The following is a 71,331-nucleotide window of genomic DNA, read 5'->3' as shown; positions in this document are numbered from 1 at the left end:
CTTTGTCCGTGCGCTCTGCCAGGCAAACGGAGCACATACGCAGCCTCTCCCACATGTCATATAGCTCCGAAAAAGCTCACGATAGAAGCTACCAAGCTCTTCCACGTGTTCCCTATTTAAATAAAGTTACGTGAAGTGTTTTCATGCGAAGTATATTTACACAGAAATGTAACATGTCGATTTTATAAGCAGATAAAAAGGGGGACTATATTGTGAGGCGTAATGATACGAGGAGTAAAACGTCCGCGCAGTAACTCCTAAAGGTTATTGACGGAAGTGAGCGGGGAAGTCTTTAGGAGTTACTGCGCGGACGCTGTGCTCCTCGTATCATTACGCCTCACAATATAGTCCCCCTTTTTATTTGCTTATAAAATCGACATGCTACATTTCTGTGTAAATATACTTCGCATGAAAACACTTCACGTAACTTTATTTAAATAGGGAACACGTGGAAGAGCTTGGTAGCTTCTATCGTGAGCTTTTTCGGAGCTATGTGACATGTGGGAGAGGCTGCGTATGTGCTCCGTTTGCCTGGCAGAGCGCACGGACAAAGACCAGAAGGGGATATATTAACTCGTCTAAAGTGAGCTAAGAACATATCTTAGTATGTAAAAACGGTGGCCTATTCCTTTAAGGAAGAAATTACATAAATGTGCTTAAATTAAGAGATTAAATCTAAGGTGTTGATTTGGTCGTTTTATTGTTGTATATATTTCTATGGTTTTAGGTGAGAAAAAACCTCTTATTGCCAGTGGCACAAGTTCATGTTTTCTTAATTCAGATTATCTTGTATAATTTCAAGTAAAAGTGAATTTGCCTGATTTCAGATGGGATTTATTCTTGTTTCAGTTTCATATTTTCTTAGATAAAGAGATAAAGAAACTTCAAGCAATTTTAAGTCATTTATCCCATTTTTCCTGTGTACCAAAAGTAAATAAAAATAAAAAAGCCTTAAAAAAAGCATTTAACATGTGGATAAGTGTATAGTGTGATAAGACTCATATTCTTTCCTTTTCCTTTCAGATGGATTCTGAGAAGGAGTTCCTGAAGCACAGGAGCAGAGTGGCCTACCTGAGTCTGTACTACTGACGGCCACAGATAAAACACATTTGCAAACACGTTCACTTTAGCAGTTTCAACTTCCTCTTTCACACATAAGAACACAAATCAAAACGGTGAGTTATAATAAAAAGGGCTTATTTTTTTTATTTACAAAACAAATTTCTGAGCATGATTTTTCTTGGGAAAATGCGTCACAGAAAACTTGAACAGGAACAAATAGCTCTTTAATTCTTTCTCAGGGGAGTTACACATGTGGAGGTCCTGTTGCTTTACCGTTCATTTTCCCCATTGATGAGTCAGTTCTTTCAGCTTAAATTAACATGGGCCACTCCAGGCACAGAGGGGGAGAGTTCAGCCTCAACTAAATCTGACAAATGACCTCGCAATTGGATCAAAATGGAGACTCTCAGGCCAAAAAATAGTAATAATTTCCTCAATGCCAATGAGAGAAATGAACGGCACACGGCTGCGGGAGTTGAGCGAATGCTGCACAGATGTAGCTCAGAGTAAAGTCCTTGTGCTAAAGCCCGTCTCATTTCTTCCTCCGGACTTTGGGCTTCTTGACGGGCCGGAGGTACGGGTTATCGATCAGGTTTTCCTCGCTGGACTTGGAGGACGGAACGACGCTGCCGGGAGGAAGAATGGAGTTCTCTTTGTCCGCGCTCGGGTCGTCCTGCACACAGAAGGTCACATATGAACCACTGATTAGGGGAAAAGATGGAAGGTAATTCGTTTAAAGGAATAGGCCACCGTTTTTACATACTGAGATATGTTCTTACCTTAGCTTTGACGAGTTCTTTAGGACCTGTCTGGTCTTCCCCCGTGCCTTCAGTCACGTAAACAAGGGGGAAGACCAGACAGGTCCTAAAGAACTCGTCAAAGCTAAGGTAAGAACATATCGCAGTATGTAAAAACGGTGGCCTGTTCCTTTAAAGGGGCTTGAAGCAAGTCGGCCATTTTGTACTCATTACTGCCACCTCAGGTCATACGTGTAGCTGCACCTTTTATATTAAGCTCGTGCATGACGGCAATTTGGACCCGAAGTAACAACTTTTGACAGGATTTTAGAGTTAGTTGTGGTGAACAGGTCTGAGCTCATTCTACACATTAGGACATGGCTGGAACATGTAGGGGGAGGAACATGCAGAATTTTAACATGTTTAAACTCCGTATAGTCCCTTTAACTGGATAATAATTAAGTATCAAAGTTTTAGATCAGTGAAGTGGCCATTTTATGAAGAATTCAAATCTGCACACTGCAAAAAGGGGATTCTAAGCAAGTTAAAGAATGTCTTAGTTTTTACTTCTTATTTACCCTAAAAAGTAATAATGTTTTGCTGAGCAAAGTTTGAGCTCAGCTTTAGACAAAGAATATATTTTCTTATTTTAAGAAAAAATAAGATCACAACAAAATTAAAGTGTATTAATTCCATAACTATCTATTAACACTGTTCTGACATTACAGCAATTGCAAGATATAAGAAGTTGGTGTGGTCAAAATAAAAATGTAGTTTACATTTATGTTGCATTTAAAGAAGATCTAAACTAACACAAGGTACAAGTTATTACAGATTGTTACAGAGCATAAGTACAAGGCATCAAAGTAGTGTAAATTAAAGTGATAACAGATTTTCTTTCCCAAAATAGGAATATTTTCCTTAAATATTAGTATTTATTAAGAACATTTTGCTTAAATCAAGCAACATTTAAGTAAAATACCCCACATTTTTTCACTAAATAAGAATGTTTTTCTGGAATTATTTTGCTTAATTCTAGTTATTTATTTGCTTAAAGCCACACCGCGTAGAATTTTACCCAATAAATAAAACTGAAATACAATCATTTATTTTATGACAGATATTTTCATACTTAAAAAACCTCATAAATGTACAAACAAACATTTATGAGGCTCACCCCTCCTAAGATATGACTATAAACTTTACTGGGAGTGGGTACGTCTCCAGCTCGTCTCCATGGAGATGTGACGAAAGGCAGTAGAATTTGAGATTTAAACAGGTTAGTTTCTCATCCAAGTCCATTCTTTTATTACACAGTGTACCTTTAAATTTAGTGTTTCTTAATTGTTTTATAATAAGAAAAAAGTGCTGACCCTATTGGCAGATTTTTTTCCCCTTAAAACAAGACAAAATGTGTTATTGTAAGATTTGCTTCCTTGTTTTTAGTCGGGTACTTTTGCAGTGCAGATGAGCCCTGAGAACATCTGGAAAAGAACCCCTGGGTTAGACAGTGCACGTACTGTGAGGTTGTTGCCGGCCGCGTTCTCGCTGTCCGTCTGGTCGTCCTGCTCAGAGGAATCCGTCTCCTCTAAACTCTGCAGTTCCAGCTCTGACGGCAAGAGGGCGCTGAGGTACGGGATGGTGCTGGGCTTCGCTGCGATCACTGGAACCAGAAGAGCGCGAGATAACGTCAAACAGCCCCACATGAGCGACCGCACAGTTACTTTACTTAAAAACCAGGGGTGAAGGGTCACTCACGAGGGAAAGTGGTGACGTCGTCCTTGAACAGAGTCTGAGTTTCTCCCGTTTTGGCCATGAACCTCGTCAGGGCTCGCTCCACGTCCCGCCTCTGCGTCGCCGCCTTCTCTCGGACCACCTGGTAATCGGAGACGGGCTCTCGGAAGGTCTGACGGAGGGACAATACTGCCGTCAATAACATTTACACAGTAGGTCTGAGAGGATTTAATGCGATCGAATCAAAATGGCGACGTGAATCATCGCAATGAGGTCATAAACTGTGCGGATATTTATACTGCTTGTACATAAATGATCCCAAAAGCTCTCTGCAAACTTAGAAGTACAATTTTCTCCCTATATTGGCCCTTAATTTGTGTAAATAATTTCAAGAAATCTGTCCATGAATTAAGAAACAAGATCTGATTGTAGCCAAAAGTATATAAGCTTCATTTACTCAGAAGTGAGCCTGTTGTTGAGGTTCTTTTAGGGCTGGGCGATATATCGATATTGAAGATACATCGATGTATTTTTAAATTGTATGGAATAAGACCACATCGTGTATATTGGAATATTTCATATTCAGTTAAGCTATTAAGTTAACATAAACAGGTAATCTAAAAAGGTTTATCTTAAACTGAGCACTTTATTCCGTTTTCTCTGTATATATAAATGCTGCTCTCAGAAACCTATTTTACTGTATTAAATGTGCACCTTATGGAGCTTTGTTAGACAGTTTTTAGGTTTACATTCTACAGTGACTTTTCAATAAAACTACGACTTTGACTTAACATTTCATTTCACAGCTCTCACTTTGCTGAAAAAAACATTGGTATATCTATCGTATATCGATATTCAACCTATTATCTGTCTGGATATGACTTTTGGTCCGTATCACCCAGCCCTAGGTTCTTTATTCATTGATTCATTTCATTTTGTGTTGATGGGGGCAGACATTATACGTTTTTACTTCTTTCTGCTCCTTTTCATTCGTGTTAAATGCTGTTGTTGCATTTGCTTTTGAATGAATTAAATAAATAATAAAAATGAAATTTAAGTGTATAAAACTTGTCCCATGGACAGACCTCTTGAAATTACTTACTCAAATCAAGGACAAATTTACTAATTTCATGAAATGTTATTTCTAGATTACATTTTGCAGTGCCGAGTTAGCAAAAAGCTATTTTTATTTAGAGTAAACACTGCAAAAAGTATTTAACTAGATCAGTATAAACATCTCAATTTGAGCATAATACTTTTGTACGTCTTTACCGTGTTTTTGTGGAGGTTTGGTGGATTTGTTTACTTTGAGAGTCCAAAATGGTCCTGAAGAAAGCAGCTTTTTGAAGGTAAACAAACTGCTAGCTTATCAGCTAAACCCATTTGAGATCTACAAACATCTTCTTCTGAGACACTGAACAGTGAAGAGGCACCAAGAGCCCCCACACCTGCAGCACGGAGGAGGCGTCACAAGAGGAGCTACAGGAAACAACAAAAGGGACCAACGAGGAGATGGTGATAGACTGTGGAGGGAGCTGTGCAGGAGGAAGAGGAAGGACGAGGCGGAGCTGACCAGTGCAGGACACCACGCTCTGAGGCGGCGGTGCACCGTTTCAGATGATCAGAGGAGACAGAGGGCAGCTACAGTTTCTCCATCCTCCAAGGTCATGCGGGTGGAGTGGCTGAAGGACAACGAGATCATGGACCCGGCCGAGGACAGGAACTTCTACATCACCGTGGACACAACCTGATCATCAAGCAGGCGCGTCTGTCCCACACGGCCAACTACACCTGTGTGGCCAAGAACATCGTGGCCAAGCGCAAGAGCTCCACCGCCGTGGTCATCGTCTACGGATTTCCCATCAACCAGTGCTCCTCCTGTGACCAAAACAGTGAAGATGGCGGCCACGACACAACGATCTTTCACCAAAGAAAAAAAAAAAGAGTGGTGCTGCTGCCGGATGCTCTCTCATCGAATGCAATTTCTCCATCTGTGAGATCAATAAAGTACCATCTTATCTTATCTTATCTTAATAATCCAAATGTTAGTTGTTTTGACTAGTTAAGAAGTTGTTGGGCATTTGTCCTAAATTATTTCACTTGTTCTGAGATGTTTCTGACTCGTTTCGATACATTTCGTCCTTATTTCAGGTCATTTTCTTTGCCAATGGGGAAAGAAAATTGGTCTTTTATCTCATTGGCAATTTTACTTTCTTATTTCAAGCGAGATTTCCCCTAGAACTGGTCTGAAATGTCCTCAAACAAGCAAAGCAAACTTGGTCCGATCAGGAAAAGTGTCTAAATGAGTGAAAACCGCTTAAAACAAGAAACATTTCCTCAATTCAAGTCATTTAAGCCAATGCTTGATATTAATTTTTGCAGTGAAAGCTCCTCAACAATCACAAACATGTTCTGAAATCCAGCTGAGTCTTGTATTACAAAGGCAAAAGGAGGCGCCTCATGGACCTCCAGGCAGTCATGAAAAATGATGATGTAAGAGGTCTTGTATTAGTTTAGCCGTTCATATTTCAGGCTTCTCTCAAATGTTCATGCAAAAGGGCGTGCAGTGACAGTTGATATAAACGACAGTGTTGTAAGGTCCGTCTTACTGGCGTTTTGATGTAGGTGTGGGGGTCGGGGAAGTCGGGGAAGTGGCCGGGAATGTGCGGAGGATGTGTCCGCTTCTGCCCCGCGGAGAGGGCTTTGGGGGTCACCGGGGGGTTCGTCACCGGAGCTGCGAAATACAGAGATATAAACTTACTACAGCACATACACAACCCGTTTTATATAAGTTATATAACTGTAATTTGGTAAAGTTAGTAAAAATATTGGTTTCCTATATAAGGTTAAACACACGTTGGATGAGGCTTCATTACAGCTTTTATCCTCAGCCTTAATTGTTCCTTATTTAACAAACTGTATTGAAGTGTGGGGAAATGCAGGCACCAGTTATACAGAAAGGCTGTTCTTACTCCAGAAGAAAGCGATAAGAATTGTGACTCTCAAAGGTCCTCGAGACACAAACAAACTGTTTATAAAACTGCAGACCTTGAAATTTAATGAATTGGCAAATCTAAAATACTACAAATTATGTGGAGTGAATAAGTTGGTGCCAATACATATCCAAAACAAATGTGTGTTAATCACAGTAACAGCAGAAGAAAGGGCCATTTCTGGGCACCATATTCACACACTTCACAAAAACAAAAGGGGTTTCTTGTAAAAGGGATCAGTTTATGGAATTCTTTGGACATTGTTCAAAAATCATGTAACAAAATCACTCAATTCAATCAAATGAATAAAAAAAATGTACTTGGAAAATACGACGGCGACGAAACATAAGAACCGATGTTGACAGATTTGAAACAGTCATTGATTTAGATGTAAAGTATTATTGTACCTTGATATCGGCTAAAACTAGGGCTGTGCAATTAATTGAAATTCGATTACGATTTCGATTACAACAGTAAACGATTACAAAATTAGTGTGATGATAATTTTTTTATTTTTTTTCAATTTTTAATTTGTCACTTTTTTGCTGGATTTTTGTCTTTTTTTGCTGGATTTTTGTCACTTTTTTGCTGGATTGTTGTCACTTTTTTGCTGGATTTTTGTCACTTTTTTGCTGGATTTTTGTCACTTTTTTGCTGGATTTTTGTCTTTTTTTGCTGGATTGTTGTCACTTTTTTGCTGGATTTTTGTCACTTTTTTGCTGGATTTTTGTCCTTTTTTGCTGGATTTTTGTCACTTTTTTGCTGGATTTTTGTCTTTTTTTGCTGGATTGTTGTCACTTTTTTGCTGGATTGTTGTCACTTTTTTGCTGGATTGTTGTCACTTTTTTGCTGGATTTTTGTCCTTTTTTGCTGGATTTTTGTCCTTTTTTGCTGGATTTTTGTCACTTTTTTGCTGGATTTTTGTCACTTTTTTGCTGGATTTTTGTCACTTTTTTGCTGGATTGTTGTCACTTTTTTGCTGGATTTTTGTCACTTTTTTGCTGGATTTTTGTCACTTTTTTGCTGGATTTTTGTCTTTTTTTGCTGGATTTTTGTCACTTTTTTGATGTTTTTTTTTAAAGGCAACAAATAATCGTTTGAATAATCGTGATTTCAATTATGACAAAAATAATCGTGATTATTATTTTTTCAATAATCGAGCAGCCCTAGCTAAAACAAATCAAAAACGGGCGAGCCGTCGGTTCAGAGCCAGCTCAGATTTTAGAAAAAAATAAATAAATAAAAAGGGGCTTGAAATTTATAAGACAATCTCTTCCTCATGCTCCTATTCAGCATTGAAAACTTTGCTGTTGCTGTTATTGTTATTATGTCTGTAATAACGTCATGGCTGAATAAAAAATTTGAACTGAACTGAACTATATAACACACACCTTCTACAATCTAACTGTAAGAATATACAGTTCTACATCACACTTTGCCGTTAATGTGATCTATAATATCAAATGTTACGATCCGGAATCTGAGCGCACGACGACGCAGTTGTACTTACGCGCCGTTATGACCATTCGCTGAGACCTTTTGGCGTAAACAGGTAAAGTGTCCACGTTGAAACCTGTGAACGGCAGAAATGGAAACTTCAGAACGGCGTTTACGAGTGACACGTGAGCGAGGGAGTGTGGAAATCTCGCGCGTTCTTCCCCAGCTCACCCATTTCGATGAGCGTGACGACGGCGTCCGATAACGTGGGGACGCTCCGGGCGGTGTGTTCGCAATACGCTTTAGCACAGCGTCCGATTTCATTGATATCTGGAAGGAATTAGAAGAGGTTACAGCGAGGGTTGGGCAGAGTTTCCAGAAATGTGTGGTTGCCGCGGTTACGCACAGCTCTGCATCATCTCGGTGAGCGTCTCGACCGCCGCCTTCTCCGCGCTGTCGAAGCCGCTCTCGGTGAGCAGCGCGCTGACCGCCACCTGCAGCGTGCGGCGTCGGGCCAGGCAGTAGTTCTCCGACGGGCTGGTCACTGCTTTACTGCTGCCGCGCTGAGGACACACACAAACAGGACGTTAGAATAACTAACAGAGGAGCACAACAGCAGAGGTGGGAGCTCAGAGGAAAGATTCATCTATATAGAGACTGGAAATGTGTATTTAAATGTGTGTTAAAAGGATGGAGGGCCAATTTTCATCATTGCCAAAACACCTCACCATTGTAGCTTCAAGTAAAGAACTTTTTTTCCCGAAAATACCAAGTGGTTCCCAAGTGGTATTGGCTTCGGGACCCGCCATTACCCCCTGATGAGCCACAACCCAAATATAACTGTTTGTCATATATCGTATAAAATAATCTATATTTCATACACGTATTTGTTTGAAGAAGCTGTAGATATGCTGTTAAAGGAATAGTTCACCAGTTTTCCATACTGAGATATGTTCTTACCTGAGCTTAGACGAATTGATGCGTACCTGTCTACCCTCAGTCGCGCAAAACGACGCAAGATGTTGTTAGCATTTGGCCTCTCCCAATGTATTCCTACAGCTCCAAATGGGGTGAAGTTGGAAGCTACCACACTCTTCCACGGGCACAGACAAAGACCAGACAGGTACGGATCAACTTATCTCACCTTAGGTAAGAACATATCTCGGTATGGAAGAACTGTGTGCCGTCAGTCATGCAAAAAGACCAAAGATGTTTTTAGCATCGGCCTCTCCCAGTATATTCCTATAGCTCCAAACAGGGTGAAGTTAGAAGCGACCACGCTCGTCCACGGGCACAGACAAAGACCAGACGGGTACGTATCAACTCGTCTAAGCTCAGGTAAGAACATATCTCAGTGTGGAAAAACTGTGAACTGTTCCTTTAAGAGATCAACACAACCCAATAATGTACATTTTAACAGATTCTGCAGTTTCAGATGGAAAATATCGAGAGATTTTAAAATAATGAAACTTTCTCACATTTTTAGAGTATTTTAACAGATATTTGATCTCTTATTTGCATAATAACATTTCGAAATCCTCTTAGGGGCTAGAGGTTCTGTACTGGAGGGCCAGATTTGGCCCCCGGGCCTGACGTAGCCTACCCCTGCTGTATAATGTAGGGCTGAGTACTGTATGGTATCTATAAATAAATGTATCAAAAGCAAGTACCGGAAAAATATCTTTCGAGTATCTTTCAAGTTTTGATGCTGTTGGGTCCAGGGACAGAGTTAATGGAAGTTACTTGACCGTATCACCTCAAATAAACTCATGCACATTTAAAACAGATAATCTTTATGGTAGTGATGTGCCGATCGTGTCGAGGCTTCGAAGCGTGTTCCGAGTAATCTAGAAGAGTGTCTATTGAAGCGCGTATCGATGCGTGTGTTGATCACGTGTGTTGATCACGTGTGTTGATCACGTGTGTTGATCACGTGTGTTGATCACGTGTGCGGTGGCGTTCGAAGCCTCGGGATTCGCGGGTTTGAAGCGCGATTCAAAACAAAAGTGACAGTGACATTTTGTGTATTTGGGTTGGACATAAACAAAGTAACACAAGCACATTTTCCATCACAGCTCTATAAATGTGCAAATTTAGTCTTTCAGCCCCACCATTTATTGTCAGCACTCAGCATGTTAGCCTATACAGTACATGCGGACCTGTCACTCTTTAAATCCAGATTAAAGACTCATCTTTTCAAACTTGCTTTTAATACTTAGAGCACTGAATTGTGTCCAGGTTGTAAACATTTTTTATTTTTATTGTTTTTATCTTTCTGTGAAGCACTTTGGTCCCCCTGGTGTTGTTGTAAAGTACTATATACATAAACCTTTACTGATTGATTGATAACTTTCTTGTCCACATGATGGCGATGTGGAGCAAATAAAGCACCTTGATGCTTCGAACCATGTGTGATGCAATTGGCTGTGAGGCTTCAATGCTTCATGGGGCTTCATCTTGCCATCACTACTTTATGGAATAAATTAATAATTATTACGCTGCCTCCGCGACCTGGCCCCAGATAAAGCGGCCAAAAATGAATGGACGGATGGATGGAATATATTAACATTATATTGTTCTGTTTACTGGTTCCAGATGACAAATATTATAGCAAAGGTATCGATAAAAGTATTGTTTAGGCATTGGTATTGTAGTACACCAAGTATCGTTAAAGTACCTGTATTGAAGCAGTACCCGGCCCGAGTACAATATAAACGCAATCACACCTTGCAAATCAGATGTGGAAATTATAAAGTTCCAATTATGCACTAACCAGCTGCCTCACATTTTCTACTTTGATCAGATCAACAAAGACAATTATGTGCCCCATTTACTTGCGTTTTTTCTGCACCTTGATGTCTTTGGGAAAGACACTTAACCCACCATGTTGCCCCGTGGCTGTGTGCACTGGTTTTAGGGCTGAAACAACTCGATTAATCGACAACTAATCGATTATTGAAATAGTTGTCAACTATTTTAGTAATCGATTAATCGTTTTCTAGTAAACACAGACTTAAAAAGAGCAAAAATTACATGAACATTTTTTATTTTTGATGGAAACCTACTTTGCTTTTCAAGTTAGGGTCTGTAGAGTTTTGTACATTGAAAATTTCAGAGATATCTGTCTGTCTCATCCAATTAATAAAAGCAGAACTGGCACTACAAAAACACTTTACAACACAGTTTAAGTTTACTCCATCAACATGTCCTCCAGTGACGCCACTTTAGCTTTATGTGATTGAAAATAAATGAAAAAATACAATTTTCCTACACCATTCACAGCCAAGCGATTAATCGATTAATCGTAAAAATAATCGGTAGATTAATCGATTACCAAAGTAATCGTTAGTTGCAGCCCTAACTGGTTTATCAAGAATGGCTCCTTGATGAAAGGGCTTTGAATGCTCAGTGGAGGCAGAAAAGCACAATATAACTGAGACAATTCCCCAAGAACCTATAATGTATCTATTGGGAGTGTGAAATGCAGTTGAACTGTACTTCTACGTATTCATAGTCTATTACTCACTTTTACAAGATAATTATTTGGAACAGACAGTACAGTAGCTGAACAGCACTCAAGCATTGCATTATGGTTAATCTGCCACCTCAGCAGTAATGACCCGATTTTAACAACTTTTCAGGCAGATGAAAACAGCTTTGTCTCAATATATATATGAACTGAATCATTAGGTAGGAAAAAATCCGACCAAAATCGACACTTTCAGCAAAAGGCTGGTCACTTTAGCATGCTAGCCCATAAGCTAACTGTGTAATTTCGCGTGTGGACCGTAAACAAAACGCTGAACTCACCCCGGAGCTCCCTGAATACACGGCAGGGTCCGCCATTTCCTCCTCAAATGTCGTCAAATTCAGATCGTTTATCGGTTCTGTTCGTAGGTTAAGAGTAATGTTTATTATTAGCGCGTTTTATATACCCGCAGTTTGTTGTCGGAAAATCGCCTACGTCATTTCCGGCTCCGGGCGGATGTTGACGCTTCCAGGAGATCAGCGCCGCGCGGTGTTCACAAGCGGAACTGACTGGAAATGCCACGTCTTTGTCTTTCTTATGAAAAATGAGATATTATTCATTTATATGGGGATCCAACATGGGCAGGGACGGACTGGCCATATGTCCATTCTGGAAGAGCACCGAAGGGCCACTGGCTCTAGGGCCACCGGTCCCGCCTCAACCGTGCTTTACCCAAATCTAAAAGCTAAAAAGATGTTGATGCTTTATCAAAATAGCGAGAAAAAGAGGATGAAAAGTCAACAAAAACATGAGAAAAACACGGACAAAAAATTGTAGAAAAAATAATTAAAAAAACTATGACAAAAATGTGGCGACGTGACGAAAAGTTTCCATCACTTTTGTAGGTCTTAGCTTTCAAATGAGGCGTTACATTGTTTGTAGGAGCCATTATGGTTCATCTAGCCTGCAAGCGTTTGTTTACATTAGACGTAGTTGACCTACATTACATTCCACCACTTGGGGGCAGGATGGAGGCAAGTCTATATGGATACCCAGGTGCCAGTGGATGGGGTGTTTGGGTGACGGGAGGTCGCACGGTTTTTACCGCTTGCCATTAGGGCCCTTAGACTACCTCTACCACATGTAATATCCATGTCCAATCTGTCCAAACCATCATCTTGGGCCGTCACGCACCTCAATCCATCGCCGCTGCCTCCAAAACATGAAAGTTAGCCTGGATATCGTGTTTGGATCAAGCGCGTTATACCTGGATCCCCCGGCACCCAGAAGCGACCAAAGGTGAGACAGTTGTCGCTACATTGTTGCTCTCCAGTTTAGAAGCTTTTAGATTTGTGTAAAGCCCAGTATAAATAAAAACATGAATCTAAAAGGAATTCCGTGGAGTATGGTGCACCACAAGGTTCAATTTTGGGGCCATTATTATTTATTATTTATATGAACGATTTTGCTTCTGTTTCTACGACCGCCTTTCCCGCTCTTTTTGCTGATGACGCCGATCAAAAAAATAATAATAAAAAGCAGAACTGGGGAAAATGCACTCGTTAATGTTAAGGCGGGGGGTAAGAGGTTAAAATATATATTTGTGGAAGTGTCACATTTACGCTAATTTGGGCCAGGCTGGTCAGAGTCCAGGGCTGTTTTTCAGTCCCAGTCCAGCCCTGAACATGGGTATAAATGGTGTTTGTTTAACGTCAGAAACCAAAATATAAACCAAAAGAAAACGTAGTAAACGAGGTGATAATAATAGGCTAATAATAATAAAACACTTTTGCCCCAACCATGTGCTCTTCAGCTAAGTGTATTGGCCCATGTTAACAAGGACAGACAAGCAATTATAGCAGTACACAGTTTATTGGAAATGTATACACGAAAAGCACCAAATAGCACATTTTTTACTTCTTTCTACAAAAACATATTTTTCTTTCATATTGCACAGTATAGTCCAGAAATGTTTCATGTCTCCTTTATTTATATTTTTTGATATTCAACAGATTGATGCTAAAATCATATATACTGTATTTCTTTAGGTAGATAGTCTTTATGTAACAATAGCACACAATGGGAAGTTAAATATACTTGAGATTCCAAACTTTTATCACAACTGCAGTCCCGTTCCATTGTTTCTGAAGCTTCGTAAATGTTCTCGATTAAACAGAAAGGCCCAGTTTACAAGTTTCAGAGTAGTTTTTGTTGTTAGGTTGATAATAATAAAAAAAGACTAATGTAGTTCTAACAATGATCCACTGTCCAGCAGTCAGGACTGTCGCCTGCAGTCTCCAAACAATACAAAGTACATATAGTTACGACAATTACCCAGTATTTCATAGAAGCCCATAGCTGGAAGGTTGTTGGTTCAAATCCCACCACATGTTTCTATTGTCTTCCATTTCTGCAGGGCATCTGGCACAAACATCTGCCCAATCATTTAAAGCAGTGAAGCGTGTTGCTATGAGGCGTGCAGGCGGTTTGCAGGGCTCCTCCTGGGGTCCCTCCACAGAGCATCTTCTTTGTCCTCCTCCGGGACAGTGCTCTGGCCCAGCGCCTCCTCCTCCTCCTCCTCTGTCCTCACTGCAGTGACCGTCCCCTGCCCCTTGCCCCCGTCCCGTAGCCTCCCCTGCGGCTGACGCCTCTCCACCGCTCGCTGCTGCTGCTCCTCCTCGGGGGCAAAGACGCTCTCGATCAGCCCCGCGATCGCCCCGAGCAGAGCCAGGGTGGAGCCGATCATGTAGATCTTCAGCATCTGGCGACTCGGCCTCTGCTGCAGCATCTCCTTCACAAACACAACCAGCTCCTCCTTGGTCTCCATTGGGTCTGCGATCAGGCCTGGAAGAAAACACATGTAAAGTTAGGATATAGTGGATATTTCGTCATTGTTTCATCATTATCAGTGTGTCCCAGATTTTTTTTCCATCATTTTTTTGTGGGGCATTCAACTCATTTTTGTAACTTTTTTGTCATTTTTTTGTCATTTTTTGTCAATTTTTAGTCATTTTTTGTATTTTTTTTGTCACATTTTTGTAACTTTTTTGTATTTTTTTTGTCATTTTTTTGTCGCATTTTTGTCAAATTTGTGTTATTTTTTGTCTTTTTTTTGGTCATTTTTTTGTCACATTTTTGTAAGTTTTTTGTCACATTTTGGTCATTTTTGGTCATTTTTGGTCAATTTTTTGTCACTTTTTTGTCACTTTTTTTGTCTATGTTTTGTAACTTTTTAGTATTTTTTTTGTCATTTTTTTGTTGCATTTTTGTCAAATTTGTGTTATTTTTTGTCATTTTTATGGTCATCTTTTTGTAACTTTTTTGTCAAATTTTTGTCATTTTTTGTCATTTTTTTGTCACATTTTTGTAACTTTTTTGTAAATTTTTTGTCACATTTTTGTCATTTTTTGTCATTTTTTTGTCACATTTTTGTCATTTTTTGGTCACATTTTTGTCATTTTTTGTCAATTTTTTGTCATTTTTTGTCACATTTTTGTCATTTTTTGGTCACATTTTTGTCGTTTTTTGTCAATTTTTTAGCATATTTTTGTCATTTTTTTGCCACTTTTTTGTCAATTTTTTGTCACTTTTTTTGTCAATGTTTTCTCACTTTTTTTGTCACATTTCCATCATTGTTTTCGTCTCAGTCTTGTTGCTATTTTCACACCTTTTTTCCAGAAGCTTTTGGATTGGGGTAAAGCTAAACTGGAGAAAATGTGCTTGGTTCAGGTGGGAGTTAAGGGGTTAAGTAAAGTAAAACACATTTAAAGTTAGGATATAGTGGATATTTCGTCATTATTTCATCACTATCAATGTGTCCCAGATTACAATGTTGACTCAAACACAGGCTGCGGCTTCTCTCTCTCTCTCGACAAGGCCACGTTTCTACCCTTTTTTTTACCCGTTTTTGTGATCCACATTGTTTTACACGATGTTTTTGTACATCTTTGCCATGTTTTTTGTGGCGTTTAGTGGATTTTTTTCATACACAAGGCCATCGGGAAGCTGAACTCCCTCCCCTCCCTCTCATCCCTCACGCTTCACAATCAAGGATGAGAGAAAGATCATTTCAAATCATTCACACCAAGCGGGAAAAAAACGCTTTCCCTAAAACCTTCTTTGATCTTGAAAATGTGGAATATTTTTGGTGAAATTAAGTCAAATCCAAATGTCCAAACAAACATCATTGAACCAGATTTTAAAAAGGTACGTTATGCAACTGATTAGAATTCTTTTTTATTTGTGCGTATTTGACCAGTCGTGCTGCCGCCGGGTCACGGCAAGGTCAAATATAGACAAATATTAACTTTTTTTCCCCTCACATGAAGTTGCATAATCCACCTGTTAACAAACTGTTTATTGGCCGCCTGCGACCTCCCAATAATTGCCACAAAATTGCCACAATAAAAATAAAAAAAACTGCCTCTTACACTGCTCCAGGGCCAACAGAACAAATCAAGTTTAGGATTGATTTTGATTTTCGACAGGATTTCTCAAATGCTGTTTTACACGAATTAGACAAAAAACCCTTAACCCCCACCTTAAAGGAGCCTGATTTCCTTTCAAGTTATGGAATGAAATGTGTTTTGTCTTAAGTTAATACATTGTAAACTTAGACATTTGTGCGGAAAACACTGTAGATCTGGCTACAAACATGTTAGGAAGATTAGGGATGAGTTCAGGTCGGGCCTTTAACCTCTTAACTCCCGCCTGAATCGAGAGCATTTTCTCCAGTTCAGCTTCACCCAAATCCTGTAGGCCAGTGTAACACCTCATTTGAAAGCTAAGATCTACATAACTAAATTGATCTTTTTCCTCACATCATCAGATTTTTTTTCATCACTTTTTTTGTCAGGCAGTCGTCTCATTTTTGACAATTTTTCGATTTTTTTTTTGTCCATTTTTTGGTCACTTTATTGTCAAATTATTCGAATTTTTTTGTCAAATTCTTATCACTTTTTTGTCATTTTTTTCTAAATTTTTCGTCAAATTTGTCCGTTTTTTTAGCCAATTTTTTGGTCACTTTTTCGTAAATTTTTTATCCATTTCTGTCATTTTTTTGTAAATTTTTTTGTCAATTTTTTTGTCACTTTTTCGTCCATTGTTTCTCAATTTTTCGTCAAATTTTTCTCACTTTTTTGTCACATTTCCATCATTGTTTTCATCTCAGTTCTGTCTCTATTTTCACTCCTTTTTTCCAGAAGCTTTTGGATTGGGGTAAAGCCAAACTGGAGAAAATGTGCTCGGTTCAGGTGGGAGTTTAAGGGGCTAAATCAAGCACACATTCCAGTTTGGCATTTCCCAAACATAAAAGCTTCTCAAGCATTAAAATAGCAATAAAAACAAGACGTAATGAGGATGAAACAAAAAGCATAAAGAAGCAATGAGGAATTCACAAAAAGCAACAATAAAGTGATGAAAAAACACAATAAAGAAGCGACAAAAACGCATTGAAAAATCTGACAAGAGTGGCAACAATTACATCAGTTTTGTAGGTCTTAGCTTTCAAATGCGACGTCACATTGGCCTATAGGCTGCACGCTCCAGTGAAGAAGCTTTCAGATTTGGGTTGAAGTGGAGAAAATGTGCTCGGTTAAGGCGGGGGTTAAGAGGTTAAGCCAACTCAAGTTTAGCAGTAGGACTAGTTGTGCCATGTCGCTTTAAGTGTGTGCCAAAAATCACATTTAAAATCATACAAGAAGATAAAAAGATCTTTACCTCGCTCTCTCAGAATCCGCCGCAGCGTGTTCTCTCAGGACCGAAGCTGGATCTGCTGGTATCCCCGGTGCTGCAGTTTTAAAGCGTGATGGAGCCCGGTCCCGCCCACAGTGGACGTGCGTGTGCGGCGTGTGCCTCGTGGAGAGCGTGCGGGTGAAAGTTCACACGGACACGCACATCACGCACATCACGCACATCACGCACTCGCCCTGAAGTCATTTATCCTGCAGCGAACATTGATCAGCAGCATCAGGAGGGACACGCTGCTATTGAGCCGGGAGATAAGTACCAGCCAGGGTCCAGACGGGGGCGGCTGAGGGGCTGCATGTCCACGCTCGGACCCCTGACCCCCGACACTCACGACCCATGACCCCCAGATGTGTGTGTTGTTAGATGAGTCTGATCTTTGCCACTCGGGCGACATGTGGCATCAGGAGACACAACAGCAGGATTTCACTGGTTTAGATTTGTTTCCCCCTTTTTTTTGAGCCTTTTATTTCACTATGATTTTTAACCTCTTGACTCCCGCCTGAACCGAGAGGATCTTTTTCCTCACGTCATCAGATTTTTTTTCCAGCATTTTTTTGTTGGGTATTCAGTTCATTTTTGTAACTTTTTTGTCAATTTTTTTGTCATTTTTTGTCGTTTTTTTGTCATTTTTTGTAATTTTTTAGTCAATTTTTTGTCACATTTTGGTCATTTTTTGGTCAATTTTTTTATCATATTTTTGTAATTTTTTTGGTCATTTTTTGTCACATTTTTATCACATTTTTGTCAATTTTTTATCATATTTTTGTCAAATTTTTTGTCATTTTTTGGTTAAATTTTTATCATATTTTTGTAATTTTTTTGTCACATTTTATCACATTTTTTTGGTCATTTTTTGTCACATTTTTGTCGTTTTTTAGTAATTTTTTTGTCAATTTTTTGTCACATTTTGGTCATTTTTTTGTCAATTTTGTATCATATTTTTGTCAATTTTGTATCATATTTTTGTAATTTTTTTTCACATTTTTATCACATTTTTGTCAATTTTTTATCATATTTTTGTCTTTTTTTGTCATTTTTTTGTCACATTTTGTCACATTTTTGTCATTTTTTTTGTCAAATGTTTATCATATTTTTGTCAATTTTTTGTCCCTTTTTTTGTCAATGTTTTCTCACTTTTTTGTCACATTTCCATCCTTGTTTTCGTCTCAGTTTTGTTGCTATTTTCACAGCTTTTTTCCAGAAGCTTTTGGATTGGGCTAAAGCCAAACTGGAGAAAATGTGCTCGGTTCAGGTGGGAGTTAAGGGGTTAAATAAAGTAAATTTAATCAATATATTTTTTTTCCCCCCCAAAGTTTAGTTCAGTCATTTCTAAATCAGTGTTTCTCAACTCGACGGTCGGGACCCGAAAGAGGGTCGTGGACTCGTTCTCACCGAGTTTTCACCACTGATGATGAAATGATATATTACACACTTTACGTCAAACTGCAGGCACAGACGGCCAGTCACACAATCTGTTTAATCTGTAAAACATTCAGATTTACAGACTATCACTTTAAAGCTGACACTGAGATCAAAACAACCCTGTCACATCAACTGTAGAAGACTCAGGTGGTGTTTGTATTTATTTAGTTTCTTTTTCAGAAGAGAAATTCCCTCTAACCAGCTCATTATGACCTGAACATGAACGTTTCTCCCACTTTTAGGTCCAGCCTCATGAATCAGAACCCACTGTTTCCCCAGATGACAAGACCCAAAAATATTAAACTATATTCAAACCTAATAAACACTTTGCAGCTTGAATCTGTTAAAACACTGTCTTTTCCCCCAGACTTTTATTGATTTAAACTTTGAATAAAAGCCAAGGCTGGATTTTCTTCTTCAGCAGCTCTTCACCTTTCCCCCAGTTTGTCACTTCTGCCAGAACAAACACGACACTTATTTTTTAAATCTGACGTTTCTCCTACACATTGAGCCTCCCATGTTTTTTGACAGTTCACAGTAAGACAAATATCGCACGTAGGTTTTTTTCATGTCCTCGTCCTAGAAGAGCATCTGAGGGCTCATACTTTCTTCTCAAGCATTAGATATGCATTTAAAGTGATACTGTAAGATTTAGTTTCTTTATCAGAAGAAAAATTCCCTCTAACCAGCTCATTATGACCTGAAAATGATTCTGCGAATGCACTCGCTATTTTCATCTCAAGCATTAGATATGCATTTAAAGTGATTGACTGTAAGATTGCAAAATGACAAAATAAAAAACAATCAGGCGACCTGAACGTCCTTCTTAGTCTGAAAGATGAGGAGAGAGACATTTAAAAGTAAATATTTATTTATTAAAGAGGAAAAACCCCTTGAGATGAACCATTTGAGAGGTTATTTTCATCCTCATGTCCAGGTCCGAGCTCCTCCTGATTGGACCTGACAGGCCGGTTCACAGGGAAGCTCGTCTCATTGGTCAAAGCGATGGCACTGGGGATTCTGATGAACTGCTGAGATCAGCAAAGGGAAGGACTTTAGAAAAAACATATATATATATATATTACACACTTTACGTCAAACTGCAGGCACAGACGGCCAGTTACACACAATCTGTTTAATCTGTAAAACATTCAGACTTACAGACTATCACTTTAAAGCTGACATTGAGATCAAAACAACCCTGTCACATCAACTGTAGAAGACTCGGGTAGTGTTTGTATTTATTTAGTTTCTTTTTCCTCTAACCAGCTCATTATGACCTGAACATGAACGTTTCTCCCACTTTTAGGTCCAGCCTCATGAATCAGAACCACTGTTTCCCCAGACGACAAGACCCAAGAATATTATATATTCAAACCTAATAAACACTTTGCAGCTTGAATCTGTTAAAACACTGTCTTTTTCCCCAGAGTTTTATTGATTTAAACTTTGAATAAAAGCCAAGGCTGGATTTTCTTCTTCAGCAGCTCTTCACCTTTCCCCCAGTTTGTCACTTCTGCCAGAACAAACACGACACTTATTTTTAAATCTGACTTTTCTCCTACACATTGAGCCTCCCATGTTTTTTGACAGTTCACAGTAAGACAAATATCGCACGTACGTTTTTTTTATGTCCTCGTCCTAGAAGAGCATCTGAGGGCTCACACTTTCTTCTCAAGCATTAGATATGCATTTAAAGTGATAGACTGTAAGATTTAGTTTCTTTATCAGAAGAAAAATTCCCTCTAACCAGCTCATTATGACCTGACAATGATTCTGCGAATGTTTCTCCCACTTTTAGGTCCAGCCTCATGAATCAGAACCCACTGTTTCCCCAGACGACAAGACCCAAAAATATTATACACTGCTCACAAAAACTTAGGGCACACTCAAAAAACACATCCTAGATGTCAATAAATTCGATTTTTCGGATGAAAATCTTTATTCATAGTGTATGTCAATGTGTTGAGAACAAAATAACATAAGAATGATAAATGGAAATCAAATTCTCAGCCCCTGGAGGTCTGGATCCAAAATTATAGTCAAAATCAAAGTGACAAATCAGGTCACTGGTTGATCCAGATTCTGTAGAAATTCCTCCAAACGAGTCTGTATCATCCTCAGTAGTGTGTGTGGCCTCCACGTGCCTGAATGCACTCCCTACAACGCCTGGGCAGCTCCTGATGAGACCACGGATGTCCTCCTGAGGGATCTCCTCCCAGACCTGGATTAGAGCATCAGTCAGCTCCTGGACAGTCTGTGGTGCCACGTGGCGTTGATGGATGGACCGAGACGTGATGTCCCAGATGTGCTCTATTGGATTTAAGTCTGGGGAACGGGCAGGCCAGTCCAGAACATCAATACCTTCATCATGCAGGACCTGCTGACACACTCTTGCCACATGTGGCCTGGCATTATCAGGCATCAGAAGGAACCCAGGGCCCACAGCACCAGCATATGGTCTTACAATAGGTCTGAGGATCTCATCCCGGTCCCCAATGCCAGTCAGGGAACCTCTGGCTCGCACATGGAGGGCTGTGCGGCCTCCAATGAAATGCCTCCCCAGACCATCACTGACCCACCACCAAACCGGTCATGCTGGATGATGTTGCAGCAGCAGAACGTTCTCCAGGGCGTCTCCAGACTCTGTCACGTCTGTCACATGTGCTCAGGGTGAACCTGCTCTCATCCGTGAAGAGCACAGGGCACCATTGGCCAATCTGCCAATCGCTGTGTTCTCGGGCAAATGCCAATCGGGCTGCACAGTGTTGGGCAGTAAGAACCGGCCCAACTTGTGGACGTCGGGCCCTCATACCCCCCTCATAGCCCCCTCATGGAGTCGGTTTCTGACCGTTTGAGGACCGACATGCACATGTGTGGCCCTCTGGAGGTCATTTTGTAGGGCTCGGGCAGTGCTTCTCCTGTTTCTCCGTGCACAGATGAGCAGATAGCGGTCCTGCTGCTGGGTTGTTGACCTTGGTCGCCCCCCCCAGGTCTCCTGGTGTACTGGCCTGTCTCCTGGTATCTCCTCCATGCTCTGGACACTGCGCTGGGAGACACAGCAAACCTTCTTGCCACAGCACGAGTGGACGTGCCATTTTGGATGAGCATCACTCCCTGAGCAGCTTCTGTGGGTTGTAGATGCTCCTCATGATGCCTCTAGTGGTGAGAACACTGGACAAATGCAAAAGTGTTCCAAAAATACGGTCCAAAGGATGAAGACAGGGAAATGGTCTGTGGTTCCTCTTTTGGAGTGATCTTGCTAATTGCCTCTCATTTCCACCTGTGTCTGTTTAATTTCCACAACACCAAGTGAAACTGATTCACAATAAGCGTGGCTTCCTAACTGGACAGTCTGATATCCCAGAAATTTGACTGACTTGGAGTTACTTTGTGTTTTTTGAGTTAAGTTTTTGTGAGCAGTGTATAATCAAACCTAATAAACACTTTGCAGCTTGAATCTGTTAAAACACTGTCTTTTCCCCCAGACTTTTATTGATTTAAGCTTCGAATAAACCTGTAAAGTTGAAATCCTGATAAAATAAAACCCACCAGTCATTTTCTCAGGTCCTTTTTTTAGTCGATAAACACTGACGCGAACGTTCCCGTTTTCTTATTCAGCGGCTCTTCACCTTTCCCCCAGTTTGCCACTTCTGCCAGAACAAACACGCCACTTTTACAGTATTTCTAAATCCCTGCTACTCATGAGATTTGCATTCGATGACCTCAGCGCTTTCCTGGTCATCGACGTGCCCCGTTGGCAAAGGGACAGTGGGGCAGTGGCTGTTTGCAGATCTTTGCCCCACATCCACGTCCAGGGCCGGCTCTGTGTGCCAGGCTGCGGGTGCAGAGGCTCGTGGGTTTGTGCAGAGCTGGTCACGGGCGGAGTCATGGGAGGACACTGTTTACAGGGGGGGGAAGGGCAAGTACACAAACTACTCAGGGCAACCTCTGTGTCAGACGTAAGACGGCACCTACAAGGCCTCACGTGTTTTCTTTTCTTCTTAAAGGAACAGGCCACCGTTTTTCCATACTGAGACATGTTCTTACCGTAGCTTTGACGACTTCTTTAGGACCTGTCTGATCTTCCCCCGTGCCTTCAGTCACGTAAACACAGCGCAGACGGCGTTAGCATTTAGCCTCTCCCTCTCTCCTCTATAGCTCCAAAACAGGTCAAGATAGAAGCTACCAAGCTCTTCCACGTTTCCCCTATTTAAATATGGTTACGTGAAGTGTTCCACTACAAAGTATAATTACACACAATTAAACAATGTGGATTTTCTATATATTGTAAGGCGTAATAATACCAGGAGTAGTTCGAAATCCGCGCAGTAATCTTCACTTTACTGTGCGGATTGAACATTTTTTAAGAATTGTGATGCAAAGACCCTCCACCTTAAAGGGATATTTCAGGATTTTTGACATAGGGCCTCATTATCCAGAGTGTTGCTGTTTTCTGTATATATATTTTTTGTAATTCGTGCAGTTCTTATGTTTGAAGAGTTTCGTGGAGCTAGGCTAATGCGAGGCTAGTGCATGTCTATGGTATCAGCTAGCCTGCATTAAAAACAGTGTGACCCGCTCCACAGAGCACCTGAGGCAAATCACTGATAACACCAGACTAACCATATAAATGTCTGTGTCCATAGAATCATTTTAACCATTTTGCATTTAATATACCTTATATTTGAGCAGCATCAGCTTCGTGGTTGTATAAGCTACACAGCGGCGGAGTGATCTGCTAGAAAATAGTCCCTCAAAATGTGATCATTCATGTGATGCAGGTCAGTTATATTCCAAACATGATTCTTCTTTTTGTCTTTTTTTGTAATTTTTCTGTCACATTTTGTCACATTTTTGTCATTTTTTTGTCATTTTTTCATCAATTTTTCATCAATTTCTTGTGACATTTTTGTGACATTTTTGCCACTTTTTCATAAATTTTTCATCACTTTTTTTTGTCAATGTTTTCTCACTTTTTTGTCACATTTCCATCATTGTTTTCGTCTCAGTTTTGTCGCTATTTTCACAGCTTTTTCCCAGAAGCTTTTGGACTGGGGTAAAACCAAACTGGAGAAAATGTGCTCGGTTCAGGTGGGAGTTAAGAGGAAGTTAAGTGGAAGGGAAAAGTTTGGAAGAAAAAGGTGCCATTCAAAAGTGTGGGGGGACCTTCACGAGGAGTGGACTGAGGCCATAGTCGGAGCATCGAGAGCTTCCACACACAGACAGATCCTCGACATGGGCTTCACATGTCAGAAGCATCCTGGTCTTCCATAACACCTCAGCAGTGCCACAGGCTGAGAGCATCCGGGCCACGCAACCGCATTAAGGCAGTCGTTCAAGTAAAAAGGGGCCTAAACAAAGTACTTTTGATTTGATGTAATATTCTAATCCTCTGAGATTTTGAATTTGGGGTTTATTCAAGCAGTAAATAATCAAACAAAGGCTTAGTATATGTCACTTTGCATGTCAAGAGTCTATATCACACATTAGTATCACATTTTAAATTGAATCAGAGAAATAAATGAACTTTTTCTTCTAATTTCCCGAGTTTCACCTGTTCAAGCAATGGAAATGAGTTTAATTTAGCAGGTTTGCTGTTGAGGCGCGTCTGTTTCCTGGAGTTTCTGCAAATGGGGATCGTCAGAGTGAGGCCTCAGTAAAGACGACACTGCTGTGATCTCCCCTGTCGAACTCAGGGGACGTTCTTTGAAACTAGGGGAGTCGATGAAGTTCAGTTTCTTAATGACATATGTAATGTTTTCCATAAATTAGCTTTTCTCTGATTAGGACGTCAGTATCTCGCTGTAGATTTTTTTCCGCTGTTCTTAATCCACATGAATCCAATTGGCCTTCGAGCTGTGAATCCTTTAATCTCTGCCCGGTGTTTCCAGGAGAGTTTAATTCTGCGCTGGGCCGGGTCACAACATCAGCAGAGGCTAAAGGCCGAGAGGACGGAGGAGCTGCGCTGGTTTCAAGTAACAAGACACGTGTTCTTCTTCTATTACAGTTTTGTTTCTTATTGTAGGACAGAAGGAACACCCAACGGCTCACAAACTCTCAGTGCTCAGAACTTTGTACAACAGGGCAAACATCATCACAGAGGAGGCTCACATTCAACACGCACTCACACACTGCCAGTATGGAAAGGGGGAAAAAACAGGCACAAAACACAGAAAAAACACGGGAGAAAAAGGGAAGTAGGACGACACAAAAAGAACACAAAACTGCATTCGTCACTTTACCGTACATCAGGGGGGTCACAGGGCGCATACAGAGGGCCATGAGGAAACACAACATAAACACTCCAGTCAAACCACACTCCAAACTCAGACAGTTGTTAGTCAGACCCAAAGACACCATCCATCAGGACCGGAAATGCGACGTCATATACGAAATCCCATGCTTATCATGCAATAAAACATATGTGGGGGAGACGGGGCGATCATTCCGCACACGAAAGAAAGAACACCAGAAGGAATGCGAAAAGGAGACAACAGACAAACAAGAGCAATAAAAGAACAAGCAATGCAAGAAAATCTCCAATCAGCCATATCAGATCATTGTAAGAGGGAGAACCACATCATGAACTGGGACAATGCCAGGGTCACCCGTGCCGAACGTAACAAGTACCACCGCTGGATCAGAGAAGCCATCGAGATTAGATTAAACGTGCAACAACATCTATGAACCGGGACGAGGGAGCTACACCTTATCCCACGTCCTGGAGAAGGCGCCGGTCAGTTGGGGGCGTAACCTCTCCCTACTGACTGGAAAATCCATGTGCGCTGCCTATGACATGGCACCTCCACCACCAGGGGGCGCTTCTGAGGAAGATCACAGGAAGTGATTGAAACTAGTCAAGCAGGTAAACAAAACCCTCTGTCTTACTATAAGAAACAAAACTGTAATAGACTTAACCTAAGAAGACAGTATGAACCTTCTACAAACACGTTTTCTTCTTGTAGGGGTCTAGTTGTAACATGGGGAGAGTTGAAACACCGGCAATTCCACCAATCAGGGATAAGACAGGAGTCACATGGTCATATCAGTGTTTACCCACTTCCTCCCTGATCCCACATTGTGATGGTCAAGGTTGTAAACAGGTTCATGCAGATTCTATAGAGAAAAAAATGATTTTGAGGCAAGAAAATATTTTTTTTTTTACCAAGATTATACTTTGTTTAGTGCTGATTCTATTGCTTATTGTATCAGCACTAAAGGCAAAGCTCTCGATTTACCGATCGATCTACGTTCCCGCCCTCACCTATGGTCATGAGATTTGGGTAACGACCGAAAGGACAAGATCGCGAATACAAGCGGCCGAAATTAGTTTCCTTCGCAGGGTGTCTGGGCGCACCCTCCGAGATCGGGTGAGGAGCTCAGTTACCCGGGAGGAGCTCGGAGTAGAGTCGCTGCTCCTTCACGTCGAAAGGAGCAGCTGAGGTGGCTCGGGCATCTGTTCCGGACACCTCCTGGTCGCCTCCCGCGGGAGGTGTTCCAGGCATGTCCTAGTGGGACAAGGCCTCGTGGAAGACCCAGGACACGGTGGTGGGACTATGTCTCCGAGCTGGCCTGGTGTCGCCTCGGGGTCAGAACAGCTGGAGGAGGTGTGGCCTCGGGGTCAGAACATCTGGAGGAGGTGTGGCCTCGGGGTCAGAACAGCTGGAGGAGGTGTGGCCTCGGGGTCAGAACAGCTGGAGGAGGTGTGCGTGGATCGGGAAGTCTGGGCATCTCTGCTGAGACTGCTGCCCCCGCGACCCGGCCCCGGATAAAGCGGAAGAAAATGGATGGATGGACTTTTGCTTATAAAACCATATGACTTAGATCAGGGGTGTCCAAAGTGCGGCCCGGGGGCCAAATGCGGCCCTCAGACCAAGGTTTGGTGGCCCTCTGCCTTCTTGCTGAATCGGGATACATCATCAGAGATAGTCCTTTTTATTTGAAATGTAGTAATTCTACACAATTCAAACTGAACAACTAACCTTTTACTGTGAGACTGAGCTGGCATGAAGGTTTTGAGCAGAAATAAAGGTGTGGGGCGCAATTTAAACCTCTGCTAGTCAAAGGCACTAACAACCGATCTATGGCCCTTCACCCTCTGTACGCTGTGTTCGTATGCGGCCCCACAGGAAAAAAGTTTGGACACCCCTGACATAGATTATATTAAATTGTAGTTTCTCTCCTTCCCCTGATAATCTCAAACCACTATGCTGAAAGCAAAACAATGTCTGAGGTGGGGGTGGGGGTGGCTGTAACACAAGCATCCCCGATATACAGTTAATAACACTAACTTGATTTTAATACTTTTACAGACTGCCTAGGCAGTGGAAAAGAAAGACTGACAGATTTGTGCCAGCTAATGTTTTTAAAAAAAGCATCTGATGTGGTCAGAAACGAGGGCACTGAGGTCGCCCCCTGCTCCTTGCGGGTTGTCCCAGCGGTGCAGAGGGATGGGTCTAATGAATAAATGTATTTTTGCCGCCACAGAACTCTAAACACAGTCGTCTTCACCTAAATGTCCGTTGTCCAGTGATGGGAGATAGAAGTAGAATCTGAATCAGTGCGATTTAATTTGGGGGCGCAGGAGGAATTGTGAGAGCTAGAAACGAGTTTGGGCCAAAACTAAAAAATTTCAGTTTGAACAGGAAAAATCAGGCTCATGAGCTTTAAAGGGGGGCTTTACGTCATGTTATTATGTCACTCCCTCATTAAAAACATGCCTGAAGTGTTGCCTCTCCACATTCACGTATTTCTGAGTAATCTGTCAAAACTCTGATGGCGGCCATTTTAGGGATAGGTTTGCCTGAGTCCTCCTAGGAACGCCCCCACCTCCTGGAGACGCCTCCGAGCTTTGGTCACCAGCCGAGTAACCAACCACTGCTCCTCAGCAGAACCCCCTCCCCACTGATGCCACAGACAGCGTGTGGAGGGGGCGTGTCTAAAGGCTCAGAGGTTCTTAAAGAGACAGAGGCCTATTTCAAGACATTCACTACAGCCATTTTGAGAGAGACATTTTATACAAGGCAGTTATTCTAATTCACTGCATTTACAGACCAGCAGAAGGTTTGTCATCATTGTAGTGAGATATAGACTGGTGCTATGGGACTGAAAAAAGCAGAATACCCCCTCTTTAAAGCAGTACTATGTAACTCTTGCCCCTAGAGGCCGTAAGCGCAGGTGCAGGTGTCGTAGCATGTTGCCATTTTTTTAAACTTAATTGTCCGTGAGAGTAAATCCTACGCTGGCAGAAAAGACAAAGGGATATTGTTCATCCAATTACACAATAGAGATTTTTTTTTTTCACTCAAACTTGGCTGTAAATACAGTTTAAAGTGGCGCTAGCCCGCAGTTAGCTTTGCCCGTTAGCCTGTTAGCTTCTTCTTCGTGATTGTGTGACTCCAGACCCTCCAATCATCCCATTAACACTTGCATCACCCCCAGAGGGAAAAGGATTTATTAAGGTAAACACGTCACTTGTTATTGCTTTAATATTTGAATCCTTCACAAATTAAGTTGACAATGTTTTTGTTTTACTTCCGTGTGTGGGACAGTTGAGCTAAGTATTGAGCAGACACACTTCAAATAGTTTCTTTCTTTTATTAAAAATGACGCCACAAATACAAAAAACAAAAAAAAAGACAGGCTAGGATTCATGACAATACACAGAATAAACGGAATATTCTAAGTATCGAACATTCTGAGTATAAATAGATAAATTAGCCTGAGACATGCAGCGGCTCACACGGTACGTACTGCAAACACTTAAGCGACGACACATTCATATATTTCCTCTGACTTATAAATATATATATGCTTTAAAATGTACAGTTACACGACAAATAACGACGTACGTTGGCTTAAACTTACAGGCAGACTAAATGAAACCACAGCATTTTGACGTGAACACTAGCGAGATTGTACGATGTTGAAACACTGTGCAGATCGAGGACGACCCCGTGCGTCTCCATGAAAGTCCTTGGGTTCCGCTCCGTATATTTAGGCACTCTTTCCACAAGTTTAACACCTCACTCAGATAAAAACTCAGCTGGAGGAACAGGGATCAATGCGAAACCCCCTAAAAAATGCGAGTTAGGCACGAATTTGGAAGGAAATATCCAAAGAGAAGCACAGCCAGACAGATTATTGTGGTTCGAAACTCGGGGGGAGGACGTTTGACTTTGTGCCAGTGTTTCACCCGGTCATGGCAGAGATATTAACCGTAAACCGAGTAAAAACAGCTGCGTTTAGGAGCAGGTTCTGCCGTATGATTCTGTCTCTTCTAGCTTGTGTTGAATCGATGGTTTGACGTCACATGAACAGAAGCTCGGAGCGAACGTGGCCCTCTGCCCGTCCCGACGAGAGCTGCCAACGCGGCCTCACTCTGCAAAGAGAAGGAGTTTGAGTTATGACATTGGACTCGTGTGAAGATACGATGTGGAAGAGGGACATTTCACTGATTTAAAAGGCTCATTATGCAGAAGCTTTTAACAATGCGTGTTTGAGTCACTCCCAGTCGAGATCGCTTGACTCTTTTCATTGATAACTTCAGTGTTCAAATTACCTTCACGCCCATAATGTTTTGGTAATATCGAGCTGTTGTTCCAGTTTTATTCCAACTGCTTTGCTTTTTTAGTTCAGGAGTTTGCGTTAAAGAGATGAGATGCAAGTTTGTCATTTTATGCTCACTGCTGCCACCTCAGGTCATACGCGCAACTGCAGTCTCTATATTAAAAGGAACAGGCCACAGTTTTTTCCATACTGTGATATGTTCTTGCCTGAGCTTAGACGAGTTGATGCGTATCTGTCTGGTCTTTGTGCGTGCGCTCAGTAAGACAACTAAAGATGTTGTTAGCCTCTCCCATTGTATTCCTATAGCCAGGGCCGGACTGGGACTGAAACACAGCCCTGGACTCTGGTCAGCCTGGCCCAAATTAGCGTAAATGTGACACTTCCACAAATACATATGTGAACCTCTGACCCCCCGCCTTAACCCAGAGCATTTTCTCCAGTTCGGCTTTGCCCAAATCTAAAAGCTTCTTGACTGGAGAGCAACACTGTAACGCCTCGTTTGAAGCTCAAATCTAGAAAAGTGAGGGTAACTTTTTGTCACGTTGTCGCTGCATTTCTGTCATGTTTTTGTTGCTTTTTCAATACTTTTTTGTGGCTTTTTGACGTGTTTTCGTCACTTTTTCGTCACATTTTGTTGTGTTTTTGTCACTTTTTTGTCGCTTTTTTGTTGCTTTTTTGTTGCTTTTCCATCAGAGTTTTTACAGATTACTCACAAATACGTGAATGTGCCAAGGCAACACTTCAGGCATGTTTTTAATGAGGGAATGACATAATAACATGATGGAAAGCTTGAAAAAGTCCATTTTGCATAATACCCCCCCTTTAAGGTGCAGTTACACGTATGACCTGAGATGCCAGTAGTGAGTATAAAATGGCAAACATGCATCTAGCCCCTCTAAGTTAAGCTAACAACATAGTTAGTTTATTATTTTGTGAATCTCTTGTATATATGGCATATTTCAAATTCATATCATCATAGCATGTTTTACTTGTAAATGTGCACATATTCCCAGATTTCCATGTATTATGCATGAGTACTTCTTCTGTTTAAGAAAGACTGAATAAAGAGGTAAAAATTATATTTTTACCTCTTTATTCAGTCTTTATCAGCACCGTTTATCAGCACCGGCTCCAGAACAACCTGACTGAAGCTGCATTTAAGTTTCACCGCGGTGCAGAAAGAGATTCTCATGATATTAAGATGCAGTGCTTTACATAAACCTGTAGAGGGCGCAAACACTCTGGTTACTGCGCCTACATTGTACAGTTTGCCTCCTATAGAGCTGAGAGGAGGATCAGGACTTTCCATTGTGTAAAGAAGTCGGTTGAGCCACAGAAAAGACGGGGATCTACGTGCATGAGTAAAGTCTGTGTAAAGTCTGCTCTAAATGTGGCAATTCATTTCCATTTGGGTAAGATCAAGGTAAGTCTGATAACATGAGGTTTCAAAAGCTCAAACATTGATTTTGGCAGAGCCTTTAGAGCCGACAATAATCGTGTGAAACAAGAGTCGACAGAAAGCTTTGCCGATGCAGCAGCTTTCATCTGGAAATGAAGAAAAATGTAGGAATATGTCTTAGTTAGTTTTGACCAGTGTTAATTTCGTCGACTAAAATATTTAGTCTTAATTTTAGTCAAAGTGATATTTTTTCCGACTAAAATTGGACTAAAACTAAATAAAAAGTTCCTCATGAGACTAAAACTGTGACTAAAATGTCCAGATATTTTAGTCGACTAAAATAAGACTAAATAAAAGTTAAAAGGAGAGACTAAAATCATCCAAACTTCTATTGAGCGTCTGAAAGAGCCTCAGATCATGTAAATTCTCTGTTAAAGGATCAGCTCTGAGCTTTGTTCATGTGGAGCAGAAACATGAAGCAGAGGAACAACATTAAATATGATTATAATGAATATTATCAATGCAAAGTCGACTCAATTCTTCTTAATTTTAGTCGACTAAAACTAGACAAAAATTGAAACGTTTTTTTGACTAAATCTTGACTAAAACTAAATTACATTTTAGTCAAAAGACTAAAACTAAAATAAAATATGTTGTCAAAATGAACACTGGTTTTGACAAATTGACTTTAGCACCAGAACTGACCCTTGAGCATCAGATATAAATGACATGAGGATTTTCTTTGTTCATTTTGTCTTAATTTCAGTCCAAATAATTTTCCAAAAAAAGGTTTTCGAAATCACATTTTACTAAAAACCTCTAAAAGTAACAAATCAATGCTTCTGTTTGTGGCCTTTTTTTGCGCCGATTCATTATTTGGAAATGTGTTTCATAATTTCTGACAATTTACTTTGGCCGCTGCTTTCCAGACTCACACAGGAAATTATCTTTTCTGGCAAAAGATGTAAAAACTGGTGTTTCTCCATCTGTCTGGACTTTTGAGCTCCTGGCTCTGGTGGCGGCTGGTCCATGTACTTACAACCAACATTCAACGCATGAGTGTTGGTTGTAAGTTGTGTGATTAAATATCCAATTAAATGAACACATTAATGTAGGTTTTAGAAATGCGTATTGAAATGCATTCACCCCTATGAAATGATCAGTATCGGTGTTGATATTGACATCGACTAAAAGGACCCCAAAACTAACTGGCCATATGTCCATTCTGGAAGAGCACAAAAGGGCCACCGGTCTGGCCTTACCCTTACCCCCGGGCGAAACCGAGCTTTACCCAAATCTAAAAGCTTAACCTCTTAACTCCCGCCTGAACCGAGAGGATCTTTTTCTTCACGTCATCAGATTTTTTTTCCATCATTTTTTTTGTCATTTTTTGACACATTTTTGTCATTTTTTTGTTCATTTTTTTAAATCAGATTTTTGTCACATTTTTTGGTCAAATTTTTGTAATTTTTTGGTCAAATTTTTATCACATTTTTGTCTTTTTTTGTCACATTTTTGTCATTTTTTCGTCCATTTTTTTAATCAGATTTTTGTCACATTTTTTGGTCAAATTTTTGTAATTTTTTGGTCAAATTTTTATCACATTTTTGTCTTTTTTTGTCACATTTTTGTCAATTTTTTGGTCATTTTATGTCACATTTCTGTCCTTTTTTCATCCATTTTTTATCACATTTTTGTCCCTTTTTTTTTTTTTTGTCACATTTTTTTTTTTTGGTCACATTTTTTTTTTGGTCACATTTTTGTCATTTTTTCCCGTCAATTTCTTGTGACATTTTTGCCACTTTTTCATCCACATCTCACTTTTTTGTCACATTTCCATCATTGTTTTCGTCTCAGTTTTGTCGCTATTTTCTCACCTTTTTCCCAGAAGCTTTTGGATTGGGGTGAAGCCAAACTGGAGAAAATGTGCTCGGTTCAGGCGGGAGTTAAGGGGTTAAAAGAAAAGCATCCAAAAAAAACAAAAATGTGCTGGAAAAGCAACAAAAAAGTGACAAAAACACAACAAAATGTGACGAAAACGTGACGACAAAGCGATGAAAAAAGCGATGAAAAAACATCAATAACGTGAAAAAACCCCTGAAAAACAAGAGATGAAAACACAACAAAAAAGTGACAAAAAAGCAACAAAAACAGGCCAAAAATGCAGCGACAACGTGACAAAAAGTTACCCTCACTTTTCTAGATTTGAGTTTTCAAATGAGGCGTTACAGTGTCGCTCTAAAGTCAAGAAGCTTTTAGATTTGGGCAAAGCCGAACTAGAGAAAATGCTCTCGGTTAAGGCGGGGGGTCAGAGGTTTTAAAACATCAGACTATTTCATTATCCTGAATTAATCTCAAACACTGCTCCAACAATGGAACTTAACTCTGGCGGCCATTTTGTGATGGTAAATTACACTCGGGAGACTCTGCATTTTAAACATACAGTAAACATTCAAGCACTGACTGTAGTTCTGACAGTTCAGGAGACTGTAAACAAACACAAGCCGTACGTACCAGGTAAAAGTCGAGTCAAAACCCTCTTCTTCGAGCGCTCACATGATCGAGCACACTCCGGTCTGCAGTGTCTGGCCGTTTCGGTTTTTCGCGTATCTGCAAAAAGAGTAGAGTTTTAGCTTGTTATGTTGACCTGAACCGAGCACATTTTCTCATTCTTGAAGTATCAAAATAGCAACGAAAATGAAACAAAAACGAGGACTGTATGACTGGTCACCATGGCGCCTTTACTTCCCATTACAGTGGTCTCTGGGACGCTCCAGGGTGTCATGCTAACCACTCATTCAGCCGCTGGGTCATTACAAGGTCAAACACGCACAAATATCAACTTTTTTTTGGCATGAAAAGTTGCGTAATGCACCTTTAAGCATTTTAGGCTCTCACAGGTCAAACTAAAAGCTTTATTAACCCCATCGTGAGCTAAACAATGTCCAGACCAGAGACCACAGAGACCAGAGAAAGGGATGCAGCTGCAGCCGGTCCCCCTGTGGCACAGATCGGCACTCGCTCAGCCGTAATTGGTTTAACGTGACCAAAACAAAAGCACATGTTCTCCCACTTAAAGGAACAGGCCACCGTTTTTACATGCTGAGATATGTTCTTACCTTAGCTTTGACGAGTTCTTTAGGACCTGTCTGATCTTCAGTCACGTAAACACAGCGCAGACGGCGTTAGCATTTAGCCTCTCCCTCTCTCCTCTATAGCTCCAAAACAGGTGAAGATAGAAGCTACCAAGCTCTTCCACGTTTTCCCTATTTAAATATGGTTACGTGAAGTGTTACACTACAAAGTATAACTACACAAAATTAAACAATGTGGATTTTCTAAGCGGATAAAAGGGGGAACTATATTGTAAGGCGGAATAATACCAGGAGTAATTTGGCATCCGCACAGTAAAGTGAAGATTACTGCGCGGATTTCGAACTACTCCTGGTATTATTACGCCTTACAATATAGTCCCCCCTTTTATCCGCATAGAAAATCCACATTGTTTAATTTTGTGTAATTATACTTACGTGGAAGAGCTTGGTAGCTTCTATCTTGACCTGTTTTGGAGCTATAGAGGAGAGAGGGAGAGGCTAAATGCTAACGCCGTCTGCGCTGTGTTTACGTGACTGAAGATCAGACAGGTCCTAAAGAACTCGTCAAAGCTCAGGAAGAACATATCTCAGTATGGAAAAACGGTGGCCCATTCCTTTAAAGCAGTACTAAGTAACTCATGCCCCTAGAGGCCATAAGCGCCACTGCAGGTGTTGTAGCATGTTGCGTTTTTTAACTCAGTAATTGTCCGTGAGACATTTAGTGAGTAAATACTACGCTGACAGAAAAGATGACGGGACAGAGGGATATTGTTCATCCAATTACACAATGGAGATAATTTTTTTTCATTCAAACTTGGCTGTAAACACTGTTCAAGTGGCGCTAGCCCGCAGTTAGCTTTGCCCGTTAGCCTGTTAGCTTCTTCTTGGTGATTCCATTAGTTTCCCCCAGAGGGACTACGAAAAGGATTTATTAAGGTAAACCAGTTTGCTTTAGAGGGAGGAGGTACAAACCCGTTGAGGTTGGCGGGCTCGGAGTAGAAGGCGCTCTTGCCCTGCTCCCCGATGGTGGGCGTGTGGTACGTCTGGCTGAGGCTGCCCTTCAGACAGTGGCCGTGGTTCCTCTCCTGGCCGCGGGGCGGGGGCGGCAGGCTGATGGTGTGGCTCGGCCCGGGGCAGGACGCGCCGGCCTGCGGGGGTTGCTTGGGCTCCGTTCTGTCCGGGCGTTTGCGCTGTGGCGTCGGGGAGGAGACGTCGGTGACCTTGATGTCCGGGATGTCCGGGACGCTGGGCGGGTTCAGGGCGAGCGAGGTGTGCGCCAGCTGCAGCTTCTTCATGTGGTTTATGGCCACGGCGGCGTTGTAGGCTTGCTGGGGAGAGGAAGTGGATCGGGTTGGATGCGTGGACATAACTTTTCATAACTTTTTTGGTTTGTAAACTTTGGATACATCTTCCAAATGGGGTGTTTTTTTGTTCTTAACACATTGAGTTTTGGGGATTTAGCTGTAGAGTGCCAACAATCCAGGCCATTTTTCATGATATTTGCAGCACCACAGCGTTTTCTCTGTTTTAGCTGTGGACACATGCGATGGCTCGTTTGAAAGGCGAGACTCTAAGCTCTCTGTGAGTGAAGACAGTTTAATTCTATGTGTCTCGGTTCCTGAGAAATCTAAGCTAAACAGAGGCCAGTTTTGATCAAAATCACAATTTTTTTTCTACAAACGGAGATATTGCTTGTTTTATGAAACACTCTCCTTTCTGAATATAGCCTCTCTCCTCCTCTCTCCTCTTCTTCCTCTCTCTTCCTCCTCTCTCTTCCTCTCTCTCCTCTCTCTCCTCTCTCTTCCTCTCTCTCCTCTCTCCTCCTCTCTCTTCCTCTCTCTTCCTCCTTCTTCCTCTCTCCTCCTCTCTCCTCTTCTTCCTCTCTCTTCCTCCTCTCTCTTCCTCTCTCTCCTCTCTCTCCTCTCTCTTCCTCTCTCTCCTCTCTCCTCCTCTCTCTTCCTCTCTCTTCCTCTCTCTTCCTCTCTCCTCCTCTCTCTCCTCTCTCTTCCTCTCTCTCCTCTCTCCTCCTCTCTCTTCCTCTCTTTTCCTCTCTCTTCCTCTCTCTTCCTCCTCCTCCTCTCTCTCCTCCCTCCTCCCCTCTCGACCTCTCTCTTTTTCCTCTCTCTTCCTCCCTCCTCCTCTCTCCTCCTCCCTCCTCCTCACTCCACCTCTCTCTCTCTTCCTCTTCTCTCTTCCTCTCTCCTCCTCTCTCTCCTCCTCCTCTCCTCTCTCCTCCTCTCTCCTCCTCTCTCTTCCTCTCTCTTCCTCCACCTCCTCTCTCTTCCTCTCTCCTCCTCTCTCCTCCTCCCTCCTCCTCCTCTCCTCTCTCCTCCTCTCTCCTCCTCTCTCTCCTCCTCCTCCCTCCTCCTCCCTCCTCCTCCTCTCTCCTCCTCCCTCCTCCTCTCGCCTCCCCTCTCTTCCTCTCTCCTCCTCTCTCTCCTCTCTCTCCTCTCTCCTCCTCTCTCTTCCTCTCTCTTCCTCTCTCTTCCTCTCTCTTCCTCTCTCCTCCTCCCTCCTCCACTCTCCACCTCTCTCTCTCTTCCTCTTCTCTCTTCCTCTCTCCTCCTCTCTCTCCTCCTCTCTCTTCCTCTCTCTTCCTCCTCCTCCTCCTCCTCTCCTCTCTCCACCTCTCTCTCTCTTCCTCTTCTCTCTTCCTCTCTCCTCCTCTCTCTCCTCCTCTCTCTTCCTCTCTCTTCCTCCTCCCTCCTCCTCCTCTCCTCTCTCCTCCTCTCTCCTCCTCTCTCTCCTCCTCCTCCCTCCTCCTCCCTCCTCCTCCTCTCTCCTCCTCCCTCCTCCTCTCGCCTCCCCTCTCTTCCTCTCTCCTCCTCTCTCTCCTCTCTCTCCTCTCTCCTCCTCTCTCTTCCTCTCTCTTCCTCTCTCTTCCTCTCTCTTCCTCTCTCCTCCTCCCTCCTCCTCACTCCACCTCTCTCTCTCTTCCTCTTCTCTCTTCCTCTCTCTTCCTCTCTCCTCCTCTCTCTTCCTCTCTCTCCTCTCTCTTCCTCTCTCTTCCTCTCTCTTCCTCTCTCTTCCTCTCTCTTCCTCTCTCCTCCTCCCTCCTCCTCTCTCCACCTCTCTCTCTCTTCCTCTTCTCTCTTCCTCTCTCCTCCTCTCTCTCCTCCTCTCTCTTCCTCTCTCTTCCTCCTCCTCCTCTCTCTCCTCCCTCCTCCTCACTCCACCTCTCTCTCTCTTCCTCTTCTCTCTTCCTCTCTCCTCCTCTCTCTCCTCCTCTCTCTTCCTCTCTCTTCCTCCTCCTCCTCTCTCTCCTCCCTCCTCCCCTCTCGACCTCTCTCTTTTTCCTCTCTCTTCCTCTTCTCTCTTCCTCTCTCCTCCTCTCTCTCCTCCTCTCTCTTCCTCTCTCTTCCTCTCTCCTCCTCTCTCTTCCTCTCTCCTCCTCTCTCTTCCTCTCCCCTCCTCTCTCCTCCTCTCTCCTCCTCTCCTCTCTCCTCCTCTCTCCTCCTCCCTCCTCCTCCCTCCTCCTCCCTCCTCCCCTCCTCCCCTCTCTCTCCTCTCTCCTCCTCTCCTCCTCTCTCCTCCTCTCTCCTCCTCTCTCCTCCTCTCCTCCTCTCTCCTCCTCTCTCTTCCTCCCTCCTCCTCTCTTCCTCTCCTCCTCTCTCCTCCTCTCTCCTCCTCTCTCCTCCTCTCTCCTCCCCTCTCCTCTCTTCCCCTCTCTTCCTCCTCCTCCTCTCGCTCTGCAGTGACCCCCTCTGACCTCCAGGGGGATTGAGGCAGGCCACAGATTACTCATTAACGACCGAATGGGGCTGACCTTCCACTTGGACCTGGCGAAGTTCTTCTGGATCTGGACGCTGACGGAGTAGTAGATGTCCTGGCTCCGCGCCGTCTTCCCGATTATCCTGGAACCGGACGACATTAGACACCGCGTTAATCCCTTATCTAACAGCGTAAGGCGATAGTGCAGCGAGGGCGAAAAGGAAAACACTAAAGGCACAGATATCAATTTAGGTTTTACCAGGGATGCCTGAGGGCCTGGTCCGTCGTGTAGCGCATGCTGGGGTTCTTCTGCATCATGTTCCGAATGAAGTCTTTAGCTACAAAACGAGCGATAAAAAACGAGTCAGAAACCGGATCTGATTCTAAACAAACGATGCTTTTCTTCTACGCACCGGAGTCGGAGATGTCGTCCCAGAAAGGCGAGTCGAACTCATACTGCGCCTTCATGATTTTGGAGAAGAGCCGGGACTCGGTCTCTTCGTAAAAGGGAGGGTATCCGCACAGTCTGGAAACAGAAACAGTGAAGTCTTGTTAGAATTAAAGCAACATATCGAACAAACTGGTTAAACTAATACACACTGCCTGACAAACAAAAACAGATCAGCCACACGCTCTGGTTTACACTGAGGGCGGACTGGCCATATGTCCTGTATTCTGGAAGAGCACAGAGGGGCCACTGGCTCTAGGGCCACCGGTCTGGCCTCTCACTTTACCCTTACCCTTACCCCCCGGGCGTGACCGAGCTTTACCCAAATCTAAAAGCTTAAAAGAAAAGCATCCAAGAACAAAAATGTGCTGGAAAAGCAACAAAAAAAGTGACAAAAACAAAACAAAATGTGACAAAAACGTGACGACAAAGCGATGAAAAAACGGCAAAAACAAGAGACGAAAACAAAACGAAAAAGTGACGAAAAAGTGACGAAAACGAACATCAACAAACAAAAATGCCAGGTGTGACTAAAGGTTGCCATCACTTTTCTAGATTTTAGCTTTTTCGAATGAGGCGCTACAGTGTTTTTTCCTTGCGTTATTGCTGTGTTGTGTCACTTTTTGTATGTTTTTTTTTTTTCTTTTTTTTTCTTTTTTGTCACATTTTTGTCGAATTTTTACCATTTTCTTGTTGAATTTTTGTCACATTTTGTTGAATTTTTGTCATTTTTTTGTTGAATTTTTGTCATTTTTTTGTTGAATTTTTGTCAATTTTTTGTTGAATTTTTGTCAAATTTTTGTTGAATTTTTACCATTTTCTTGTTGAATTTTTGTCACGTTTTTGTTGAATTTTTGTCAATTTTTTGTTGAATTTTTACCATTTTCTTGTTGAATTTTTGTCACATTTTTGTTGAATTTTTGTCATTTTTTTGTTGAATTTTTGTCATTTTTTTGGTTGAATTTTTGACATTTTTTTGTTGAATTTTTGTCATTTTTTTGTTGAATTTTTGTCATTTTTTTGTTGAATTTTTGTCAATTTTTTGTTGAATTTTTGTCAAATTTTTGTTGAATTTTTGTTGAGTTTTTGTTGAATTTTTGTCACATTTTTGTCGAATTTTTGTTGAATTTTTGTCACTCTTTGGTTGAGTTTTTGTCACATCTTTGTTGCGTTTACATCCTTGTTTTCTTCTCATTTTTTGTGGCTGTTTTGGTGCTTTTTTTCCCAAGAAGCTTTTTGATTGGGGTAAAGCCAAACTGGAGAAAATGGGATCCGTTCAGGTGGGAGTTAAGAGGTTAATATAGAAGCTGCAGTTACACGTATGACCTGAGGTGGCAGTAGTGAGTATAAAATGACTAACTTGCATCTAGCCCCTTTAAGGCAGGTGGTAAGAGGTTCACATATGTATTTGTAGAAGTGTCGCATTTACGCTAATTTGGGCCAGAGTCCAGGGCTGTTTTTCAGTCCCAGTCCGCCCCTGAGCCTTCTCCAGTGTCAAAAGTTCAGATTAATTTCGATTAATATTTTTAATCGCACTAAACCTCATGTAATTAGTTAATCGTAATTAATAGAAAAAATTCACGGCCCTAATTATAATTAAAAAATATTATATAAAAATATATTAATACAAAAAGACGGTATCGGATCGGTATCGGCCAGATCAAGTGTCAAAATATCGGACCGGGAGCTAAAAAAAAACGGTGCATCCCTAGTTTGGCGCTCTTCAATACCACAGCCAGAGGTGCGTTCTCTTTCTCTCGGGACACGGCCAATGTTTAACTCACAGAGGAAAAAAGTTTGTAGCTTGTCCTTTAACCTCTTAACTCCCACCTGAACGGATCCCATTTTCTCCAGTTTGGCTTTACCCTAATCAAAAAGCTTCTTGGGAAAAAATAACCAAAATAGCCACAAAAAATGAGAAGAAAACAAGGATGTGAACGCAACAAAAATGTGACAAAAATGTGACAAAAATTCAACAAAGATGTGACAAAAATGTGACAACAACTCAACAAAAATGTGACAAAAATTTGACAAAGATGAGACAAAAATGAGACAAAAATGTGACAAAAATTCAACAAAAATGTGACAAAAACTCAATAAAAATGTGACAAAAATGTGACAAAAATGTGACAAAAATGTGACAAAAATGTGACAAAAATTCAACAAAAATGTGACAAAAATTCAACAAAAATGTGACAAAAACTCAACAAAAAGTGACAAAAATTCAACAAAAATGTGACAAAAATGTGACAAAAATGTAACAAAAAATCAACAAAAATGTGACAAAAATGTGACAAAAATGTGACAAAAATGTGACAAAAACTCAATAAAAATGTGACAAAAACTCAATAAAAATGTGACAAAAATGTGACAAAAATGTGACAAAAACTCAATAAAAATGTGACAAAAATTCAACAAAAATGTGACAAAAATGAAAAAAAAGAAAAAAAACCTACAAAAGGCGACTCAACAAAGCAACAACACGAGGAAAAAGATCAGTTTTGTGGGTCTTAGCTTTCAAATGAGGTGCTACACTATATAATAGCCAAAGAGGACAGAATGCATGTGGTTCAGGCGGGTGGTAAGAGGTTAAGAGCTTGAAAGTGCTGCTGAAGCACGTGAGGCTGAGCACGATGTTGAAGATGCAAAGACGAGGAGAGAAAAGGGGAAGAAGCAACAAGCTCTCGTTGCATTCACATCACGCCTCAACTAACCCCTTCTCTCCAAGCCGCGCCTCCACACCCTGGCTACGCACGATGCTGCGCTAACGCTGTTGCTATGCCAGGTGGAAGATCGGAGTTAGAGCGGACCAACTGCAGCAACAACAGATCAGAACAGTGTCTTGTTTTTGGCCAGGCAGTGTGTATACTGTATATACACTACATAACATGGTGATCATATCAAACAAACAGCACGACTCACAGGATGTAGGTGATGACTCCAATGGACCAGCAGTCCACGGCGCGGCTGTAGGGCTTCTGCGCCAAAACCTCCGGAGCTGAGGGACAAAACGGCACAGATTCATCATCACGGCGATATTTAAACGGCGAGACGAAGCGTTTTAATGTCCAGCCCTTCTGCGCGGACACAGCGGCACTCACCCACGTATCCCGGGGTCCCGCAGGCCGTGGACATGATGCCGTTGTCCACCATTTTGGAGAGGCCGAAGTCACTGATCATGATCTTGGAGTCCTCGTCCGGACTGTAGTACAGGAGGTTCTCCGGCTGGAAAACAAACATTGCACTGTTGATAAGCTGCACTCACACTGCACCCCCGCTTTAATATGGACACAGTTCATTTGAAACCATAATGTCAGCTCTGTGCTGTGTGTGGGCCGAATGTCCAGACTGTTCCCTACATAGTCACTATATAGTGGTCACATGTTGTAGGGGTGTCCGAGTGTCCAGAGAGAAAAAAGTAGTGCACTCGAAATTTCCCACAATGCATCTGGAAAAGGAGTGAGCATCGATGGGTCAATATAGACCACAATGCACTGGGAGAGTGGGAGAAGAGCCTGACAGAGACAGGTCTTTGAACTAAACACGACTGAAGTAAATCAGCTGTTTCAGTCGTGTGTTTGTGTTTCTCATGAATAAACGACCAAAATATAAACGGTTACGGTGAAGAGATGCTAACGTTAGCTGCTAACCTTTAGCTTGAGCTGTTAAATGACCGATAGCCTTATGCTAACGTTAGCTGCTAACCTTTAGCTTGAGCTGTTAAATGACCGACAGCTTCCTCTCGAATAATCCAAGCCATTCATGTTAAATCCATGTGAAGTAAAAGCGTATCTGACTCGTATTTTTCCATAAATATTCCACTGTCTCTGAGTTTGTTTTTTATCACAGAAATACTTTATTCCCGGAGTTTAGCGACTTTTAGCAGATGTAGTCGCTCAATCTGCTGGTGTTCAGACACCGGGCTCTGACCGACTCTCGGCGTCTCTGAGCTCACGCTGGAGTGACTTTTTTTTCCTTCCTTTTTTTGTGATGATAGTTTTAATTTTAATTTAAATGACAAATAAAACGCCTGTAAAAGTGCCAAAACAGTCGTTCTGTTTCATAAAATAAACGTTTGTAACAATAAATAAATTCAGATTAAAATAAAAAATATATATATATATCTGCAGCTGCAGCGCGGAGAAAGTCGTGTCTTGTGTCCGAATCGCCAACAGAATCAGTGACTATATAGTGCGGCCTATGTAGTGAATGAGTGGTTAGGGGATAGTGTGGACATTCGGATACAGCCGGTTCTTCTTCTGCTTCTTCTTCGGGTACTTTCCGGCAGACTAGCTGCCTCCAGGCACATTGCTGCCTCTCTAGGTGAAATCCGGTAACACACTCAGATTACATCCACAACAGCCTGATGGCAAACCCAACTATTGGATCTCAGCCTGTGGGTCAGGACCCAAAAGTGGGTCACGGGACAATTTTTACTTGAGAAAATTACTGGTGTTGAGTTCTTTTGACCAGGATTAAATCAACAGAACCCTATGTGTAAAAAGGGTTGATCTGTTGCGGTAATGGTGGATCCGGGTCCCACATTATTGAGAACCACTGGAATAAACAATTTGAAAAAAAATGACTGCAGTGTCAGGCATTGAGAATAGTTTTTAAGTCGGGTCACGATCAGGTCCAGCACATTTAAGAAGAAATCTCTTACTATTTCTTCAAGCTCGTTTATAGAAAGTTTATATTCAGAGGTGGGCGGGACTTCAGTAAATCAATCAAATATGAGTAAAAGTCTGAATCATGAGTCACTGTTTTCATTCTCCTCCTTCTCCGCCCCTGACCTTGAGGTCCCGGTGCACGACGCCGCTCTGGTGCAGATACTCCACGGCCTGAAGCACCTGCTGGATCACTTTACTGGCGTCTCGCTCCGAGTACACGCCGCGGTCCAGGATGCGGTCGAACAGCTCCCCTCCAGAGACGCTGCAGTGAAAAACAACATCAACATCAGCAACACCGACGACGTGGACGAACCTTAGAGAGATGGAAACTTACAGCTCCATGACCAGGTAATAGTGAGTCCGACTCTCGTAGAAATCCTCCATCCCCACCACGTTGTCATGTTTGATCCTGAAACACAGGAAAAAAGGCAGTTATAGGCCTGGACAATACATGCTCGAGCACCTGCAAAGACTTTAGCCACTAAATCAAAGGAGCACAAGCTTTCTCTACAAACATTCCTCAGATGTGTGACATGAAAAGGAGGGTGAAGCGCAGGTTTAATTCCAAATAAAGGGCGGGGCTTTGTCTGAGGCCCAGTGCTGTGTGAATGCGGCCAGGGGCGGACTGGCCATATGTCCGTTCTGGAAGAGCACAGAAGGGCCACTGGCTCTAGGGCCACCGGTCCCGCCTCAACCGAGCTTTACCCGAATCTAAAAGCTCAAAAGAAAAGCATCCAAATGGCGAGAAAAAGAGGATGAAAAGTCAACAAAAACATGAGAAAAACACGGACAAAAAAACCTACAAAAATGTGAGAAAAACACAAAAAAATGTTAGAAAAAATAGTCAAAAAAAACGACAAAATTATGACAAAAATGTGGCGACGTGACGAAAAGTTTCCATCACTTTTGTAGGTCTTAGCTTTCAAATGAGGCGTTGCATTGCTGATCTCCAGTCGAGAAGCTTTTAGATTTGGGTAAAGCCCAGTTTAAAAAACATGAATCTAAAAGGAATTCCGTGGACTATGGTGCACCACAAGGTTCCATTTTGGGACCATTATTATTTATTATTTATATTAATGATTTTGCTTCTGTTTCTACGACCGCCTTTCCCGCTCTTTTTGCTGATGATACCGTTCAAAATAATAATAATAAAAAGCCGAACTGGGGAAAATGCACTTGTTAATGTTAAAATATGTATTTGTGGAAGTCACAATTACGTTAATTTGGGCCAGGCTGGTCAGAGTCCAGGGCTCGAGTCAACTCACTTTGACTAAAATTAAGACTAAATATTATTGTCGACGAAATTAACACTGGTAGCCGCGCCATTAGCTCTGATGCTAACGGCCTGTCAATCAACATCCGGCCCTCATTGGTAGACGAGATTTCTAATTTACAACGAAACCCAGCCTGGTTTCAGAGAAAAGATAAGAAAAGATAAGATTTCTTTCATTGTAACTAACCCAGTGTTACGTATCTACTGTAGAACGTTTAGGAAAATTAGAAACCAGGCTTTAAAGTTTAATGTGTCTGAAGTGCAATGCTTTCTAATGGGAGACTATGTGGAGGCACTACAGCAATAGTGTCACGGTTTCGAAGCAGAGCAGCCGGCGGCCATTGGTTTGTGAGCGCCCTCAAGTTAAATATTTAGACTTCGGAGGGTAACGTTTGAGATAAACTGCAGTATATGAAGTTTGGATGCTTCTCTCTCATATACTGTTGGATAGAACATTACTCCATTCTTAACCTCTTAACTCCCGCCTGAACCGAGAGCATTTTCTCCAGTTCAGCTTTACCCAAATCCTGTAGGTCAGTGTAACGCCTCATTTAAAAGACCTAGAAAACTAAATGGATCTTTGTCCTCACGTCAGATTTTTTTTCATCATTTTTTTTGTTGGGCAGGCGTCACTTTTCTGTCAAATTTTTAGATTTTTTTTTGTCACATTTTTCTCATTTTTTTTGTCAAATTTTAAGATTTTTTTTGTCAATTTTTGTCACTTTTTTGTCAAATTATTTGCATTTTTTTGTCAAATTCTTATCATTTTTTCGTCCTTTTTTTTCTCTCACTTTTTTGTCAAATTTTTGTCCATTTTTATCATTTTTTCTAAATTTTTTGTCACTTTTTCGTCAAATTTTTCGCATTTTTTTTGTCAATTTTTTGTTATTTTTTGTACATTTTTTTTGTCATTTTTTGTCATTTTTTCGTCAAATTATTCGCATTTTTTGGTCAAGTTCTTATCACTTTTTCATCCTTTTTTTCGCAATTTTTCGTCAAATTTTTGTCACTTTTTCGTCAATGTTTTCTCACTTTTTTCACATTTTCATCCTTGTTTTCGTCTCAGTTTTGTCGCTATTTTCACACCTTTTTCCCAGAAGCTTTTGGATTGGGGTAAAGCTGGAGAAAATGTGCTCGGTTCAGGTGGGAGTTAAGGGGTTAACATTGCCTGCAGTTCACAAACTATCCACCAGGGGGTGCTGCAGCGCCCTCAGCACCCTGGTAATGCCTCATTTGAAAGCAAAGACCTACAAAACTCATCGAAATGGTTCTTTTTGTTATGTTTTTTTTTCCACACCCCTGTAACTGTTTGGACTCACCTCCGCAGCACGGTGATCTCGTTCTCCAGATTCAGGTCGCCGTTCTGCTTCTTCTTCACGCACTTCATGGCGAACGTCTTCCCCGTCTTCTTCTCCTTCACCATGTAGACCTCGGAGAACGCTCCCCTGCGAACACACACAACGGCACGGGCTCAGCGTCTGTGGAGGAATGTTCCGCAGTGTGACTTTAACTCCGGACGCTCCCCTCCCTCTGCGGCGCTGCTGATGCCGGAGGGGAGCGAGTTCAGCTTCGCATTAGCGCCGGGCTATTGTTAACGAAGGCAGATGCAATTAACGTCCGCTTCCTCTCCCCGCGCAGCTCAGAATCGCATCCCGGAGCCCGACTAATCTCGCAATTAAAGTAAACAGGGCCTGAAATAACCCGGCGATGATGAGGAGTGCCCTGCAGAAAGCGCTACGTTGGAAGTGAGGCTTAGTTCGCTCTGCTAATGACGGGGATTCTGCTGAAAACACACTGAAAGGTGTAACTGCACCTTCTATTTTAACCCCTTAACTCCCACCTGAACTGAGTTTCAGTTTCCAGTTTGGCTTTACCCCAATCCAAAAGCTTCTGGATAAAAGCTGTGAAAATAGCGACGAAACTGAGACGAAAACAAGGATGGAAATGTCACAAAAATGTCACAAGAAATTGACAAAAATGTGACAAAACTGTGATAAAAATGTAACGAAAAAATGACAAAAAAATGACAAAAATGTGATAAAAAATTGACAAAAAATTGACAAAAAAATGACAAAAAAGTTACAAAAATGAGTTGAATACCCAACAAAAAAATGATGGAAAACAAATCTGATAACGTGAGGAAAAAGATCTCTCGGTTCAGGCGGGAGTTAAGAGGTTAAGCTCGTGCATGACGGCACTTCAGACCCAAAGTAACAGCTTTCTGAGTGACAGCGCAGGATTTTAGAGGCAGTTGTGGTGAACAGGTCTGGGCTCATTCTACACATTAGGACATGGAGGAACATAAGGGGGAGGAAAATACTTAGTTTAAACATTTTTCAACACCGTATTGTTCCCTTTAACACTGACCAAAAGGAAAGATGCATTCACTGGAAAAGGTGTCGTCTTATCATCTCAAAATGGCTTGAAAAGTGCTTGTATTATTGTTTTTTTGTCAGTGTTGTCCCAGGTTATACCAGAAACGCTCACTTCCACCTATCGCCCCAGTCGCCCCTGCCGCGTGGATTGAATGAAGTGCATTTGAGTTGAATCGATCGCCTCATGTCGCCGTTGAAATAACCGCTGCCCTGAAATAGCCCGATAACCCCGCGGCGCCGCCAGAGGAAGCGCTGATCTCTGGGGTGGATCACTCACGCAGAGCGGCTTGTTCGCTGCTATCTTGAGCCGTGACTCTGGGAACAGCCGCTATCAAGTGGATTAGCCCTGACGTAAGGTTTCTGCAGCAACCCGGCAGTGCAGAAAACACACGGCCGCATCTACCTTTGGTGCGTTTACAGAGATGCAGCGGAGGATAAAGTGATATCTCTCAGATGTGGTGGAGTAGAAGAAGAAAGTCAAAAACACAACTATAGGATCAATTTAAGTAGCGTTTATATATGGTTAATGGTGCAGAGATGGAACAGTGTGTGCTAAGGCTGGGCACCGATACATTTTTTCCAATACCAGTACTTTAACGATACTTGGATTTCGATACCAATGCCTGAACGATTCTTTTTCCTTTACCTTTACACGCGTTTCCAATGACATCACACATAGTTCCGGCAGCCATTTTCAATACCAAAGGAGAATAATGCACTAATACAACATATAACAATGTCTCTACTCGGGATGAGAATTCTGTGAACCGAGAGGATCTTTTTCTTTTGTCATTTTTTTGTCACTTTTTTGTCATTTTTCTCTCATTTCTTTTTTCATTTTTGTGACATTTTTGCCACTTTTTCATAAATTTTTCGTCACTTTTTTGTCAAACTTTTCGTCACTTTTTTGTCACATTTCCATCATTGTTTTCGTCTCAGTTTTGTCGCTATTTTCACAGCTTTTTTCCAGAAGCTTTTGGATTGGGGTAAAGCCAAACTGGAGAAAATGTGCTCGGTTCAGGCGGGAGTTAAGGGGTTAAAAGAAAAGCATCCAAAAACAAAAATGCGCTGGAAAAGCAACAAAAAAGTGACAAAAACGTGACGACAAAGCGATGAAAAAACAACAATAACATGAAAAAAAAACACGAAAAACAAGAGACGAAAACACAACGAAAAAGCCACAAAAAAATGAGGCGTTACAGTGTTGCTCTCCAGTCAAGAAGCCTTTAGATTTGGGCAAAGCCGAACTGGAGAAAATGCTCTGGGTTAAGGCGGGGGGTCAGAGGTTCACATATGTATTTGTGGAAGTGTCACATTTACTCTAATTTGGGCCGGGCTGACCAGAGTCCAGGGCTGTGTTTCAGTCCCAGTCCGGCCCTGCGTTCGCATGCTACCGGTTAGCATTTAGCTTCAACCATTGACAGCTGATTCAATCAATGGCTTCAACACGATAAGCACATGTGAGGCTTACATCTATAAACACTGAGGAAACACTACAGTAACAGCTCTGACCTCTGTCACATGTTGTATCCAAGGCTAGATGTTTGTGGTTCAGGGCTTTCTCTTGGAGAGGTCAGAACTGAGCTGTTGAAGCTAAATGCTAACCGGTAGCATGCTAACATCTTGAGGAGCAGTTTCTTCACATAAACGTGCGTCTCTGGGGCCGTGTTTTTACCGTTTTCTTCTTGAGCAATGATTACGAGTAAAGAACGATGTCACTGTCAGTCAAATGTCTTTCATTTTCATCCTGAGCAGAGATATTGATTACATCCTGTAGCATAATTCGACTTCGGTATTCAAAATGGCTGCCACAACAACAAAAGTCACATGACTGAAAAGTATGTATACGAAAATATTTGTCATTTAGAACCAGAAATCAGAACAATAATATTTGGAAGATCTGCAAATTCACAATATCGGGTTCATCTCCAATGTGTGAAAAATAAAGGGGGAAAATTGGGAGAAACTGTGGCAAAAATAAGGAAAAAAATGGGTAAACATTGGGGTGGAAATGGGAAAAACTGGGGTGAAATAGACAAAATATTAATCATAAAAATGATGGAGAAAAGGGGAAAAATGGGGCAAATATGGAGCAACAAAAAGAGAAAAAAGAGGAACTTGTTTGAGCTGAAAGAACCAAGTCAGTTTCTTTAAAGCCGTCCCTGGACCAACAACAGTGTTAATTTTGACAACATATTTTAATTTAGTTTTAGTCTTAGTCTTTTGACGAAAATGTAATTTGATTTTAGTCAAGATTTAGTCAAAAAAATATCTTCAATTTTAGTCTAGTTTTAGTCGACTAAATTTAAGACTAATTTAGTCGACTTATATTGATAATCTTCATTATAATCATATTTAATCTTGTTCCTCTGCTTCATGGAGCTGCTCCACATGAACAAAGCTCAAAGCTGATCCTTTGGCAGAGAATTTACATGATCTGAGGCTCTTTCAGACGCTCAATAGAAGTTTGGATGATTTTAGTCTCTCCTTTTCATTTTTATTTAGTCTTATTTTAGTCGACTAAAATATCTGGACATTTTAGTCACAGTTTTAGTCTCATGAGAAACTTTTAATTTAGTTTTAGTCCAATTTTAGTCACAAAAATATCACTTTGACTAAAATTAAGACTAAATATTTTAGTCGACGACATTAACTCTGACCAACAGCATCAAAACTTGGATCTAAACAGAAAGATTGTTTATTTCAGTATCTGCTTTTGATTTAATTTTTTCAAGTTTCAAGTTTAATGGTTTTGTATAGCCCGATATCACAACAGAAGTGGCCTCACAGCTGCACCAAACATTAAGGCAATAAAACAGAGCAATAAATATGACAATTAAAAGTTCAGGTGAATCCAGGCAAATATAATGTCCAATAGGAGATGTCCAATAAACTACGCGACCGCCTGCAAGAGAACAAAGATTTCCCACATTAATTTGACGTTTTATCCCTGACAGAGATAAAAGCATCATCTCCACATCCCAGTCTCTCTGTCTCCATTAAAGGCGCAGTACGCGGCTGATTCTAGCGTTAGCCGCGTTAGCTCCTGATCGTCTGCTGTTGCCAGGAAACGCTTTACACCCCGGGGGATTCCTGCTCCTGCTCCTGCTCCTACGTGAGAGGGTTCGTCTGTGTTTGCAGCGTGAAGACGACAGGAAATACATCAGCACGAGTCGGGATTGTGGTGTGTTTGTTTAGGTCTAGTTTGAACCGGGTTAAAGCCAGATTTAGTCCAGGGAAATGACACGTTGTTGTTCATTAAGGCAAGAAACTGCAGGGAAAACATTTCGATTTTGACCATAACATACACCATAGTTCACATGCACTTCATAAGAAAGACACAGCTGCATTTTTTTCCTCACTGTCAGACATGAAACCAGAAATGTATGTATGTATGTATGTATGTAAACATATCGTTCTCACTGTTTACACTGCAAAAAGTATTTAACTAGATCAGTATAAACATCTCAATTTGAGCACAATAATCCACATTTTAGCTGTTTTGACGAGTTAAGAAGTTCTTGGGCATTTGTGCTAGATTATTTCACTTGTTCTGAGATGTTTCTGACTCGTTTCGATACATTTCGTCCTTATTTCAGGTCATTTTCTTTGCCAATGGGGAAAGAAAATCGGTCTTATCTCATTGGCAACTTTACTTTCTTATTTCAAGCGAGATTTACCCTAGAACTGGTCTGAAATGTCCTCAAACAAGCAAAGCAAACTTGGTCCGATCAGGAAAAGTGTCTAAATGAGTGAAAACCGCTCAAAACAAGAAACATTTCCTCAATTCAGGTCATTTAAGCCAATGCTTGATATTTACTTTTTGTAGTTTACACTTTCACTTGAAAACTAACAAAGGATTGCCTTAAAAACTACTCTGGAAAAACGTGGCATCTTTTCTTTAATGGCTTAAAATGTGCTTGAATTAAGAACTGAGATAGGTCGGCAACACTTTATAGTAACTACACTTTGTTTGGCCTCAAGAAATGATGAGTTAACACTTACTTCATCATCATTCAACACTTGACAATGAAGTGAAGTATGTAAAGAACTCTTCATTATGAGTCAGGCCCTAACTGTAGTAGTTAAGTAGTTATTAAATGTTAGTGTTACTTTTTCCAGAGCAATTTGAGACTTTGTGTAGATTATTCACCACTGGAAAAAGAAAATGTATAAATCTGCCTGAATGAAGGGATTAAATCTAAAGTTTGAGTAGATTTGGTCTCGTCTTTGATGAGATAAAACCTCTTTTTGCCAATGGAACAAGTTTTTGTTCTGATTGTTTTCTATAATTTCAAGTGAATAATAAATATTTCTAAATGTAAAAGGTATTTGTCTGCTTCCTCCACTGGCTTAAGCATCTTCAACCTCATCTTAGATTAGTTCAAAGCAGCTCAAATTCAACATAAAGAACCTTTATTCAAGCAATTTTAAGTAATTCATCTAGTTTATGATGGTCCGTGGCAAAAAAGTAAAAGGCAGGAAAGATCATTCTCAGCGTTTTTCCAGTGCTCCTGGTTTGGACCTAGTTTTCAGATTAAAGTGGTTAGAATAAAAATGAATGACCCACAAAGTGCATCTTCATTCATTCCCACAGCTTTAGGCGGCGGCTTTTTCCTGAATGACTGAGCGGTAAATGAGCCTTAACTCTGGTCCGGTCACCGCGTCTAAGCCCAGGTAAAGTAGGTCCGCCGCTCGCAATCCTATCAAAGCAGTAATCCGCCCCCGACCGGGACACTCAAGGTCCAGCAGGTCCAGCAGGTCCAGTAGGTCCAGCAGGTCCAGCAGGTCCAGCGGGTCCAGCTCCAAAGCACATTTCAGACTCTTATTGAACAGTATCCCTCACTGTGAGGATCTCATAGTTTAGCCACAAATGCATTTCAGTCATTTTCCTGTTTTGGCCGCCATTTTGAGAATTGTTATGTAGCAAAAGGTGACCAGAAGGGAGTTTATTTCCCACATTTAATGGTAAATTGTTTGTCTGAAAAGGCCTAACGTCAATTAAATGGAGAAATACGCTGTTGTATGAAAGCTTTGTGTTTGTTGTCACGACAACACAATCTGAAGCTCGATGTATTGAGGCAGGAAAATATCGCGGAATAAATAAATACATTTGTCTTGATTTTAGTAACTAATTTAAATAAATCTTTCGTCTTCAATTAACACCAATGTTATTTCAAGTAAATTAACATAATTTTCTATCAAAACTTGCCTCATGGACCGATTCCTTAAAATAAGTTACTCAAATCAAGTAAATAACTCCCCGCCTTAACCGAGCGCTTTGACTCCAGTTCAGCTTTACCCAAATGTAAAAGCTTCTTGACTGGAGCCTATAGACCAGTATAACACCTCATTTGAAAGCTAAGACCTACAATGTAAACAGATCTTTTTCCTCGTTGCTATCACTTCATTCAAAAATCATTCATTCAGATTTTTTCGTCACATTTTTGCCACATTTTTGTTGTTGTTTTTTTCTAAAGTGTCACTTTTTTGTAGTATTTTTGTTGCTTTTTCAACAATTCTTTGTCACTTTTTCATCACATTTTTGTCACTTATTCCATCACATTTATGTCAATTTTTCGGCTTATTTTTGACACTTTTTCAACAGTTTTTTGTCACTTTTTCATCACATTTTTGTCACTTTTTCATCAGATTTTTGTCACTTTTTCAACAGTTTTTTTGTCACTTTTTCATCACATTTTTGTCACTTTTTTATCACATTTTTGTCACTTTTTCAACAGTTTTTTTGTCACTTTTTTATCACATTTTTGTCACTTTTTTATCACATTTTTGTCACTTTTTCATCACATTTTTGTCACTTTTTCATCACATTTTTGTCACTTTTTCATCAGATTTTTGTCACTTTTTCAACAGTTTTTTGTCACTTTTTCATCACATTTTTGTCACTTTTTTATCACATTTTTGTCACTTTTTATCACATTTTTGTCACTTTTTTATCACATTTTTGTCACTTTTTCAACAGTTTTTTGTCACTTTTTCAACAGTTTTTTGTCACTTTTTCAACAGTTTTTTGTCACTTTTTCAACAGTTTTTTTATCACTTTTTCAACAGTTTTTTGTCACTTTTTCATCACATTTTTGTCACTTTTTCATCACATTTTTGTCACTTTTTCATCACATTTTTGTCAATTTTTCAACAGTTTTTTGTCACTTTTTCATCACATTTTTGTCGCTTTTTCAACAGTTTTTTGTCACTTTTTCATCACATTTTTGTCACTTTTTGTTTTTTACACTTCAATTAACAACAATGTCATCAAGTAAATTGACATCGTTTTCAATCAAAACCTGCCTGATGGACCAATTCCTCCAATCAAGGGTAAATGTACTAATTTTAGGAAAGCTTGACTTATTTCCAGAGCACTAATGGGGCTGGTTACAACATTTGACAAAGAAATCTGAGGCTAAAATGAATTGATTTCCTTTAGTGAATCTTCAACACCCATGTTTTTTGGCCTGTGGAGGAACCGGACATTGTGTGTGAGGAAAAAAAAGTCTATCATTTTACTCACGATCCGAGCTCCTCCATGAAGTCGAAGATCTCCTGGATGTTCTCCGTGTTCTTCTTCCACATGAAGTCCTCCTCGTGCCGGCCCATGTCTGCGGCGCTTCGACAGGGATTTCTTTAAAAAACAAAAAAAACAACGAAAGTCAAAACAGAAGACGAGATGATGATGTCGGTTTAGAATCCGGGGTGGGCTCAGACATATCGCGGACGGGGCTTAGTCGTTTTGAGATTAATGCCGGCGCGGGACATGGCTGCGCGTCTGCCGCCTCGCTCAGACCGTCTGCGGCTCGGCGCTCAGGACGCTAATCCCGCCGCCTCGCTAACGAGCACACGGCCCAGGACGGGCGCCAGGAGCGGCCCAGGACGGGCGCCAGGAGCGGCCCAGGACGGGTGCCAGGAGCGGCCCCAAAGCCTCACGTAAGAGCAGCAACAAAGTCCACAATTAACTTTCTCATCGGATTAAATTGACCAGGCGACAGTTCAAGTTTTAGCCAAGATCTTCCTCATTTTGCTGCTGTTCTATTCTTGTGTCCTAGACCTAATGTGTTCAATTATTTTTTGTCGCTTTTGCATCGCATTTTAGTCACTTTTGTGTCGCATTTTTGTCACTTTTTCAACTATTTTTTTGTCACTTTTTCGTCGCATTTTTGTCACTTATATGTTGTATTTTTGTCACTTTTTTGTTGTATTTTTGTTACTTTTTTGTTGTATTTTTGTTACTTTTTCAATTATTTTTTGTCGCTTTTGCATCGCATTTTAGTCACTTTTGTGTCGCATTTTTGTCACTTTTTCAACTATTTTTTTGTCACTTTTTCGTCGCATTTTTGTCACTTATATGTTGTATTTTTGTCACTTTTTTGTTGTATTTTTGTTACTTTTTTGTTGTATATTTGTTATTTTTTCAATTATTTTTTGTCTCTTTTGCATCGCATTTTAGTCACTTTTGTGTCGCATTTTTGTCACTTTTGTGTCGCATTTTTGTCACTTTTTCGTCGCATTTTTGTCACTTATATGTTGTATTTTTGTCACTTTTTTGTTGTATATTTGTTATTTTTTCAATTATTTTTTGTCTCTTTTGCATCGCATTTTAGTCACTTTTGTGTCGCATTTTTGTCACTTTTGTGTCGCATTTTTGTCACTTTTTCGTCGCATTTTTGTCACTTATATGTTGTATTTTTGTCACTTTTTTGTTGTATATTTGTTATTTTTTCAATTATTTTTTGTCTCTTTTGCATCGCATTTTAGTCACTTTTGTGTCGCATTTTTGTCACTTTTTCAACTATTTTTTTGTCACTTTTGCATCGCATTTTTGTTACTTTTTCGGCGTATTTTTGTCACTTTTTTGTTGTATTTTTGTCACTTTTTCTAAAATTTTTTGTCACATTTTTGTCACTTTTTCAATTATTTTTTGTCACTTTTTTGTCTCATTTTAGTCACTTTTTTGTTGGATTTTTGTCACATTTTCAACAATTTTTTCCCACTTTTGCATCACATTTTGTATTTTTTGCTTTTGTCACATTTTCATCATTTAAGTCTCTTTTTTGTCTCTGTTCGGGTGGAGGTTCAGAGGTTCAGGGGAGGAAAAACTACAGGGAAAACTCTTTTGTTTAATGAAGTTTTGGGCCAATTCGGTCTCTTAACAGTCCACAATTAACTTTCTCATCGGATTAAACTGACCAGGCGACTCTGGGCGAAGTTTTAGCCAAGATCTTCCTCATTTTGCTGCTGTTCGATTCTTGTGTCCCAGTGTTCACCGAGCGCTTTGACTCCAGTTCAGCTTTACCCAAATCTAAAGGGTTCTTGCCTGGAGGCTATAGACCAGTGTAATACCTCGTTTGAAAGCTCAGACCTACAGAGCGGATCTAAAGGGATCGTTTTCCTCGTCGTTGCATCACTTAGAATAAAACAGTTCACATTTTGGTCACTATTTCAACTGTTTTTGTCGCTTTTGCGTCGCATTTTTGTCACTTTTTTGTTGTATTTTTGTTACTTTTTCAATTATTTTGTGTCGTTTTTTCGTCGCATTTTAGTCACTTTTGTGTCGCATTTTTGTCACTTTTTTGTTGTATTTTTGTTACTTTTGAAATTATTTTTTGTCGCTTTTTATTCACTTTTGTCTCACATTTTTGTCACTTTTTCAACTATTTTTTTGTCACTTTTGCATCGCATTTTTGTCACTTTTTTGTTGTATATTTGTCATTTTTTCAACAATTTTTTTGTCACTTTTGCTTTGCATTTTTGTCACTTTTATGTTGTATATTTGTTATTTTTTCAATTATTTTTTGTCGCTTTTTCGTCGCATTTTAGTCACTTTTGTGTCGCATTTTTGTCACTTTTTTGTTGTATTTTTGTTACTTTTTAAATAATTTTTTGTCGCTTTTTATTCACTTTTGTCTCACATTTTTGTCACTTTTTCAACTATTTTTTTGTCACTTTTGCATCGCATTTTTGTCACTTTTTTGTTGTATATTTGTTACTTTTTCAATTATTTTGTGTCGTTTTTTCGTCGCATTTTTGTCACTTTTTCAATTATTTTTTGTCACTTTTTCTACAATTTTTTGTCACTTTTGCATCACATTTTTGTCACTTTTTTGACACTTTTTTGTTCTATTTTTTTTTCTTTTTCAAAATTTTTTTTTCCACTTTTGCATCGTATTTTTGTCACTTTTTCTTGTATTTTTGCTACTTTTTCAATTATTTTTTTGTCACTTCTTTGTCGCGATTTAGTCACTTTTTTGTCACATTTTCAACATTTTTTCCCACTTTTGCATCACATTTTGTATTTTCTGCTTTTGTCACATTTTCATCATTTAAGTCTGTTTTTTGTCTCTGTTCAGCTGGAGGTTAAGATTTTCAGGGGAGGAAAAACTACAGGGAAAACTCTTTTGTTTAATGAAGTTTTGGGCCAATTCGGTCTCTGAACATGTAAACTTTCACCTGAAAACAACAACAAAACAACAATAACCTTCACAGTCACATGTTTAAATATTGATTCAATGTTATTTGGGGAATTGTCATTTCATTTCATCTTAAATGAGATCAATGAAAGATGTGCTCGTCCCATTTGCAACAAGAGGTTTTATCTGAGACTAAACCAACTCAAAGTTTAGATTCAACCCCTTCATTCTAGTCATTTCTTCCTTAAAATTTCCCAGTGCAAGAGCAGTGATGAAGCTGGTTGCATGGTGCTCATATAAAGAGCAGATGTTTAAAGGTGATCTGTTGGGTAATGATGAAGCTGGTTTAGAACATGGTGCTCACACAAAGAGCAGATGTTTAAAGGTGATCTGTTGGGTAATGATGAAGCTACAAAACAGCTCAGATTAAACCGATAGAAATCAGGAGTTATCTAACGCAGGTCCGAGCTGGGGATTAGCTGCACCTGCTGCACAAAAGCGCTCCTTCTTATATAAAGGGTTTAGTGGTTTTCAACGTGGCCGATCGTGCGACCGCTTCAGGATGAAACGGACACGATGGGACGGTCCCGGCCCGCAGTGAGACCAGCTAATGTTACAGCTAACGTCTCGGTCATTCCTGGGCCTTTCCGCATGAAATGAAAACTGGCACAAAGTCAGCACATGTGTATTACGGTCAAATGATTCTAATCAAGTGGGGGCAATATTCAAAAGCCCGGGTGAAAGGATGTGCAGACAGAGATCCTAATCCCCAATTTCCCTTTCAGTTCAGAGATTTCTTTCCGATCCATCTGAGATTACGACATCATCACATTGTCACAAACTTTAATAATAATATATATATAGCTTGTTGTAGATTACAGATTAATGTGTGGCCTGGAATCAGTGTTAATTTCGTTTAAGACTAAAATATTTAGTCTTAATTTTAGTCAAAGTGATATTTTTGACTAAAATTGGACTAAAACTAAATTAAAAGTTTCTCCTGAGACTAAAAACTATGACTAAAATGTCCAGATATTTGAGTCGACTAAAATAAGACTAAATAAAAATGAAAAAGGAGAGACTAAAATCATCCAAACTTGTATTGAGCGTCTGAAAGAGCCTCAGATCATGTAAATTCTCTGTTAAAGGATCAGCTCTGAGCTTTGTTCATGTGGAGCAGCTCCATGAAGCAGAGGAACAACATTAAATATGATTATAATCAATATTATCAATGCAAAGTCCACTAAATTCGTCTTAAGTTTAGTCGACTAAAACTAGACTAAAATTGAAATGATTTTTTTGACTAAATCTCGACTAAAATTAACTTACAGGCAGTGTCAAAATGAACACTGCCTGGAGCTAGTGATTTTGAGAGCAGAGCAAAGTCAAAGTTATATATGTGACTAAGCATTATTACACTATTAAACTATAAATCAAAAGGAGTTAATGAGGCTAAAACCGTGACTAAAATGGCCAGATATTCCCGTCGACTAATTAAAAGTAGATTCAAATGAAAAGACGGGAAACTGAAACGTTTCTTTCTCCTTCTGCGCGGGGATAACTGAGCAGAGGGAACTTTTTACTGCAGACAGATCACACTAAGCAAACATGACCACATCACCCCCGTCCTCCGGTCCCTCCACAGGCCGCCCGTCCGTTACAGAATCCACTCTAAACTCTGCCTCCTCACAGACCAGTGTGTCCCTGGAACAGCCCTCAGACCTCACTGAGCGAGTTACCCCACACACCCCCACACGGCGCCTACGGTCGACTTCCACCCGCACCCTTCACCAGCCGGGACCAGGCTCTCCACAATGGGAGACAGTCGCCCCGAGACTCTGGGACGCCCTGCCAGAGTCCCCGAGGTCCCCAGAGTGTTGAGGCCTTTAAACAAGACATTTATTTAAAAAGGCCTATTCTGACTGTTTGTTTGCTGCTTTGTTTTACTACATGAATGTTCTTTTTGTTTTGATCTGATTTTATTCTTCTGTTGTAGCACTTATTATTATTATTATTATTATTATTATTATTATTATTATTACTAGGCAGTGTTTCTTTCAGCGTCTTCAGCAAAAAACAACCTCATCACGATAATATGTTTCATGGTCGCACTGATTCAATGTTTCTAAATAGATTTATTTGGTGCAACAACATCTCCACTTTAGTCGCTTCTACAGACTTCACACTTTGGACCAGTGTCACTTTTTTGTTGTATATTTGTTGTATTTTTGTCGCTTTTTTGTCACTTTTTTGTTGTATTTTTGTAGTATTTTTGTTGTGTTTTTGTTGTATTTTTGTAGTATTTTTGTTGTGTTTTTGTTGTATTTTTGTAGTATTTTTGTAGTATTTTTGTAGTATTTTTGTTGTATTTTTGTTGTATTTTTGTCGCTTTTTTGTTGTATTTTTGTAGTATTTTTGTTGTATTTTTGTTGTATTTTTGTTGTATTTTTGTAGTATTTTTGTAGTATTTTTGTAGTATTTTTGTTGTATTTTTGTAGTATTTTTGTAGTATTTTTGTTGTATTTTTGTAGTATTTTTGTAGTATTTTTGTGGTATTTTTGTTGTATTTTTGTTGTATTTTTGTTGTATTTTTGTAGTATTTTTGTAGTATTTTTGTTGTATTTTTGTTGTATTTTTGTAGTATTTTTGTAGTATTTTTGTTGTATTTTTGTTGTATTTTTGTTGTATTTTTGTAGTATGTTTGTAGTATTTTTGTTGTATTTTTGTAGTATTTTTGTTGTATTTTTGTAGTATTTTTGTTGTATTTTTGTAGTATTTTTGTAGTATTTTTGTTGTATTTTTGTAGTATTTTTGTAGTATTTTTGTTGTATTTTTGTTGTATTTTTGTAGTATTTTTGTTGTATTTTTGTTGTATTTTTGTAGTATTTTTGTAGTATTTTTGTTGTATTTTTGTAGTATTTTTGTAGTATTTTTGTTGTATTTTTGTAGTATTTTTGTAGTATTTTTGTTGTATTTTTGTAGTATTTTTGTAGTATTTTTGTAGTATTTTTGTAGTATTTTTGTAGTATTTTTGTTGTATTTTTGTTGTATTTTTGTTGTATTTTTGTAGTATTTTTGTAGTATTTTTGTTGTATTTTTGTTGTATTTTTGTAGTATTTTTGTAGTATTTTTGTTGTATTTTTGTTGTATTTTTGTAGTATTTTTGTTGTATTTTTGTTGTATTTTTGTAGTATTTTTGTAGTATTTTTGTAGTATTTTTGTAGTATTTTTGTAGTATTTTTGTAGTATTTTTGTAGTATTTTTGTTGTATTTTTGTTGTATTTTTGTAGTATTTTTGTTGTATTTTTGTTGTATTTTTGTTGTATTTTTGTAGTATTTTTGTTGTATTTTTGTAGTATTTTTGTTGTATTTTTGTTGTATTTTTGTTGTATTTTTGTTGTATTTTTGTAGTATTTTTGTTGTATTTTTGTAGTATTTTTGTTGTATTTTTGTAGTATTTTTGTAGTATTTTTGTCACTTTTTTGTTGTATTTTTGTCATTTTTTTCAACATTTTTTCCCACTTTTGCGTCACATTTTGTATTTTTTGCTTTTGTCACATTTTCATCATTTAAGTCTGGTTTTTGTCTCTGTTCGGCTGAAGGTTCAGAGGTTCAGAAGTTCAGGGGAGGAAAAACTACAGGAAAAACTCTTTTGTTTAATGAAGTTTTGGGCCAGTTCGGTCTCTGAACATGTAAACCTTCACCTGAAAACAACAACAAAACAACAACAACCTTCACAGTCACATGTTTAAACACTGATTCAATGTTATTCGGGGAATTGTCATTTCATTTAATCTTAAATGAGATCAATGAAAGCTGTGCTTTTTTATCTGAGACTAAACCAACTCAAAGTGTAGATTCAATCCCTTCATTCCGGTCATTTCAACTTCTCAGACGTCACTTTTTAGCAGGAAAACACCATCTTCTGCACTGTTATTCCTCTCTAACCTAAGCAGATCAGCCTCTTCTCATTCACATTTTGGTCACTTTTTCAACTGTTTTTGTCGCTTTTGCGTCGCATTTTTGTCACTTTTTTGTTGTATTTTTTCACTTTTTTTGTCACATTTTTGTTGTATTTTTGTCACATTTTTGTTGTATTTTTGTTGCTTTTTCAACCATTTTTTGGTCACTTTTTCGTCGCATTTCTGTCACTTTTTCTTGTATTTTTGTTGCTTTTTCAACAATTTTTCCCACTTTTGCGTCACATTTTGTTGTATTTTTTGCTTTTGTCACATTTTCATCATTTTCATCAGTTTCATCATTCAAGTCTCCCCTGAACCTCTTAACCTCCTCGGGCGGAGGTTCAGAGGTTCAGGGGAGGAAAAACTACAGGAAAAACTCTTTTGTTTAATGAAGTTTTGGGCCAATTCGGTCTCTGAACATGTAAAACTTTCACCTGAAAACAACAACAAAACAACAACAACCTTCACAGTCACACGTTTAAACATTGATTCAATGTTATTTAGGGAATTGTCATTTCATTTCATCTTAAATGAGATCAATGAAAGATGTGCTCGTCCCGTTTGCAACAAGAGGTTTTATCTGAGACTAAACCAACTCAAACTTCTCAGACGTCACTTTTTAGCAGGAAAACACCATCTCCTGCACTGTTATTCCTCTCTAACCGAAGCAGATCAGCCTCTTCTCTGCTGCAGCCGCGCGATCACACATTCTCTCCACCATCATCACAGCCCAGTGGTGCAGTGGTTCACGAGACACGCCACTGGAATCATGATCGTTACGCACCCACCACCACAACAACAACAACAACAACAACATCATCATCATCAGAGGGGAATCCAACACGAAGATCCAGCTCTACTTTACACCTGAAAAACACCAGCCTTTTGCTTTGCGGATGCGACTGGAGCCACAAGTTTCCCGCATCCTCCTCCGCGGAATCTCTCCCCACCATCACCAGCGCCGCAGCGAAGAGATGATGCACGAGCTCACCGCGCAGGGTTTGGGTAAAGGAAGGACCAGCGCGCGCAACATCTGCAAACCGCGCACGTTTTAGTCGAGTTTCGTGGCTTTAGACTTGGTTTGCGTCGGTCCCTTTCTCGGTTTAGGCTTCGGTCCGCGCGCGCTTCAGGAGACCCGCTTTGGTTCCTCGTGCCAAAGCGAATCGACGCAGCAGCGGAAGCAACTGGTATCCGTGCGCAAAAACAAGTGGGAACATCTGGATTCTGCGGACCGAGCCTGCAGTGGAAAAGTTGCAGCTGCAGTCCAATTATGCGTATGCGTATTTGAAGCGCGCGCGGGGTGAGTGGGTGAATGGGTGGATGGGGGTGAGTGGGTGAGTGGGTGAGTGGGTGAGTGGGTGAGTGGGTGAATGAAGGGACTCACCGAGAGGCTGGAGCGGCTCTGACTCTCCTGTAGAAGCTGCTGCGGCGGAGGGAGCGCGGACGGACTGGAGTTGGGACGTGAAGGAGCAGCTCATCACATCCCAGAGACGGGAGGGGGCGGGGCGAGGCGAGGGCTCGCGCTGTGCTGTGCTGGGTGAGTGGCGCGTGCTGCAGCAGGAGGGGAGCAAGGGATTAACCACTTAGCTCCCGCCTGAACCGAGAGGATGTTTTTCCTCACGTCATCGGATTTTTTTTACTCCATCATTTTTTTGTGGGTTTTCAACTCATTTTGTCACATTTTTGTCATTTTTTCGTCAATTTTTTAATCATATTTTTTTCTCACATTTTTTGCCAATTTTTTTGGTCAAATTTGTATCATATTTTTGTTATTTAGTTGTCACATTTTGTCATTTTTGGTCTTTTTTTTTTCTTCATTTTTTCGTCAATTTTTGTCAATTTCTTGTGACATTTTTGTGACATTTTTGCCACTTTTTCATCACTTTTTTTTGTCATTTTTTGTCAATTTTTTGTCATTTTTTGTCCATTTTTTATCACATTTTTGTCACATTTTGGTCATTTTTTGTAAATTTCTTGTGACATTTTTGCCACTTTTTCATCACTTTTTCATCATTTTTGTCATTTTTTCATCAATTTTTCTCACTTTTTTGTCACATTTCCATCATTGTTTTCGTCTCAGTTTTGTTGCTATTTTCACAGCTTTTTTCTAGAAGCTTTTGGATTGGGGTAAAGCCAAACTGGAGAAAATGTGCTCGCTTCAGGCGGGAGTTAAGGGGTTAAAGGTGCTTTGTGCAACTCTTTGTATTGGGGGGAAAAAAGTTGATATTTGTGTGTTTCATCTTGCAGTGACACAGTGGATGTATGAGTGGCCACCTTTAACCTCTTAACCCCCGCCTGAACCGAGAGGATCTTTTTCTTCACGTCATCAGATTTTTTTTCTCCAGCATTTTTTTGTTGGGTGTTCAACTCATTTTTGGAACTTTTTTGGTCGGGGGCTTCGTGTTCCTGTAGGGTCTCCCAGGGTAAACAGGTCCTCGGTGACGGGTCAGACAAAGAGCGGTTCAGAAGCCCCGTATGAGAGACCAACAGGCCCGTTTAATCGTGAGGCCGTCCTTCTGTGGACCCACCACCTGCAGGAGGCGCTATAGGGGCTGGTGCAATGTGATTTGGGCAGCTCCAACAGCTGCCCCCACGACCCGGCAACGGAAAAGTGGAAGAAAATGGATGGATGGTGTTTCCTCTTGTGACGCCTCCACTGTGCTGCAGGTGTGGAAATTCAGGGTCCCTCATGGCTAAGGAAGGTCCCGGGACGTTTGCATGTTCTCCCTGTTGTTCCCGCCACAGAAACAACAGTTGGAAAATATCTCTTGGGAGCTGCAAGACTGTGGTGAAAATGTGCAAAGAAAAAGCTGAGGACCATCACCCACAGACCGAAGTCATAGTTTTAACATTGCTATGTTCAAATTATATTATAAATGAATAAGAATCCCAGTGTGTTCAGTTATGAGTATGACGCAGAGGTGGGAGTAAGTCACTAAATGCAAGTCTCGAGTCAAGTCCAAGTCGTGAAGGTCCAAGTCTCAAGTCAAGTCAAGTCTTGCTTTAGCCGGCAAGTCACCTCTAGTCACAAACACCAGCGTGTCTACTTTTCGAAATGTGTTTAATCTTGAAAATAACAAGTGCTTTCTCAAGATAGTCATTTTGAATTTAGGCTAAAATCAAACTTTTTAAATGCACCAGTCTATGTAGAAAATTACTGGGGCAGCATTTTAAGGAAGGGGGCCCGGGGGGCAACTTAAAGAGATTTTTAATATGAGCTGCTTTTCCCTGCCGTCTGAAAGATAAATATAAAATAATATTTTTTTATTTTTGTCAGTTTCTGGCAGTTTTTCTGTCAGTGGTTCCCCTGTACTGCCCCAGCCCCTGTATACTCGGATTCGCCCCTGCTCAGAGTAGATTCCGCGTAGCCTTCAGTCCCGCTGTCACTGGGCTGTGGCGGATGTGTAAAATAACCTCTAAATTCTGTAAACTTTGTGTGAACGAATTAAAACATCGAAAAGCCCCAAGATTCCTGTTGATGAATCAGCTCTTACATGGTGGTTCTGGAGGCTCCGTCTGCGCTGTAGGTCCAGCCCATCGTTTCAAACGTTTTCCTGTCCGTAAATCTCCACCTCTTCACTGTCTTTAGAAAACTTTTAATGCATCCAAGGAAACACGTGGTATTTCCTCCTGCCTTTCATGAAGACGGAACAAAAATGTGCCAGGAAAGCAACAAAAACCCACAAAAACATGACAAAAAAGAGACGAAAACACAACAAAGCATGGACAAAAGCAACAAAAAAAACACAATACGAAAGTGACACAAAAGTAACGAATACACGACAAAAAAGTGACGAAAAAATTAACAAAAACGTGACAAAAATGTGGCGACAACGTGACAAAAAGAAAAAATCACTTTTGTAAGTCTTAGCGTTCAAATCAGGCGTTACACTGTTGCCCTTCGGTCAAGAAGCTTTTAGATTTGTGTAAAGCCGAACTGGAGAAAATGCACTCGGTTAAGGGTTAAATATGTATTTGTGGAAGTGTCGCATTTACGCTAGTTTGGGCCAGGCTGGTCCAGAGTCCGGGGCCGTTTTTCAGTCCCAGTCGAGAATAACAACTTTTACTTAGAATCATCTTTAAGGACACGCCCTGTACGTGCCTCATTTACATACTATGATAAAACCCATGTCTATCGTTATTCACCCAGTAAATATTCTCCAGGCGAATGGTCTCGAGTCGTTTTTCACACCAATGATTTCACAGACTGATCATGTTTCCATCAGGATTTGTTGGAAATCAGTGTAGAAAAGTGTGCTTCAGGTGAGTGGAGCACGTGGATGGAATGTAGGCTAAATACATAATAGAAAGTGTGCCACATGCGCCGCGGGGGGACTTATGAGCTAATCTGTGTGGCTGTCTCACCCCGTCCCAGACAGAGACGGGTCAGGCCGTGTTTACACCTCACTCATCACTGTGTCAGATACAGGACAGTGATCCACACGTGAGTCAGTGCGAGAGCTGCCGCAAGCACTTCTGGTCACTGTAAACAATCATAAGAACCAGCAAACAGGCTGTGAAAAGAGGAAGTATTGGCCTGTTGCACAATGTGGCTACGCTAGTTCCTCTGAGCTGAAGCTGTGGGCGCTAGCACTTCCTGTTCGTGTTCATTTCCATTAAGATGAGCTCAGACCAGTGAGTTCCTGGTAGAAATATTTCCATAGAGGAGACGTTTGTGTTTGTGAGGATCAGTGAGTTTGTCTTGAAGCTAAAGGCTAATTTAAACTCTTAACTCCCGCCTGAAGCGAGAGGATCTTTTTTCCTCACGTCACATTTTTTTTCCATCATTTTTGTCACTTTTTTTTTTTCTTCATTTTTTGGTCAAATTTTTATCACATTTTAGTCTTTTTTTTTTTTTTTTTTTTCTCGTGAATTTTTTATCACATTGTCATTTTTTGTCACATTTTTGCCACTTTTCCATCATTGTTTTCGTCGAGAAAATGTGCTCGGTTCAGGTGGGAGTTAAGGGGTTAAGGCATTACACAACTTGAAACAGTGCCTTTAAATATATATTTTTTTTATAGCATGTTAGCCTTTAGCTTCAAGACAAACTATCAATCCTTTATGATCACAGGCGTCTGATCTGAACTCGTTACATCATGATTTGAACACACAGTAAATGATCATCTACCGGGAACTCACCACCCACAACATAATCTTTAGACAATATGATTTTTATTCCAGGAAAAGAAAACAGACAGGAAGTCCCAGCGCTCACACCTTCAGGTCAGAGGAGCTAGCATAGCCACACCGTGCAACAAGCCAATTCAATTATTTGCTGTTGAGAAGGAAAGAACTTTTATTTGTGTGAATTCGACCTCGCAGTGACTGTACGAGTGGTCAGGACGGTGCCTTTACTTTCCATCACAGTCTCTGTAACTCCAGAATCAATAGTTTTGTAGGTTTTCTGGTGAGAGGCTCCGTCTGCAGGGAAAACCTTCCAGAAACTCTAAAGCAACTGATCCTGGAGCATCAGTGAGGCCACAGTGATGGAAAGTAAAGGCACTGAACATTCAATCATTGAGCGGGTTGTGCTTGGGCTGGACAGAACCTCATGGTAAATGGACATAACTTATATAATAATGAAGAACCTCCACAGAAAAAGATGTCTCTTCTTCTCGTGGGGTCAGAGTCAGAATCTGAGGATGAGGGATCAGCCACAGACAGCGCACTGAGAGGTACAAAGCAGAGCCCTGTGTGAGCATGGATGCAGGGCCCTTGGAGTGGTGGTCAGCACATGGTGGAGCCTACAGTAAGCTGGCCCAAGCTGCACAGAAGCACTCGGGTGCACCTGCTTCCACAGTACCTTGCGAAAAGAAAAGATCAGCTTTGTCATCTGAAAATGTTAATAAGCTCGTTGGCTTGAGTAACTGGTTGTAGCAAGATAGTCTTACAGTATGTGTGATGTGATTGCAAGTACTTAAATAGCAGTACAGAACTGAAATGTTTACAACCAATGTTTACAGTTTTCCTATGTTTCTTGTGCAATATTGCAGAATTGTTCAAGATGTTTGCCTGGAACTTTGAGAAATGCAGAAGAACTGTACTTAAATAGCAGCTCAGAACTAAAATGTTTACAAAACTGAAATGTTTACAACCAATGTTTACAGTTATCCTATGTTTATATTAGCAATTTCTTGTGCAGAATTGTTCAAAATGTCTGCCTGGCACTTTCAGAATATATAAAAAATAAAAACAGAACTTTTTCTTAAAACTGGCCCCTCTTTTCTCTAGACACATGCAAATAAAAAGCTGCGATTAATCCCGATTAAAAAAAATAATCGCTTGACAGCTCTAATAACAATACATCAAACTTGTAGAGCCCTTTTTTGGACACTCAAAGACGCTTTTCATGGGGGATAAAACAAAACAAAAAAGGGGTTTAAGGAAAAGCTGGTTTGAACAGGTGGGTTTTGATACTGATTTGAAGGTTGGCAGTGAGTCTGTGTTTGGGCTGTGGGAGTGAGTTCCAGAGGGCGGGGGCGGCGATGGCGAAGGCTCGGTCCCCCTAAGGTCCGGCGGTTGGTGCGGGTGATGGGAGTGAGGCGGTTGGAGTCGGCGGCGGGGGGGTTGGTGTTGTTGCAGGAGCTCGGTGAGGTCGGGCGGGGCCAGGTTATGGAAGGATTTGTATATTGTATACAGCGCTTTTCTACCTATAGCAGCCCCAAAGGAACCTCTCTCTCATTCACACACCAGTGTACGCAGACACTGGAGGCAAGGAGGGGGAAGTGTCTTGCCCAAGGACACAACGACAGTGTGTGTTTGCGGGATTTTGAACCCACAACCTTCCGATCATGAGACGACCCGCTCTGCCACCAGCTGCACATCTCTGTCTCTCCTGACAGGGGCGGACTGGCCATATGTCCTGTATTCTGGAAGAGCACAGAAGGGCCACGGTCCCGCCTCAACCGAGCTTTACCCAAATCTAAAAGCTAAAAAGAAAAGCATCAAAATAGCGAGAAAAAGAGGATGAAAATAAAACTAAAATGTGCCGGAAAAGCAACAAAAAAGTGACAAAAAATGTGATGAAAAAACAACAAAAATATGACAAAAATGACAAAAAGTTTCCATCACTTTTGTAGGTCTTAGCTTTCAAATGAGGCGTTACATTGTTGCTCTCCAGTCGAGAAGCTTTTAGATTTGGGTAAAGCCCAGTATAAAAAAACATGAGTCTTAAAGGAATTCCGTGTATGATGCACCACAAGGTTCCGTTTTGGGACCATTATTATTTATTATTTCTATTAATGATTTTGCTTCTGTTTCTACGACCACCTTTCCCGCTCTTTTTTGCTGATGATGCCGATCAAAAAAATAATAATAAAAAGCCGAACTGGGGAAAATGCACTCGTTAATGTTAAGGCGGGGGGTCAGAGGTTAAAATATGTATTTGTGGAAGTGTCACAATTAGGCTAATTTGGGCCAGGCTGGTCAGAGTCCAGGGCTGTTTTTCAGTCCCAGTCCGGCCCTGTTGATCGACGAAAATATCTGGAGATTTGAGTCATATTTTAAGTCTTATAAAGAACTTCTGATTCAGTTTAGTCTAATTTTAGTCAGCAAAAACAGTCCTTTGCTAAAATGACTAAAACAATGCAGCTAAAGCTGGAACCAGGGCCGGACTGGGCCTGAGAAACAGCCCTGGACTCTGACCAGCCTGGCCCAAATTAGCGTAATTGTGACACTTCCACAAATACATATTTTAACCTCTGACCCCCCGCCTTAACATTAACGAGTGCATTTTCCCCAGGTCGGCTTTTTATTATTATTTTTTTGATCGGTGTCATCAGCAAAAAGAGCGGGAAAGGCGGTCGTAGAAACAGAAGAATCATTCATATAAATAATAAATAATAATGGTCCCAAAATTGAACCTTGTGGTGCACCATACTTTATTTAACCAGGAAAGTCCCACTGAGATTAAGAATCTCTTTTCAGGGGAGTCCAGAGGGGAATCTATTGTGCATGTTTTTAGTGGTAGGGGAAACCAGAGTACCCGGAGGAAACCAACACAGACACGGGGAGAACATGCAAACCCCACACAGAAAGGCCCCGTCCAGGTGGGAATCGAACCCGGGACCTTCTAGTTGTGAGGCGTGAGCGCTCCTTCATCCTCCTTTTCTCGCTATTATTTCTTTTTAGCTTTTAGATTTGGGTAAAGCTCGGTTGAGGCGGGACCGGTGGCCCTAGAGCCAGTGGCCCTTCTGTGCTCTTCCAGAATGGACGTATGGCCAGTCCGCCCCTGGATGGAACTAAATGCTTTTTATTATACGGCTCTTCACAACGTCAGTAGTAGCTCTGCTGATTTGAATGGGATTTCCCAACGTTCTCCCGGTCATTATTTTCTGATAAAGGACGTCTGAGAAAAATAATGACGCTGCCAATGTTAACGGAGTTGGTGCTTTCATATCACTCCGCACGTACGTAGCAGCGACACTATCTGTCCCGTCACTGAGAGAGAAGTCGGGGAATCGCTCGTGAAGTTAGCGTGAGTCTGACTTTCAACTTACCCAGAGATTCACCACCATTCCTCCAACTGCGCCTTCAGCTAAGTAGCTAGGCTAGCTGCTAGCCTTGCTGCTTCTAGCCTAGCCAAACATTGCCGAGCAACACACAAACTTTTGGGAACTATTTCTCGCGGAAGTCATTAAATAAAAAGTGTACGAAGTTTATGTTGTGTGTGTTCAGTTGGCAAATGGCCGAATAATAAGTGGGATCATGTATAGAACGCTGGGGTCCAGTTCGCCCTGTCGGTGCTTATTTTCCCGATAATGACCAGCGTTCTATACATGATCCCTTACTTAATTTACCCGCACCGTGGGTCTGCACACCTTCACTCTGCACACTCATCATTGTGTTGAACTAAATACAGAGCCGTAATCTGGCCCAGTCCATGAGTCTGAGCCTCACGTGAGTCAGTGGAGCCCGATAAGCACGATGCAGATTAAAACTAATCACCCAAGACAATAACACAAACACCTTATAGCTTTGTCCCACTGGCCCCGTGTACGTGCGGGGCATATGACCCGTCCCGGAGCAGCAGGTCCTCAAGGGTGAAGGGCCTTAGTTTACCCTGACCTTACCCTGACCCTGACCGATCAAGTCTGATAAGTAAAGATGATGAACAAAGGCTCTGGTCCAACATGTAAATACAATTACATCCACACAGGTAAATCCGGGAAACTTTTCAGCATTTGTTCAATGTATTTGTCGCATCACCATTAGCATTTCACGTCTGAACCTCCGCCTGAACCAAGCACATTTTACACAGTTCGATATTACCCAAATCTAAAAGCTTCTTGAAAGAAGGGTCCACAAAGCAACGAAAACGAGGATGAAAACGCAACAAAGAAGCAACAAAAACAGACAAAAAAGCGACGAAAACACGACAAAAAAGTTACGCTCAGTTTTGTCGGCTTTATATTTTGCGCTAAAGCCGAACTCAAGAGGGAAACCACCGAACATCTCAAACTATGAATGATCCAGAGGAGGCGTCACGAAGAGGAGCTGCAGGAAACAACAAAGGGTCAACAAGGAGATGGTGAAAGCAGCTGTGGAGCAGTGGGAGGAAGAGGAGGTAGAGAAGCTGACCAGTGCAGGACACCACGCTCTGAGGCGGTGCACTGTTTCAGAGGATCCACAGTTTCCCCGCCCTCCAAGGTCACGCGGGACAGGTTGACACACAGTCAAGCCGCAGCAGCTCAGGACCTGAACACTATAGAGTTCGGGAAAGTCCACAGTTACCATGGAGATCGGCCATCTTTGCAGCTGTTAGCATACATTTCCATAGACTAACATTAGCTAAAAACACAACACAAAAAAGCTGTGGCACAACTCCTTTAGCTGCTGAGTTACTGCTGGTAAAAACATCTAACTCACTGTGGTGTCCAAGTGTTTAATGTGAACAATAACTCCAGTATTTTACCTTTTAAAAGCTCCATTGGTTTACAATGGCTGCTAATCCCATAATGCTTAGCGACATGACATCACATTCCTGAACTCTATGTCGTTGTACATTTGCACAATGACAATAAAGCACTTACCTACTTCATGAATGTACAGATCTTTTCAGATTCTATAAGAATTCTTATTCCATGGTCTGGGTGAATACTGGATTCTGATTGGCTGGTGCATTATTTTGGTATAACCGCACACGTAGTCCGGTAGTTAAATCACTGGGATGTCACTCCGCTGTGGCGTCGCCATAGCAACGCATGACACAGCTGAATCAGATAAAGGCGTAATTAGTGACTGACAGGAACGTATGAGATGGATTTAGTGTTTGCTAAATGTTTGTAGAGGAGAGTGAGCAGCTAGGTTAGCTACTGTTAATAACATATGAGCTTTACATTTCTATTGAAAACGGTTAAGGCTATTCATCATTTTCAGCCGTACATAAAATGATCCTGCATTGAAGCATATTTGTCTGGATTAGTAAAGTCAAACATAAAAGTTTGAGTTGGGGGGGCCCAGGTGTGAGCGACTCCACCGCAGCTGTTTCCATAAACAGTTGAGCTGGTTGAGCTAGCTAGCTTTAGCTTCAGGTTAAACCTTGTAAAAGGTAAATAACTCCTGCCCACGAGTGCCGCATATCGGTGTTTACTTCCAGGGAAAAGTGTTTCCGGGTTAGTCCTGTTGTGTTGTGATTCTGTGCTGATGTTGTGTCGTTGAGCCTGACTGAGATCCTCGTAATAGCTGCGGAGAATGACTCGCTCTGAGACCAGCCTTCAGTGACCGGCTAATAACCCACACAAAATAGTCCCGTAGTCTGGCAGATTTAGTGAGTTTAGTCAATGAAAAAAACATTTATTATAAATGTTAGGTTTGTGGGACCCTGGTATAAGCGGATTAAACAACGAGGAGCCGCGTTAGACGTTATAATGCAGGAGGAACAACACTGTGTCGGGCGTTAGAACCGTCTAATGCGGCTCCTCGTTGTTTAATCCTTACTTATAAAAAACATTTTTTAAGTTAACCCCCTAACTCCCAATGGAACCGAGCACATTTTTAGTTTGGCTTCGTCTAAAAGCTTCTTGAAAATAAGCACCAAAATAGAAATGAAAACAAGACGTAAACGTGGTAGAAAAGAAACAAAAAACGTGGCAAAAATGTGACAAAAATACAACAAACAGTCACAATCACTTTTATTGGTCTTAGATTTCAAATGACTCGTGACTCTGGCCTACAGGCTGTGAGCTCCAGTCAAGAAGCTTTTAGATTTGGGTAAAGCTGAGGTTAAAGCAAGAGGCTGCACTTCTGCTTCCTGTGGGGGAAACACTGCCCACGGCCACGAATCATCATCTTGTTAATGATGGAGAAACCACAGAATTTATACAATTACCATGAAACGAACATGTCAAACCTCGCCGTACTTTCACATAGGGTCGAACTTTGCAGCATCAAATCTACAACAAACAATAGAATATAAGAGTGTCGGCGCATTTTACTGCTACAGTTATAAACATAAATGAGTGATTTAAGAAGAGCCACTTGAGCCTCAAATCAAACCCTCCACAGAAGAGCTGACAGTCACTCAAAACCCGAGGGTCAATCAGACTGAAGCTGAGGATTAGAAACATTATAATAATATAAAACAACATCCGCCTGCGCCTGTGCAAGGTCACATAGATCACGACATGGCTTCAGATTAAACTTTTGTGCTTAGATAAACAGTAACTGCAGATTGTTCTATGGAACTAACTGGGACGATTCACCATTTTTTGATTTAATTGCAAATAAACTCAACATCAAGAAACAATGGCCCGACTTTGGGCTCACACAGTATTTAAACCCAGGCTCGGGGCAGGATTG

The 71,331-nt window shown here is 40.8% G+C and overlaps 3 protein-coding genes across 3 annotated transcripts in view; 1 reads left to right on the top strand and 2 right to left on the bottom strand.

Moving 5' to 3' along the window:
* LOC306977230 (ciliary microtubule-associated protein 3) overlaps nucleotides 1-1,089 on the top strand; it is a gene marked incomplete at its 3' end in the record, with an annotated part of 6,631 nt that extends 5,542 nt beyond the window's left edge. The window contains exon 5 of the mRNA XM_079575439.1: nucleotides 1,024-1,089. Within this exon, the coding sequence (XP_079431565.1) occupies nucleotides 1,024-1,089 (66 nt within the window). The remainder of the gene's footprint in view (nucleotides 1-1,023) is intronic.
* Nucleotides 1,090-1,533: 444 nt separating this feature from the next.
* On the bottom strand, nucleotides 1,534-11,955 carry taf8 (TAF8 RNA polymerase II, TATA box binding protein (TBP)-associated factor). The gene is made up of 8 exons (XM_079574982.1): nucleotides 11,774-11,955; nucleotides 8,370-8,526; nucleotides 8,195-8,293; nucleotides 8,037-8,099; nucleotides 6,143-6,267; nucleotides 3,558-3,705; nucleotides 3,320-3,462; nucleotides 1,534-1,735 (listed from the first exon to the last, which is right to left on the bottom strand). Exons 1-8 carry the CDS (start codon nucleotides 11,807-11,809, stop codon nucleotides 1,595-1,597), a joined length of 912 nt encoding a protein of 303 aa, XP_079431108.1. The 5' UTR covers nucleotides 11,810-11,955; the 3' UTR covers nucleotides 1,534-1,594.
* A 16,884-nt stretch (nucleotides 11,956-28,839) lies between these two features.
* On the bottom strand, nucleotides 28,840-61,034 carry camk1gb (calcium/calmodulin-dependent protein kinase IGb). The gene is made up of 13 exons (XM_079574991.1): nucleotides 60,914-61,034; nucleotides 52,675-52,785; nucleotides 45,090-45,215; nucleotides 42,832-42,906; nucleotides 42,621-42,759; nucleotides 40,929-41,052; nucleotides 40,750-40,825; nucleotides 37,793-37,905; nucleotides 37,639-37,717; nucleotides 37,435-37,522; nucleotides 34,641-34,996; nucleotides 33,088-33,183; nucleotides 28,840-28,986 (listed from the first exon to the last, which is right to left on the bottom strand). The coding sequence occupies exons 2-12, from the start codon at nucleotides 52,758-52,760 to the stop codon at nucleotides 33,126-33,128; spliced, it is 1,320 nt and encodes a 439-aa protein (XP_079431117.1). The 5' UTR covers nucleotides 52,761-52,785; nucleotides 60,914-61,034; the 3' UTR covers nucleotides 28,840-28,986; nucleotides 33,088-33,125.
* Nucleotides 61,035-71,331: the final 10,297 nt, after the last annotated feature.

This window comes from Gobius niger (genome assembly GCF_951799975.1).
Source record: "Gobius niger genome assembly, chromosome: 17".
Taxonomy (NCBI): domain Eukaryota; kingdom Metazoa; phylum Chordata; class Actinopteri; order Gobiiformes; family Gobiidae; genus Gobius; species Gobius niger.
This window is presented reverse-complemented; position numbering and strand designations above follow the sequence as displayed.

Excerpts from the sequence above, each read along its gene's own strand:
- taf8 (XM_079574982.1), bottom strand. The coding sequence starts at position 11,809 with ATGGCGGACCCTGCCGTGTATTCAGGGAGCTCCGGG. Across the intron at positions 8,527-11,773 it reads TGTATTCAGGGAGCTCCGGG|CGCGGCAGCAGTAAAGCAGT; the intron begins GTGAGTTCAGCG and ends GTGTGTCCTCAG. Across the intron at positions 8,294-8,369 it reads CACCGAGATGATGCAGAGCT|ATATCAATGAAATCGGACGC; the intron begins GTGCGTAACCGC and ends AATTCCTTCCAG.
- camk1gb (XM_079574991.1), bottom strand. The coding sequence starts at position 52,760 with ATGGGCCGGCACGAGGAGGACTTCATGTGGAAGAAGAACACGGAGAAC. Across the intron at positions 45,216-52,674 it reads TTCATGGAGGAGCTCGGATC|GGGAGCGTTCTCCGAGGTCT; the intron begins GTGAGTAAAATG and ends GTGTGTTCGCAG. Across the intron at positions 41,053-42,620 it reads TCGTGCACCGGGACCTCAAG|CCGGAGAACCTCCTGTACTA; the intron begins GTCAGGGGCGGA and ends TTTGTTTTCCAG.